Source organism: Peromyscus eremicus, unplaced genomic scaffold (genome assembly GCF_949786415.1).
Source record: "Peromyscus eremicus unplaced genomic scaffold, PerEre_H2_v1 PerEre#2#unplaced_112, whole genome shotgun sequence".
Lineage (NCBI taxonomy): Eukaryota > Metazoa > Chordata > Mammalia > Rodentia > Cricetidae > Peromyscus > Peromyscus eremicus.
Genome location: NW_026734351.1, coordinates 120,732 through 192,820, shown reverse-complemented (window position 1 = coordinate 192,820; position 72,089 = coordinate 120,732). Strand labels below are relative to the sequence as shown.

The following is a 72,089-nucleotide window of genomic DNA, read 5'->3' as shown; positions in this document are numbered from 1 at the left end:
TTTCTGAGAAACTGGCATACTGATTTCCAAAGTGGCTGTACAAATTTGTACCACCAACAACAATGAAGGTGTGTTCTCCTTGCTCTACATCATCTCCAACATAAGCTGTCTTCAGTGTTTTTTTATCTTAGCCATTCTGATGGGTGTAAGATGTTGTCTCAGAATCATTTTGATTTCCATTTCCCTGATGACTAAGGATGTTGAACAATTCTTTAAATGTCTTTAGGCCATTTGTGATTCTTCTGTTGAAAATTCTCGGTTTAACTCTGGATCCCATTTTTTTACTGGATTGCTTGGTATTTTGAAGTCTATTTTCTTGAATTCTTTGTATGTTCTGGAGATCAGCCCCTCTCAGACATGGGGTTGTTGAATATCTTTTTTTCCATTCTGTAGGCTGTCATGTATGTCTTATTGACAATGTCTTTTGCCCTACAAAAGCTTCTCAGGTTTAGGAAGTCCCATTTATTAATTGTTGCTCTCAGTTTCTGTGCTACTAGTGTTATATTTAGGAAGGGTCTTCTGTGCTAATGCATTCAAGACTACTTCCTACTTTCTCTTCTACCAAGTTCAGTATAACTGAATGTATGTTGAGGTCTTTGATCTGCTTGGACTTGAGTTTTGTGCATGGCGACATATATAGATCTAGTTGGAATGTTCTACATGTTAACATCCAGTTATGCCAGCACCAATTGTTGAAGATGCTTTCAATTTTCCATTGTACAATTTTGGCTTTCATGTCATAAGTGTGCAGATTAATGTCAGGGTCTTCAATTAGATTACATTGGTCTACATGTTGTTTTTTATTACCTATACCCAGCTGTTTTTATTACTATAGCTCTATAGTAGAACTTGAGGTCAGCAACCGTGATGCCTCCAGTGGTTGCTTTATTATACAGGTTTCTTTTAGCTAGCCTGTGTTTTTTTTTTCTTTTTCCATAAGAAGTTGAGTGTTATTCTTTCAAGGTCTGTGAAGAATTGGTTTGGATTTTGATGAGGATAGCATTGAATCTGTATATTACTTTTGGTAAGATTGGCATTCACTATGTCAATCCTACCTATCCATGAGCATTGAAGATATTTTGATTTTCTGATATTTTCTTCTTCAGAGACTTAAAGTTCTTGTCATACAGATCTTTCAGTTGCTTTATTAGGATTACTCCAAGGTATTTGACAGTATTTGTGGCTATTGTAAATGGTGATGTTTCTCTGATTTCTTTCTAAGCCCATTTATCATTTGTTCATAGGAAGGCTACTGATTTTTTTTTTTAGTTAATCTTGTATCCGCCACATTACTGAAGGTGTTTATTATCTGTAGGAGTTCCCTGGTAGAATTTTTGGTGTCATTTATTTATACTATCATAGCATAGGCAAATAATGAAATTTGAATTCTTTCTTCCCAATATGTTTTCCCTTGATCTCCTTTTATTGTCTTTTTGCTCTAGCTAGAACTTCAAGTACTATGTTGAATAAATATGGGAAGAATGGACAGCTTTGTCCTGTTCCTTATTTTAGTAGAATTGCTTTGAGTTTCTCTCCATTTAATTTGATGTTTTCTATGACCCACTGTAAATTACCTTTATTATATTTAGGTATGTTTTTTGTATTCCTGATCTCTCCAAGATGTTTATCACCAAGGGGTGCTAGACATTGTCAAAGGATTTTTCAGTATCTAATGAGATGGTCATGTTAATTTTTCTTTCAGTTTGTTTATATGGTGTATTACATTGACAGATTTTTGTATGTTGAACCATCCTTTCATCCCAGAGATGAAGTTCACTGGGTCATGGTTGATAATTTTTTGATACGTTCTTGAAATATGTTAGCCAATATTTTGAGTATTTTTGCATCAATGTTCATGAGGGAGACTGGTTTGTAATTCTCTTTCTTTGTTTCATCTTTGTGTGGTTTAGGTATCAAGGTAAATGTAGCCACATAATAGTTTGTTAATGTTCAATTCTGTGCTGAAACCATCTGGACCTGGGCATTTTTTTTGTTTGGAGACTTTTAATGACTCTTTCTATTTCCTTAGGGGTCATTAGTCTATTTAAGTAGTTTATCTGGTCTTGATTTAACTTTGGTATGTGGTACCTGTCCAGAAAACTGTCCATTTCTTTCAGATTTTCCAATTTTGTGGAGTATAGGTTTTTGAAGTATGACCTAATTATTCTCAGAATTTCCTCATTGTCTGTTATGTCTCACTTTTCATTTCTGATTTTGTTAATTTGGGTGCTCTCTCTCTGTCTTTTGGTTAATTTGGATAAGGGCTTGTCTATCTGTTGTCGTTTTTTTTTTTCAAAAAACACAAATCTTTGTTTCATTGATTCTTTCTTTTGTTCTCTTTGATTCTTTGTTATTGATTTCCACCTTCAATTTGATTATTGGCATCTATTCCTCTTGGATGAGTTTGCTTCTTCTTGTTCAGGTGTGCTTTTCAGTCACTATGTGGGATTTCTCCATCTTGTTTATGTTGACACTTAGAGGTATGAATCTTCCTCTTAGAACTGTTTTCACAGTGTCCCATAAGTTTGGGTATGTTGTACTTTCATTTTCATTGAATTTTAGGAAATCTTTAATTTATTTCTTTATTTCTTCCTTGACTCATTGGTGATTCAGTTGGGCATTATTCCATTTCCATGAGATGTAGATATTTATTAAGTCCATTTGAGTTATAATATTTGTTAGTTCCCTTATTTCTCTGTTAAATTTCTGTCTGGCAGATCTGTCATTTGGTGAGAGTGGGGTGATGAAATCTCCCACTACTAGTTTGATGTGTGATTTATGCTTTAGTAATGTTTCTTTTAAAAATGTGGGTGCCCTTTTATTTGGAGAATAAGTGTTCAGAATTGATACATCATATTGGATTTTTTCTGTGATGAATATGAAATATTCTTCCTGATCTCTTTCAAATGTTTTGACTTTGAAGTCTATTTTATTAGATATTAGTATAGCTACACCAGCTTGCTTCATCAGTCCATTTAATGGAAATACTTTTCCCAGCCTTTTCCTCTGAGGTAGTGTCTTTCTTTGAAGTTTAGGTATGTTTCCTGTATGCAGCGGAAGGATATGTATTTTCATACCCATTAAGTTACCTGTGTCTTTTTATAGATCAGTTGAGTCCACTGATATTAAGGGGTATTAATGACCAGTGATTGTAAATTCCAGTCATTTTTTGATGGTAGTGTTGTGTGTTTCCCTTCTTTCGTATTTGTTGGTGTGTGATTATCTTTTGCCTGCATTTTCATGGGTGTATCTAACTGCCTTAAATTGTATTTTTTTCCTTCTAAGTCTTTCTGTTGGGCTGGGTTTGTGGATAGGTATTATTTAAATGCAGTTTTATCAAGAGATAATTTGTTTACACTGTCTATGGCTATTGAGAGTTTTGCTGGGTATAATAGTCTGGTTTGGCATACATGGTTTCTTAGTGTCTGCACAATATCTGTCCAGAACCTTCTAGCTTTCAGAGTTTCCATTGAGAAGTCACCTGTTTTTCTGATGGGTCTGCCTCTATATGATTCTTGGCCATTTTCCTTTGCAGCTCTAATATTTTTTCTTTATTCTGTATGTTTAGTGGTTTGATTATTCTGTGGTAAGGGGACTTTGTTTTGGATCCAGTCTATTTGGTATTCTGTAAGCTTCTTGTATCTTCATAGGCATTTCCTTCTTTAGGTCGGGGAAGTTTTCTTCTATGATTTTATTGAATATATTTTCGTGCCTTTGAGCTGGTATTCTTCTCCTTCTTCTATTCTTATTATTCTTAGGTTTGGCCTTTTCATGGTGTCCCAGATTCCCGGCAAGATTTGTGTTATGACTTTGTAAGCTTTAATGTTTCTTTGACTGATGAATCTATTTCCTCTATCATATCTTCAATGCCAGAGAATCTCTCTTCCATCTCTTGTATTTTATTGTTTATCCTTGCATCTTTAGTTTCTGTTTGTTTACTCAGATTTTCCTTTTCAATCATTCTCTCAATTTGTGCCTTCTTTATTGTCTATATTATTTTGGTTTTCAAATCTTGTGCTTTTTCCTTGACCTGTTTAGTTGCTTTTGTTTTGTTTTGTACTGTTTTCTTGGCTTTCTTTAAGGGATTTATAATTTATTCCAATTTTTTGTTTGTCTTTTCCTCAGTTCCTTAAAGGAATTTTTTTCATTTCCCGTTTAAAGAACTCTATTATATCCTTAAAGTCATTTTTAAGTTTGTTTTCTTCTACTTTTTCTGCATTGGGATGTTCAGGACTTGCTGATGTAGAACAACTAAGTTCTCATGGTAACATGTTGGTCTTTATGTTGTTGACTGTATTTGTGTACTGGTGTCTACCTGTCTCTTCATCCACTCAGTGCAAGCAGTGTCTGTGTTTGAGGGAGCCTCTCTTGGTCTGATCAATACTCTTGGTCCAATGGGAGCTCTTGGTCTAATCAGAGCTCTTTGTCCTATCAGTGCTGATGGACTCTGTCTCATGGAACAGCTGAAGTCTCAGGGGGTGACTGGGTTTTAGTAGGTGGGGTGGGTTTTGTAGGTTTCAGAGTCTGTTGGGGGATAGTGGTAATCTGGCCTGGCTGGAAGAGACATGCCTGCTGGCTTTAAACTGGGACTGCAATGTGTGGTGGTGTATAGTACAGGGTTGTGACTCAGGGCCCAAAGCCTAGAGGTTGTGGTGATCTGCTATGAGAACAAAGACTCATCTCTTCTTTTTTAATTTTTATTTTTATTTTGCAATACAATTCAGTTCTACATGTCAGCCATGGATTCCCTTGTTCTCCCCCCTCACCTTCCCCCCAGACAACCCTCCATTCCCATCCCCTCCAGGGCAAAGCCTCCCCCGAGGACCGAGATCAACCTGGTAGACTCAGTCCAGGTAGGTCCATTCCCCTCCACCCAGGCCGAGCAAAGTGATCCTGCATAGGCCCGAGGTTTCAAACAGCCAAATCATGCAATGAGCACAGGACCCAGTCCCACTGCTTGGATGTCTCCCAAACAGATCAAGCCAATCAACTGTCTCACCCATTCAGAGGGCCTGATCCAGGTGGTGACCCCTCAGCCATTGGTTCATAGTTCACGTGTTTCCATTCATTTGGCTATTTGTCCCTGTGCTTTATCCAACCTTGGTGTCAACAATTCTCGCTCATATAAACCCTCCTCATTCTCACTAATTGGACTCCCAGAGATCCACCCGGGGCCTAGCTGTGGATCTCTGCATCCAGATCCCTCAGTAGTTGGATGGGGTTTCTAGCACGGCAATTAGGGTGTTTGGCCATCCCATCACCAGAGTAGGTCAGTTCGGGCTGTCTCTCGACCATTGCCAGCAGTCTGTTGTGGGGGTATCTTTGTGGATTTCTGTGGGCCTCTCCAGCACTTTGCTTCTTCCTATTCTCATGTGGTCTTCATTTACCATGGTCTCCTATTCCTTGTTCTCCCTCTCTGTTTTTGATCCAGCTGGGATCTCCCGCTTTCCCAAGCTCTCTTTCCCTCAACACTCCCCCTTCATTACCCGCACTCATGTCCAGGCTGTTCATGTAGATCTCTTCCATTTCTCCATCAATGGGCAATCCCTATATCTTTCTTGGGGTCCTGTTTTCCAGGTAGCCTCCCTGGTGATGTGAGTAGCAGTCCAGCCATCCTTGTTCCACATCTAGTATCCTCCTATGAGTGAGTACATACCATGTTTGTCTTTCTGAGTCTGGGTTACCTCACTCAGGATGATTTTTTCTAGATCCATCCATTTGCCTGCAAACCTCATGATGTCATTGTTTTTCTCTGCTGAGTAGTATTTCATTGTGTATATGTACCACATTTTGTTTATCCATTCTTCAGTTGAAGGGCATCTAGGTTGTTTCCATGTTCTGGCTATTACAAACAATGCTGATATAATCATAGCTGAACAAGTACGCTTGTGGTGTGGTTGAGCATTCCTTGGGTATATGCCCAAGAGTGGTATAGCTGGATCTTGGGGGAGATGGATTCCCAATTTTCTAAGAAAGCGCCATATTGCTTTCCAAAGTGGTTGTACAAGCTTGCATTCCCACCAGCAGTGGAAGAGAGTTCCCCTAGCTCCACATCCTCTCCAGCATAAGGTGTCTTCAGTGTTTTTGATCTTAGCCATTCTGACAGGCGTAAGGTGGTATCTCAGAGTTGTTTTGATTTGCATTTCCCTGATGATTAGGAATGTTGAGCAATTCCTTGGAGTCTGGCAAACAGACTCCAAGAACACATCAAAACAATTATCCACCATGATCAAGTAGGATTCATTCCAGGGATGCAAGGATGGTTCAACATACGAAAGTCTGTCAATGTGATACACCATATAAACAAACTCAAAGAAAAAAACCACATGATCATCTCACTAGATGCTAAAAAGGCATTTGACAAAATCCAACACCCCTTAATGATAAAGGTCTTGGAGCGATCAGGAATACAGGGAACATACCTAAACACAATAAAGGCAATTTACAGCAAGCCAACAGCCAACATCAAATTAAATGGAGAGAAACTCAAAGCAATTCCACTAAAATCAGGAACGAGGCAAGACTGTCCGCTCTCCCCATACTTATTCAATATAGTACTTGAAGTTCTAGCCAGAGCAATAAGACAACATAAGGAGATTAAGGGGATACAAAATGGAAAGGAAGAAGTCAAGCTTTCCCTATTTGCAGATGACATGATAGTATACTTGAACAACCCCAAAGATTCCACCAAGGAACTGATACAGCTTATAAACACCTTCAGAAACATAGCAGGATACAAGATCAACTCAAAAAATCAGTAGCCCTCCTATATACAATGGACAAAGAAGTGGAGAAGGAAATCAGAGATACATCACCCTTTACTATAGCCACAAATGACATAAAATATCTTGGGGTAACACTAACCAAGCAAGTGAAGGACCTATATGACAAGAACTTTAATTTCCTGAAAAAAGAAATTGAAGAAGATGTCAGAAAATGGAGACATCTCCCATGCTCATGGATAGGTAGGACTAACATAGTAAAAATGGCAATCTTACCAAAAGCAATCTACAGATTCAATGCAATCCCCATCAAAATACCAACACAATTCTTCACAGACCTGGAAAGAATAATACGCAACTTCATATGGAAAAACAAAAACCCAGGATAGCCAAAAGAATCCTGTACAATAACACAACCTCTGGAGGCATCATGATCCCTGACTTCAAGCTGTACTATAGAGCTACAGTAATAAAAACAGCTTGGTACTGGCATAAAAACCGACATGTGGACCAATGGAATCGAATTGAAGACCCTGACATTAATCCGCACACCTATGAACATATAATTTTTGACAAAGAAGCCAAAAGTGCACAATGGAAAAAGAAAGCATCTTCAACAAATGGTGCTGGCAAAACTGGATATCAACATGTAGAAGGCTGCAAATAGATCCATATCTATCACCGTGCACAAAACTTAAGTCCAAGTGGATCAAGGACCTCAACATAAATCCAGCTACTCTGAACCTGCTAGAAGAGAAAGTAGGAAGTAGTCTTGAACGCATTGGCATAGGAGACCACTTCCTAAATAGAACACCAGTAGCACAGACACTGAGAGAAACAATCAATCAATGGGACCTCTTGAAACTGAGAAGCTTTTGTAGAGCAAAGGATACGGTCAACAAGGCAAAGCAACAGCCTACAGAATGGGAAAAGATCTTCACCAACCCCACATGTGACAGAGGACTGATATTCAGAATATATAAGGAACTCAAGAAGTTAGACATCAAAATGCCCAACAGTCCAATTAAGAAATGGGCTATAGAACTAAACAGAGAATTCTCAACAGAGGAAACTCAAATGGCTGAAAGACATTTAAGGAATTACTCAACATCCCTAATCATCAGAGAAATGCAAATCAAAACAACTCTGAGATACCACCTTATGCCTGTCAGAAGACACCTTTCATATGTTGAACCACCCTTGCATCCCTGGAATGAAGCCTACTTGATCATGGTGGATAATTGTTTGATGTGTTCTTGGATTCTGTTTGCCAGTATTTTATTGAGTATTTTTGCATCAATGTTCATGAGGGAGATCGGTCTGTAGTTTTCTTTTTTGTTGTATCCTTGCTTGATTTAGGAATCAGTGCAATTGTAGCCTCATAGAAGGAGTTTGGTAATGTTCCTTCTGTTTCTATTGTGTGGAGCAATTTGGAGAGTATTGGTATTAACTCTTCTTTGAAGATCTGGTAGAATTCTGCACTGAAGCCATCTGGTCCTGGACTTTCTTTGGTTGGGAGACTTTTAATGAGCATTTCTATTTCCTTAAGGGTTATTGGACTATTTAAATAGTTTATCTGGTCTTGATTTAACTTAGGTATGTGGTACCTATCCAGAAAGTTATCCATTTCTTTTAGGTTTTCCAGTTTTGTGGAGTAGAGGTTTTTGAAGTATGACTTGATGATTCTCTGGATTTCCTCAATGTCTGTTGTTATGTCCCCCTTTTCATTTCTGATTTTGTTGATTTGGATGCTCTCTCTCTCTCTGTCTTTTGGTTAGTTTGGATAATGGCTTGTCTATCTTGTTGATTTTCTCAAAGAACCAACTCTTTGTTTCATTAATTTTTTGTATTGTTCTCTTTGTTTCTATTTTATTGATTTCGGCTCTCACTTTGATAATTTCCTGGCTTCTATTTTTCCTGGGAGACTTTGCTTCTTCTTGTTCTAGAGCTTTCAGGTATGCTGTTAAGTCACTAGTGTGAGATTTCTCCAGCTTATTTATGTGGGTATTTAGTGCTATGAATTTCCCTCTTAGCACTGCTTTCATATTGTCCCATAGGTTTGGATATGTGGTGTCTTCATTTTCATTGATCTCTAGGAAGTCTTTAATTTCTTTCTTTATTTCTTCCTTAACCCATTGGTGATTCAGTTGAGTATTATTCAGTTTCCATGAGATTGTAGGTTTTCTGTAGTTTTTGATGTTGTTGGTGGTCTGATAGAACACAGGAGGTTATTCCAATTGTTTTGTATCTGTTGAGATTTGTTTTGTGGCCAAGTATGTGATCGATTTCAGAGAAGGTTCCATGAGGTGCTGAGAAGAAGGTATATTCTTTTTTGTTAGGATGGAATGTTCTGTAGATATCGATTAAGTCCATTTGAGTCATGACATCAATTAAGTCCTTTATTTCTCTGTTAAGTTTTGGTTTGAGAGATCTGTCCAGTGGTGAAAGTGGGGTGTTGGGGTCTCCTACTATTAATGTGTGGGGTTTTATATGTGATTTGAGCTTTAGTAGTGTTTCTTTTACATATGTGGGTGCCCTTGTGTTTGGGGCATAAATGTTCAGAACTGAAACTTCATCTTGGTGGGTCTTTCCTGTGATGAGTATGTAATGCCCTTCTTGATCTCTTTTGATTGATTTTAGTTTGAAGTCTATTTTGCTGGATATCAGGATGGCTACACCCACTTGTTTCTTAAGACTGTTTGATTGGAAAGTCTTTTCCCAGCCTTTTATTTTTAGGTAGTGTCTATCTTTGAATTTGAGATGTGTTTCTTGTATGAAGCAGAAAGATGGGTCCTGCTTTTGTATCCATTCTGTAAGCCTATGTCTTTTAATAGGTGAATTAAGTCCATTGATATTGAGGGATATTAATGACCAGTGATTGTTCATTCCTGTTATTTTTTGGTGGTGATGTGTGTGTACTTCTCTTTGTTGGGGTTTACTGCTGTGGCTTTATCTATTGCCTGTGTTTTCGAGTGTGTATCTTACTTCCTTAGGTTGGAATTTTCCTTCTAGTGCTTTCTGCAGGGCTGGGTTTGTGGATAAGTATTGTTTAAATCTGGCTTTGTCTTGGAATGTCTTGTTCACTCCATCTATGATGATTGAAAGTTTTGCTGGGTATATTAGTCTAGGCTGGCATCCATGTTCTCTTAAAGACTCATCTCTTATTCCAATTGGTGCTGGTAGACTCTCTCTATTAAAATTTCTTATCTAAGTTGAAAATGTTCCTCAAAACTATTTTCTGATTAAAACATAAACACCAGGCATGAAAGCCCTCTTTTGATTTGTGGATAGGGTTCTCTGAGAAATTTTCAAAACTTATAAAGTATTCCTGTTGACCTTATGTGCAAACCTCCCCACCCAGGTGGAAAGTAAGTCCTGATTGCTGAAGACATCATACCCTCCAGACACATTGCACAGAGGACACAAGCTGATATGAAAGCATCTTCTTTAGTACTAGCTTTCATTGTACCAGAAGGAGCCATGCAAGCTTCAAATGAAGGAAAGTAACTAATAGTCCCACCTACCTTAAAATCTACATACCACAACAATGGCATGACCTGACTTTAAGAGAGCAGATGCATACATACACTGATGTTAATTAATAGCTCTCTAATTTGAATTATGCCCAACACCAGTGGTAATTCATGCTAGGTAATAGAATCTTAGACAATTACCCAGGCCTATGATGTCATGGATCATGGAGAAGAACCTACAACCACCAGTTTACTAAACCTGCATAACCCCCAACTACACTATAACTGTTTGTCCTTATGCATACAGGTAAATGTAACACTCACCCTCATCAATGAAACTTCTCTTTACAACAGACTTAGACTGTTACACAAAATGAAGCAGTCATTGTACACCATAACCAAACAAAATGCAGAGTTGTGGATCCCAGTCCCAACTGATAAACCCACAAAATAACTCTTGCATCTAAGGTCAGGTATTATTGTCCAAGAGTGAGGGGAAAGAAAAACTAGAGGACTAGCAAGTTTGCCATCAGATTGTATCTCCTAGAAATGTCAGAGTTGCTTCACCTATGATGTCAAATCTTACTAACATGGCTGTCTAAGGATAACCTGAACAACAACAACACAAGTGGGCATGATAGCATGTGGAGGAAAAATCTCAAGAGGCCTCAACCCTAGACAAAAAGTATAGGAAACTAAGGAATTCTGAGAATGAAAGTAACAGTTTTCCCAAGGTTAAAAGAACAACAGTTGGTTATCTAATAGAACATTGTAAGTTTTGAAAAAATGTAAATACAAGTAATATTATACAGAGTAAGTAGGTAATACTTACATACTTAGGAATAATATATTCATATAAACAAGGAAAGCAAAGGAGGTCATGAATTTGAAAGAGAGTGAGGTAGAGCACATGAGAGGGTTTGGATGGAGGAAAGAAAAAAGAAAGTGATGTAATGTTCTTTCAAATGCTAAAATAATTTTAATTAAAAATTATCCAAAACTAATAAATAAATATCTGTGTTATTATTTAGTGTATGTAAAGGTCTAGAGACTAAAACACTTGCCTTGAATCTACAAATCCGGCCTGAGGGGTTGTAGCTCAACAGTAGAACACAGATGTAGAATTGCTCAAGTGAGGCACTGGGGGTGTGGTTTAGTGGCAGCATACCTGCCTGGAATCCACAGGTAAGGGTTGGGTGGCATGTCTCAGCTATTTTCCACTAGCATAGCATTAATGAGACATTGATTTGATGTCTAGCAGCTAGAAAGAAAAAAAAAACAAAAACAAAAGGTAAGATGTGCTATAAGTTTAGTTTAGGCAGCCAAACTCACACCAAAGTATTAGTTCCTATGTCAATCTTTATAAACCATCACCAAATTCCTGTTTTCTAATATAGATCAAATAGCAAACTCTCTGCACCTTTTCCCCATTTTCCTCTCACTTAAAAGTGGGGTTTCCCTTACTTACCCACATCTGAGGCCATGTGGAAAATCTAGGTGGTAATTAGAAATCACAATACCAAGCACCCATGTTTGGGGTGCACACTGGGGCTGGGATGTGTGTGTGTGTGTGTGTGTGTGTGTGTGTGTGTGTGTGTGTGTTTCTGCCTCCTAGTGGCTATTAGCATCACAACAGCTATGAATGCCTAAGCTTCCCTTCTTTTCTGGCAGATGAGTAGGTTTGCTCCTCCATCTAATACTCCTGGACCACAAAGTGACAAGGAAAACCAGTCATCAGGGACTGCAAAGAACCCAAGTTCTTTTTCTAGTTCCCTTGTCAGGTAGTTAACAATTGCCTGTAACTCTCCATCCATACAATCCAACACCCTCATCACCTTGGAGGACCCCTGCACTTCTGTGGACTTATCCAATGCCACACACACATAACAAATAACCACACAAATAAATCCAGCTGAGGTTTAATGAAGAGTTTAGTGATAAATAATTATTAAAAATGAATAATAAGCCGGGCGGTGGTGGCGCACGCCTTTAATCCCAGCACTCGGGAGGCAGAGCCAGGCGGATCTCTGTGAGTTCGAGGCCAGCCTGGACTACCAAGTGAGTCCCAGGAAAGGCGCAAAGCTACACAGAGAAACCCTGTCTCGAAAAACCAAAAAAAAAAAAAAAATGAATAATAATGTGGACATACATGTGTGTGGCTAGTGCCCTCAGAAACTAGAAGAGAGCATCACGCCCCTGAATCATGTGTAACTAGAGATACACATAGTTTTGAGCCACCATATTTTTTCTAGGAATCCAACCTGTGTCTTCTGTAAGAGTAGTATTTTTTTAAGATTTATTTAATTCATGTGTATAAATGTTTTGCCTGCATGTCTGTTTGAGTGCCATTTCTGTGCCAGGAGGCCAAAAATGACAGAAGAGAACATTCAATCCCTGGAAGTGAATGATTGTTAGACACTATGCACATGCTAAGAGCTGAACCTGGAAGAGCAGGCAGTTCTCTCAACCACTGAACATTCTCTCCAGCCTCTCTTTTTTTAAAATCTGATGTTAGTGTACTTTAGGGGATTTTGAAGTCTCACCAACACAGCTGCCTAAATATGAGTTGAACACCGAGCTAATATGTACAAGGGAAAGCTCAGGAGACCTCAACCCTACACCAAGAAATACAGGCAAATAAGGATTACTGATAACAAGAGGAATAGACTTCCCCAGGAAAGAGCTCACCAAATAGTTAAACTATATCCTTGAAAATATACAAGTGATGGCTGCCCCAGTTGCAGGCCAGCAGGGAAGACTCCAGTAGTTGGACATCCCCAGCAACAACCCTCCATTCAACCCTTCAATCTATAAGATCTACTACATCCCCAAACATAACCATCTCCCTGTGACCTCAGTGGCTTCCTGAGACACAGAATCTGTCAGCCCTGATTGAACAAAGAGGTGAGTGATTCTTCTCCCACCCAGAAAGTCCTATCTCTAGAACATAGGCCCTGTGGCATATCTCATGCCCCTCCCCATCACTGCTCCAGTTGCAGGCCAGCACGGAAGACTCCTGCAGGCAGGCCTCACCATCAACACCCCCATCAGACCCTACAAACTATAAGACCTACTCCCTCCCCCAAACCCACACATGCATCCACTACCTCAGCATCTCCCTGAGACACAGAATCTGCAATCTCCAATTGGAACAAGAGCTCCAGTTGGACTAAGTGTGGCACCCTGAGACACAGATACAGCAAGCAGAGATTAGACCAAGATACCCCTTATACCTATTGGAGGAAAATAAAAGGAAGATACCAGTGCAAAAATACAATAACATAAAGAGCAATATGGTACCAGAAGAACCTCATGGTTCTACAACAAGACCTGAATGTCACAATAAAATCTCCAAGAAATCTGAAACACCATTAATAGGTCAAACCTGAGAATAATAGGGATAGAAGAAGGAGAGGAATACTAACTCAAAGGTGTAGAAATGACGTTCAACAAAATCGTAGAAGAAAATTTTCCCAACTCAAAGATGTAGATGTTATGAAGATACAAGAAGCTTACACAACACCAAATAGACTAGAGCTCACAAAAGTCCTCTCTTTATATAATAATAAAACCACTAAACACACAGAAAAAAATGAAAGAATATTAAGAGCAGCAAAGTTAAAATACCAAGTGACTTAAAAAGACAGACCCATCAGAAAAACAGTTGACTTCTCACTGGAGACTCTGAAAGCCAGAAGGACCTGGACAGACATTGTTAGAAACTAAGAGACCACAGAGACTACTCTACCCAGCAAAACTTTCAATCACCATAGACAGAGTATACAAGATATTCCAAGGCAAAACCAGATTTAAACAATACCTATCAAAAATCCAGCCCCACAGAAAGACATAAAAGGAAAACTCCAACCTAAGGCAGTGAAAGCATAGCCAATATATAACCCCAAAAGTGCAAATCACAAGGAAAAGAAATACACACATACTACCACCAAAAAATAACAGGAATTAACAAAACTGGCCATTAATATTCCTTAATATCAGTGGACTCATTCACCTATAAAAAGACACAGGCTAATAAAATGGATATGAAAACAAGATACATCCTTCTGCTGTACATAGGAAATACAGCTCAACTTCAAAGACAGACACTGCCTTAGAGTAAAAGATTGGGAAAATACCTAATCAAATGGACTCAAGAAGCAAGCTGGTGTAGCTATCCTAGTATCTAACAAAATAGACATCAAACTAAAATCAATCAAAAGAGATGGAGAAGGACATTGCATATTCAGCACAGGAAAAATCCACAAGATGAAGTCTCAGTTTTGAACATTTATGCCCCAAATACAATGGCACCCACATTTGTAAAAGAAACATTACTAAAGCTTAATTCATACATAAAACACCACTCACTAATAGTGGGAGACTTCAACACCCCAATCTCACCTGTTGACAGGTCGGACAGACTGACACTTTACACAGAAATAAGGGAACTCACATACGTTATGACTCAAATAGGCTTAACAGACATCTGTAGGACATTCCATCCAAACATGAAAGATTATAATTTCATCTGGGTGGTGGTGGCACCCACCTTTAGTCTTAGCCCTCCAGAGGCATAGAGTACACAGAAGCCCAAGAATCTGTCTAGGTAAGGCTGTAAACTCTCCTCTATAATTTTGATTAATCCTTCTCAGGTCTCTGACATTGATGGCTAAGCTATCTGTAGCTTTGTCAGATAGACAAAGCATCATATATTATAAATTTTTCTGTTTCTATTTCTCTATGTGTTCCCTTAATACTCAAAAAAAAATGAAAGCCTGACAGGACAATTGGTCTTGGACATTAATCTTATACACTCAGTATGATTTGCAAACTCGACTAAAAGTATATTGTTACACTGAGATTTCAGAGGTTTAGAGTTTTAACATATAAAAGGAATTCAGATAAACTGATAGAGCAATGAGTACTCACTATTCAGTTATAAGCTCAAGATTTTTAATTTTATTATAAACTTAAAGATAAATACAAATCCAAATATACAGTTTTCTTTAAAGGTCCAACATTTTAACATTTGTTTTTAGTCTGTATATGTCTCAGGCAATTTAACAGACTCCATCCAGGGAATACCTATGGACTGTAAATTGCTGAGCTCTGGATTTGCTGAAACCTGATTTAAACTAGTCCAGACAATGTGATTTCTCCCTGTCCCTTCACCAGAAACCACTAATCAGATGTTCCTGGTAAATGTCCCATTGCCCAGCCCTTGACTAGCATTTCAGCCTTCCTGGGCCTTGACAACTGACACCCCAGTTTCAGCTGGAAGCTGCTACAGATGAGAATACATCATGCCTGTCCCCTTACCAGACTGAAAATGCTAAGTTAAAGGCAAATTCCCTTTAGGGAAACCCCTTGACTTACATGTCAATAATTCTGTGCTAGTTCAACAAAAAGAAATCTTGATCATTGAAGAAGGAAACTCATTACTCTGCTCCATCTGGATGATGGGCCTGCAACACAGGGTTGACACCATACATTCGTGGTGTAAAAGGATAATATATGATGGTCCTTCAGGTTCAATATCATCCCCTAGAACCTTTGGACACATAGGACCCATGATTGGTCCTCTACAGTTACTTGTAGAATGGGAAATGAAGAGGCCTAACTTAACATTAATGTAGCTATGACAGGCTGCAGACTAACAATACTGGGACTAGGCCTCAACATTTCAAAAACCAGGAAAAGTCACAAAATATACCCTGTAGGAGACCAATCAGAATTGAGACAAACAAGTACTAAATGTTATAAAACATAAGGCTTGCTTACATCACTTGTATATAAATTTCCAATTTCCTTGCAGCAATACCAGTATCAATCACTGTTTGACAAAACTCTTGTTGCTTCAATAAGGAGTTTAACCCCCTCCTGAATCTGGAATTCTCCTAAACCCCATTCATTATTCCTTAAAAACCCTGCCTCGACTGAGCTCAATGCTCTCTCTGATTCCACTATTATACACAAATAGATGGGAAGCCCAAGCTCAAGCATACAATACAGGCTCTTTGCTGTTGCATCTGATCTAGGACTCCTGATAGTCTATGGCAGAACACTCTATCACAGAAGTATTCCAGCTTTCTTTAAAATAGGTTTGTGTGTGTACCATTTTTGAAAAAAATCATGCATTAAGTAATTCTGGCATAGACAAATGTTAAAAAAAGTTTGCAAAAATATATTCTAATTTTATTTGTCATGTAAGAAAACAATACTTAATCAATATTATAAATTTTTTTATTTTGCAATAAAATTCTGTTCTACATATCAGCCATGGATTCCCTTGTTCTACCCCCTCCCGCCCCCCTCACCTTCCCCCCAGCCCACCCCTCATTCCCACCTCCTCCAGGGCAAAGCCTCCCCCGAGGACTGAGATCAACCTGGTAGACTCAGTCCAGGCAGGTCCAGTCCCCTCCTCCCAATTTTTTTTAATCTCAGTGTATTGCCCACACTGGCCTGAAACTACTACAGATGAGCCTGCATCAGTCTCCTAAATCCTGAGATTGAAGACATGAACCTCCACACCTCTTCCTTTCTGGAAATATTTTTTTCCATGGACTGCTCCATGTAAGAGGTATTGTATGGAGTCAGGATGTAAGTCCAAGTCTACAGGTCCTACCATGTGTCCAGAGCCTCAAGAATGCATTGCCAGAGGGGCTCAGTAGTTGGATATAACTCATGAGCACCATTTGGTCCTCTGGCTGCAGCTGTGCTGGGAACTGGAGCTTCCACTGTGGCCACATCTTCAGTCATTGCTGGGTCAGTGTGGGTATCAGCTACTGTAGGTTGACCAGGGTTGGAAGCTGGAGCCAGGGCTTACCATCAAGCAACTCCTCTTGGAGACTACATCGAGTGTCTTGCATGTCCTGATTATCATAGACAGAAGCTTCCAGGCTGGGGTTGAGTTTGGGGATGGAGTCCACAGTAGATATTCCCGAAGACATGGACTCTACATTGGCAGAGACAAGGACAGATAAGTGAGCATGAGAATAGGTTGACCCAGAAACAGCTTTAGAGATTCCACTTGGCTCTGACAGTCCTTTTTGAGCATTCTGGGGATTCTTCTCTTTGTGCTTAGCACACTGGTTCTTGATCCAGAACTTAAAAGAGAAGAAAAAAAATCAGGGGATGACCTGTATGTCCAGTTGAACATGCTGTATGGAAATCTTGTTTCTAACAACTACTGTCATAAACACAGAGGTATGGGGCTCTAAAAGAAGGTAAGAAGGTAAGATGGTTTATGATATGACAAAAAAGAACTAGGGAATGTGCAGCAAGAATGTCTGGGGTTTTATAAGGGTCCCTTATGTCTGCATCCCTGAGACCCTGCCAGGGTGATAATAAGTCTCCAAAGTGGTACCTCTTATTAAAGCAGTATAAAACAGGTGCAGCCATGGATGCACATAGGTTCACCTCCCACAACTGTCCCAAGGTGCTAGAAGCAGTATGGAATAATGAATTGTGAGTGTGAGATTCTCCTAAGTGTGCAGCTGCCATGGCTATTCTGGCTTCAAGAGGGAGGGACAAGAGAGAGACAGATCTTGATCTCACAGTGGGACACACCAATTAATACTGCCAGCTTCAGGCATTGCTCAACACTTGGGTAAATGCACTGATCAAAATGTTTTTGGAGGAGGAGCTTTTGTTCTTTGGAGTACACAGTGAGTTCCTTCTGTTGCTTCCTTGAAGCTTCAGGGTGAACTTACTGGTCATCATATTTAACTGTAGGCACCATAAGGCCTAGAGAATATTCCCAAGCAGAACTCACTGAGGAGCATGAAGGCATCTGGTGACTAAAGTATACTGACTCGGTTCCCAGTGTTGGGCTACATGGATACATTGGGATATGCGGTTTCATTGAAGGTTTTGGGGACACATGGGGACCTAGGATCCTTTCAGGATCTGAGTACCATTGAAAAATTAATTGCATTAGCATTCCTAGAGTAATTAGGGGACTTTCAGACATTTAGAGACTCAGTTTGTTATAGAAGATGGGTGTTTTGGGAGCTCAGGTCTCTGGCACAAGGAATCTGCACTGGCAGAGGTGTCAACAGGGACAAAACCTTCCTGGCAGGTGGTCCTATCGTGAGAGCAACAGCCAGGCTTCTGAGGAACTTCTTTAGCCTTCTTCTCTTTCTCCCAAGCTTGTCTGTTCTTGAATCTGCACTAAGGGGCTAAGGGATATTCCCATCCAACCTGAGATACAGGATCATTACATGGCTACAAAATGTTACTGTAAAAAAGTAGCCCAAATAATGCTGGGTAACTAGAATTAGAGGATTCAGGGAAGTGTGTGGGTGGCTTCTGGGAGACAGGCTATCAGAATAGAAGAAAAGGAGACATGAGGGGGACATTCCTTGATAGTGTGCTCCTTTAAGGCAAACCTTTGAGCCAGTGCCATACATTGCTCTTGGCTCACATTTATGCACTTTTTAAAGATGTTCCTGAAAAACAAGCTTCTGGTCCTGGGTGAACACAGTGAGTTGCTTCTGTTGCTTCCTTGTTTCACTAGGTAAATCTTGTGATCTAGGTGGAACTTGAGATGCCAGGAAACTCTCTTGAAATGGTGGAACTGAGGCACTTGTGGAATCTTGGTTATCTGTGTTCACTGAAGAACTATAGGATTTGTTACTTGGAAGTACAACGTGGGGTCCACTCACTCCAGGGAGCTGGGGGATCCTTGATGGCCTTGGCAGCCAGTGATTACAGGAGAACTTGATTGCATTGTGAGATCTTCTAATACTGGAGAACCTGGGATTAATAACAGAGATCCAAGAAGCCTTACAGTCAATAACTCCTACACTATTTCTTTGCCATCTACTGCTGCAGGCTTTTTGTGAACTTCAAACTCCAAACACCCATATTAGGTCCACAGTGCTACCAGACAGCTTGAATAGCTCCCCCTCTCCCCCATCAAGGTACCCTTCAACCTACCTTGAGGCCTCACCTCACCAGGAAATCAGTAGGTTGCTGCAACTTGCTCTGATTCCTCTCAATGTTTGAACATTAGTCCAATAAACAGGGCTTGAATACCTTCTCCAAGGTGAAAATTAAAAAACCTCCACCTATCCTTTGGTTCCTGCCAACCTGCATGCTATCTAATCCATTACTCAAGACCACCAGTTTATGCCCCTCAATATCATCCCCACTCCAGAGAGTCCTAATCTTACTGATTCAATCATAATTTTTTCTTTCTATATGTGCTTTATTAGAGGAGGCAGTGAGTAGTGACCACAACCAGGCAGGCAGGGATGGTGTAGGCAGTAACTGAGCTGATAAGTCTAATAGTCAACTGTTTTGTATTCAATGTAGTATGAAGTCTGAAAGAAGCAGATGGCGGCCTTGTGGTCACAGTTGCAGATGAAGGTCTCACAGGGGTTCTTTTCCTCACTGCAGGTGACCTCATTTCCAGAATATGCGTATGAGTAGGACCTGGTGTAGGGGTTGTCTATGAGGGACTTGCAGTTTTCTATCTTCATAACCTGACCATAGCAATTGTGAAGAGTCTGTCAGCACCTGGAGAAAGGAAGGAACAGCTCAGGAAGGACTATGGACCTTGAGGAGGTCAGTTCTCACTTGCAGTCTTTCTCAAGCATGTAAGTATGACTTAGACATGATGTTCCAGAAGAAATGGTCCTGAGGCTCAGAATGGCTAAGATCAAAAACACTGAAGACAGCTTATGCTGGAGAGGATGTGGAGCAAGGGGAACTCTCCTCCTCTGTTGGTGGGAATGCAAGCTTGTACAGCCACTATGGAAATCAATATGTGCTTTCTTAGAAAATTGGGAATCAATCTCCCCCAAGACCCAGCTATACTACCCTTGGGTATATACCCAAGGAATGCTCAATCATATCACAAGGGCACATGCTCAGCTATGTTCACAGCAGCATTGTTTGTAATAGCCAGAACCTGGAAACAACCTAGATGCCCTTCAACTGAAGAATGGATAAATAAAATGTGGTACATATATAAAAATGGAGTACTACTCAGCAGAAAAAAACAATGACATCTTGAGGTTTGCAGGCAAATGGATGGATCTAGAAAAAAATCATAATATTTTTTATGTCAAGGTCTTTCTAATACACCAACTGACCTAACATTCACAATGTTGACCAGCCTGGCCTCAAACTTATATATATATATATATATATATATATATATATATATATATATATATATATATATATATATATAAAACCTTTGCTCATGCTCCCAACTGCTGGCATTAAAGAAGTGAGTAACCAGGACACTGAGAGGCTTGATCATTGTTTTCCAAATGATTATGGAGTGAGTGACAGCATTATGTGCAAAATGGAAGCTAAGGGAATATTTCTCCTGCCATCTTGCTTCTGATGTCCAGAATGAATCCATAGTCCAATGCTGGCCTGTTTGGTAGCCTTTAACATAACTGCCAAATAGTGGTAAAGTTATCAAAGTTAGGACAATTTATTACTTCTTCAGGACATGTTGGGACACCAGGCCTTTTTGTATTGGAGATAAAGAAAGAAAGATCTGAAGTTGAAGGCCAGCCTAGACAAACTACATAGTTGTTCCAAATCTGGGCTACAGGAGATCCTGTCTCAGTAGGAAAATGCCATAAAGCAACAACAGACCAAATCTCTCTATGAGTCTCTAGGTTTTCAAATGAGAAGAAAAATTACACACCCTTAATGTTATCAAGAGCTACATAAGAGCAAAACCTGGAGCCATAGATCTGTAATCCCAGCTACCTGTGAAGTGGCACCAGGAGAACTAACAGTTCAAGGACAGCCTGGGCTACAGAGTGACTTTGAGTTCAACCAGGGATATGTGGCTTGAACTTTTCATTTGAAAAAGTATGATGAACATTAGAAATTTATCTGAATGAGACAGATGACTTTTTCCATTTTTACTATGTATAGGACCCTGATTCAATCACAAGTCTTTAGAAGTTCAAGAAAGAAAGGAGAAGAGAATACAAGGTATGATTAAATTTTGTGAGGAAGGCCTGACAAGAGGCAGATGAGATGGAATGTCTGAGGTGGCTTGAGATGAACCTTCCAACCTCATCTTTGCTCCTATGCCAGCACCCTAAGACTCAGTGACACACTCAGTCCAAGAAGATTGCTTTTGAAGTCTTTATATGACTTTAAAAATTACCTTTCCTGTAGTATGACGGTTGTGGAGTCACATGGAGAGGTCAGTGGACAAGTTACAGGAATCTCTTTTCAGCAAATACCTTTTCTTAGTGAGCCATCTTAGTGGTCTCAGAAAAATAATTACTGGCTTTTTAGGAGAAAAGTGTATTAACTATATTTTAATTACCTTGTCATAGATTCTACCTTTAATCCTAGGACTCAGGAGGCAGAGGCAGGTGGATCCCTGTTAGTTGCCTGCCTGATGTACGTAACACTTTCTAGGATATCTGGAGCTCCACAAAAAGAACTTCTCAAACAACAAATGTATAGATGTGAAGACATGTGAAATCCTATTCCTTCCCATACTCCAGCTCTTATCCACATCAAATTCACCAAACATCAGGGTTATTATCTCTAATGAAAATAAGTAACACAACCACAGACACCTAGTGGAGTCCATTTAAACCGTTATCTCCAGCCCTGACCATGTGGCCTGAAGTAGACTATGTTTGTTATACCCAGTCTCTAACAATGTATAAGGAACCTAAGAAAGCTTATGGTTCACCAAACTGAACTACTATTTCTTCTTGTAGTTTTTCTTCTTTTTCTTTTTCTTTCTTTTTTTTGGAAACAGAATTTCTCTGTGTAATGCTGGGTATATTGGAACTTGATTGTTGGCAGCAGATGCCGAACAGGCCTTGTGCATAGCCTGTTTGCTTGCCCTAAGTTGCCCTAAGGTGCCCTTTTCTTCTTCCTCTTTTCCTGTGGTCAGTAAGTCACATGTTTACGATATAGCTATTGCTGGAACATTATTTCGAGAATCAGCTCTCTGCTGATTCGCTTGCAGTTTTCCTGTTTGGCTGAGCTGCTGGGATGTGGATGGGAACCTGAGGACTGTACCCTGACCACATGGAGAGCAGGAAGTAGCAGGGTATATAAGGCTGATGGATAGTCAATAAAGGGCTCTCTTTGAATGATGAATCAAGGTGTGTCCTGAGTGCTGCTTAATCTTGATGTCCCTCGCCAGTTCTCGGTCTCTGGCCGTGTGGGTTGTGGCACTTGATCAGTAGCCCAGGTTGCCTTCAAACTCACAGAAATCTTCCTGACTCTTTATTTCAAGAGTTAGGATTGAAGGTGTGTACCACCATGCTGAGCTCCAATTGGACTTTGGTGATATCCCTACTTTGTTCTGTCATGGGTTCCCTATAGAAAGTAAGTAGACAGGGGTCTGTCATGTCTCTACATCAAAAGTTTTCTCATACAACATGTTCTGACAGATGTGTAATATTTAGAATACACAAACATTTTTTAATGTAGTATAAGAACAAGCTGGCCTAGCAAATCGTGGAAGCACACATCTTTAATCTCAGTACTAGGGAAGAAAAGGCAGGTGGATCTCTGTAAGATCCAGGACAGCCCAGTCTTTCTAAATGGTTCTAGGACAGCTAAGGCTACAAAGACAGACATGCTCTCAAAATACTTAATAAAAAAAGACAGCAAGTTATCAAATTTAAAGTTGGGGTATAAAACTAAATTGAGATTTCTCAAAAGATGAAACACAAATACCTCTGAAAAACTTCTAAATAATGTAAAATAGGCTACCTGTGGTGGTAGATACCTTTTTTTAATTAGGAAAAATTTTATTCTCTTTACATAACAATAACAGATCCCCCCCTCCCCCGCTCTTCCCTGCTCTCATCCCTCTAGCCTTGTCAAAAATCGTCAAAAATTATTGCCCACTGTCCCTGAGGTAAGCGGAATATACATTCCAGTGGCTATTTTACAACAAGTATTTTGTGGAGATAATGTAAGATGTTTATCCTCAGCCAAATGTAAACCATCACTACCCAAAGTAGCATGCATTAAATATCCAATACTGAGTATTTTTCCCCTGATTGCTTTCCTGATGAGTTACTCCATTGCTGACAGGATATAAGTGGCTCATATTGTTTGGTCCATGGCCGGTAACTAGGCTCTTTATCAGGTTTCCCTGTGGTAAGAGATTAATGTGCACCTCTCTCACTGGGTTACATTCATTAATCCAATGCAGTTAATCCAAGTTTCATCTAAAGGAGGAAGAGGAGTTTCATCTCCAGCATCTTGAGCCTCCACAGCTTCATCTTACTCCAAAACAATGTTTTTATTTTCCTCTGAGACAATATTCTTCTCTGACAGTTCCTAGCCAGAATATTCTCCTTCTTATTTCCCTTTTCTACATTTGATGAAGCCTTTTCTGACTCTTCATTCTGCAGCAGCTCCAAAGCATTGGAAATATTTACATAAAGGCCAAATCTGAAAGAGCATAGCTTCTCTTCTTTGATGAGCTTTCCTGGAAGCTCTCAATACTCTGACACTGTCATTTTAATTCAACGTGAGGAGTTTCCTGAAATCAATACAAAGCCACTTAATCAGTTCTATAAGCTTGTTAAGCTGTTTTTCTTTCACTTTCCATTTCCTTTTGACAAACTTTTTAGCAACTGCACATATTGCTGCTTCTGAACTGGGAAATTACTTATGTCCCTTACCAATCCTGGAGTCTCATTTGCATGTGAATGGACTTAATCTGCAGTCCTGGAGCATCTGTACCCCTCATTTTTTGAGCAACACAGGTTGGTTAACAAGTGTCAATAACTGTTTCATGTGAGATGACCAGAAAAAAAGAGAGACACTCAAGGATACAATGAAGCCTTGAAAGAGCAAGGAGGGAATCACAGTGGACTGAACCCTTATTTGCCTTGATAAATCATTTCATTAATTATTACACACAAGGTATTTTTAACAAGTCAAATTCCACATGCCATATTCTTTGATCTGATCTAGGGGTAATCAGAAAGAACATATTATCCAAGCAATTCTTTTTTTTTCTTTTTTTTTTTTTTTTGGTTTTTCGAGACAGGGTTTCTCTGTGTAGCTTTGAGCCTCTCCTGGAACTCACTTGGTAGCCCAGGCTGGCCTCGAACTCACAGAGATCCACCTGGCTCTGCCTCCCCAGTGCTGGGATTAAAGGCGTGTGCCACCACCGCCCGGCTTATCCAAGCAATTCTTATCCATTGCAAGACTTTCTGCAAATTTCATGATGTCATTGTTTTTCTCTGCTGAGTAGTATTCCATTGTGTATATGTACCACATTTATGCAGGCAAATGGATGGATCTAGAAAAAATCATCCTGAGTGTGGTAACCCAGAATCTGAAAGACAAAAATGGTATGTACTCACTCATAGAAGGATACTAGATGTAAAACAAAGGATGACTAGATTGCTAATCACAACTCCAGAGAGGCTACCTAGAAAACAGGACCCTAAGAAAGACACAAGGATTCCTCAATGACACAGAAATGGATGAGATCTACACGAGCAAACTGCATGTGAGAGGGGGTAATGAAGGACAAGGGTCGAGGGAAAGAGAGCTGAGGGGAGTGGGAGACACCAGCTGGATCAAGAACAGAGAGGGAGAACAAGGAAAAAGAGACCATGATAAATGAAAACCCCATGGGAATAGGAAGAAGCAAAGTCCTAGAGAGGTCCCCAGAAATCCACAAAGATACCTCCACATTAGACTACTGATGATGGTCGAGAGAAAACCTGAACTGACCTACTCTGGTGATCTGGATGGCCAAACACCCTAATTGTCGTGCTAGAAATCTCATCCAATGACTGATGGAAACAGATGCAGAGATCCACGGCCAGGCCCCAGGTGGAGCTCCAGGAGTCCAATTGGCGAGAAAGAGGAGGAGAGGAGGGATTGTATGAATGGGAATTGTTGAGACCATGCTTGGAAAAAGCACAGGGACAAATAGCCAAACTAGTGGAAACACATGAACTATGAACCAATAGCTGAGGAGCCCCCAACTTGATCAGGCCTTCTGGATAAGTGAGACAGTTGATTAGCTTGATCTGTTTGGGAGGCCTCCAGTCAGTGGGACCAGGACCTATCCTTAGTGCATGAGCTGGCTGTTTGGAACTTGGGGCCTATGCAGAGACACTTTGCTCAGCCTGGGAGGAGGGGACTGGACCTTCCTTGACTGAATCTACTAGGTTGAGCTGAATCCCCAGAGGAATCCATGCCCTGGAGGAGATGGGAATAAGGGGTGGGTTGGGGGAGGGAGGAGAAGGGAGGACAGGGCAATCCGTGGCTGATATGTAAAATAAAATTAAATTATAAAATAAAAAATACAATTAAAAAAAGACTTTCTAGTTTATCATGAATATTTTGTTACTGAATTCATGCAAAGAATCTAAGATCCTACAGAAAAAGCAACTTCATAAATCTCAGATAACAATCACTGCTTATTGCTAAATATTATTTCACAGTCTAGTTGTGCCATCACTCTTGATTTTATGTCAGGTACAATGGCTCTACTATATTTCCCACAGTATGCTGTGTGTCTGTTGTAATGTGACTACCTACCTCAAAGACCTATGCCTTGACTTCCTCACAATGATGGGCTGTGTCCTGGAGCTATGAGCCAAAGAAACCTTCCTCCTTTAGGTTTCTTTTCTCAGGGTGAATCGTCACAACACTGGAAGTGAAACTAAGGCAGGTTTGCTGTGGAATGTTGTTCTGCATGTTGTGAATATGTGTTGTTCTGATTGGTTGATAAACAAAGTGCTGATTGGCCAGTAGCCAGGTAGGATATATAGGTGGGATAAGCCATCAAGGAAAATTCTGGGAAGAGGAAGGCTGAGTCAGGAATTGCCCGCCAGATGCAGAGGAAGCAAGATGTGAATGTCAGACTAAGAAAAGGTACCAAGCCACATGGCTAAACATAAATAAGAATTATGTGTTAATTTAAATGTAAGAGTGAGCCTGTAAAAAGCTAGAGCTAATGATCATGCAGTCTGTAAATAATGTAATTCTCTGTGTTTACATGGGTCCCAAGTGGCTGCAGGACTGGTGGGTGAGAGAGATTTGTTTTGACCATGGGCCAAGTGGGACACAGGGAAACTCTGCTAACAATGATGCCCAACATTGGGCAAGAGTTTCCACCTAAAACCTGATAAAGCTTTTTTTAAAAAAGTTTCTGAAATGGAACTAAAAACACCTTCCTAGTTGTGTCTCTCAGGCAAGCCATGAGATATGGTATGGGCAGTTAGCAGGAGCATGTGGGCTTGAGTGCAGCATGGTTGATTTCTGTTGCAGTACACAGTAGAGTCTCTAAGCCACATAATACATTGCATGAAAGAAACAGCTTTTGCTAAGGCAAAGGAATAAAAGTTTTTTGGACTATACACTGCGGGATGGAAGGATAGAGCCACTGCTTCCCAGAGTCGGTGGTGAACTTGGTTCCCAGGGCTGACTGTAAACGTAGTTCTGCTATGTTGAGAAGCTTAGGTGGGCAGAGCCAGCATCCAAAGTTTCCATTTCAGTCCTAGTCATTTTACAATTCTACAATTTAAAGCAACAGATTTACAATAAATCAGATGCAGATTAAATAAACCTCTAAATTTTTTACACTATGTGTAAAAACGTGTATAGGCTTCAAAGAGAGAGGAAAGGGAATATAGACAGTTATATAAAGAAATAGTTTTTAGAAATGAAGTCTTTAAAGAGACAGTAAAAGTAATATAAAAAATAAACCACATAAAAATGGATATTACACAGAGACTCTGGATTGTGTTGTCTTTCAGATTTTTAACAGCAGAAAGACATTTGATTGTAAAAGCTGCTGAGTCAAATCAATATGTGTATTTTAAACTTCCATAGAAGTGGCTTTCATAAATTGAAAAGCTGTCAAGGGAGAAGAACAATCACTCCGCTTATCCAGGTGTGCTATCTGTGAACTACAAAAATAACTTGACTGGCAAGATATCCTAAGAGGGAAATCCCATAAGGCTTTCCAATTACAAGTGCCCAGCATGGAATACATTCACATACAAACAGAACTAATTGGACTCAGTAGGTTATATGTACATGTGATAATATACATGTACATATGCATAAACTGAAAACTAAAGAAGAGATTATAAATATGGGAAGAGAGTGAGGCATTGGATGGGAAGAGTGAGGGTGGGAGTCACAAAGCACAGCTAAGGAATTGAGTTTCTCATAAACAACCACTACTTTAAAAAAAAAAAGAATTGCATGTGGTAACATTTTGTATGATCTCTGTAACTTTTATGCACATTTAAAACCATTCTGAAAGCTGAATTATATTAGAAAACACTTTAAATTAGCCCCATTTCTATGTCCTAGTACTTGTTATTGAGTTTCTTGTTTGGGGTCGTGAACTCAGGCTCACAAATACTGCAGAATGATCTCTGAATGAGTTCACAATTGCTTAACACAACAACCTTTAACTAGTTGTTACATTATTTCTTCCCCTCAGTAGCTAGTTTTATAATGAACTGTGGGGTGTTAATGATTTCTTTGCCTGCACATAAATATTATGTCTCAGCATTTGCTAGAAGCTGAAAAGGTGGTTAAAGGTGTAATCTAACAGCACCCACAAAGAGCTCTTTGCCATGTCATACTACCTTTGGTTTGAAGGGATACCTTTCCCTGCTGTAGGGTTTGAAAAAGAGATAATTAAAGAAACTTGTGACAACTTTGTGATGAGAGATGAAGACACAGTCATACTGACTTACCCTAAATCAGGTAAGGACTGTTAGTGAGGATGATCCTGAAGTGTATGAGTGAGAATAGAGCTTTGATCCTCATGAATTTGGGCAATAAGTAGAGTGCTCTATATATCTGATGTTTAAAATGTTTTGTGGGCATGGATTGCTGTGTGTGAGTGCATTTTCACTCAGAGAAAGACCCGGTCTGTGTGGGCAGAGGGTCATTTAAGCCATGTGAACAATGCCAGTGGATTCTAAGGCAGACTCTGGCATTGTTCTGTCTCTGAGTGGAGGAGAGTGGAAGGGAGAAATGACAAAAATATACAGAAAAAATAGCACCAAGGTATAAAGGAATGGATGTAAGAATATGTGGAGGAGAGGACAATGTCAGGGAGAAGAAGAATTACCATGAACCTTGTCCAGGGAGTGAAAACAGTCTCAAAACTCAAGGAACCAAAAAAGAAGCATCATGGGCTTTGGGGAGGGTTGTATGCTGGGTGGCAGAAGCACTAAACATAGGTAAGTTTTGGGTTGCTGACACTGACAGTGAAAGAACATGGAAAAGCCAAGGGTGGTGGGTGGAATGCATGAAGAAGATTCATACAATGGCCCAGAGAAGAAAGCTAAAGAAATATCCAAGGACAAGTGAACATGTAAACATAAATACAAATGTGTGTGGTAAATGGACAGAAGGGGATTTATTCACCTAAAGAGAAGCAGTACTCACACACATACTGCAGCATGGATGCATCTCAATTGCTTTGCATTAAAAGAAAGGATCGAGACTCAAGGACAGAGTCCACAATTACATCCCTGTGAAGTATCTGGGAAAGTCGAACTCAAAGCACCAGAATGTAGAATAATGATGGCCCAGGACTTCAGGGAATGTTCAAGTGGAGTTAATTGAGTATAGTCTCAGTTTCTCCATGTGAAGCATTGGCAATGTGCTGGATGAATATACTTTGTACTTAGAGCATGTGGACATTGTGAACACTACAGGTCTGTGCGCTTGGAAACAGCTGCACTGTAAATTGTACAGGTGTACAATTTTCTTCTTGAGGCTTTTTCATAAGCACTATTGAAATGAGTGACCATTACTTTTCCTTCTGCAGGAACTAACTGGCTGATTGAGATTGTCTGCTTGATTCAGACCAAGGGGGATCCCAATTGGATCCAATCTGTGCCTGTCTGGGACTGCTCACCCTGGATGGAGACTCAAAATGGATATCAAAAATTAATCAATAAGGAAGGACCACGCCTCATCAGCTCCCACCTTCCCTTCCATCTTTTCCCCAAGTCTTTCTTCAGTTCAAAGGCCAAGGTCAGTGTCCAGTGGTTGAGAAATCTTTGACCAAATGCTCTTTGAACTTCATCTACCTTGATGGGCCCTGGGGCTCTGGCAGAAATGGACTCCAATTGTGTAGGTTGTGGGTACAAACATGAGATTCTCATGCACTAAGTGGTGCAGATGTGTCTCCACCTCAGACTACATCAGAGCACCAGAATGTCAAGTACTACTCAGTGATCCTGGGCAGATAAATGAGAGAAAGTGAAATATCAACTAGAGCATTCAGGAACTACAGATACAGGTCAAGCAGAGGGCACACTCTAGTGTACAGTGGACATTACTGTTTTGCTGTCATCAAAGTCAATTAGCCAATCTTGATTCTACATATATCCCATGAGCAGTGTGTGAATCACCCCAGACACTGTTGCTCATAGGGGTAGCAGCCTGACCAGGCATCAGTGCTCTAATCATGGAGATTGTTCAGCAGTCATGGCTCATCTGTACCCACTGTGTTGCTGTATCTAGCTGTCCATTGAGATCAGTAGCCACAGGAATCCCCCACATCACTGATAGAGGATCTCTAGAAGGGATCAGAAATATCCAGGTTCTGAACTATCATAGTTTCTTGTTAGTAAGAAAGTTATTTTGAAGTCCCTGCACCATGGAGCCTGAAAATATTTTATGCTTAAACTACAAAGACAAACTTAGAAAAATTTCCTCTCTTGAAAATATCATGAGGAACTTGTAACCATTCAGTTATATGCATGTACATTATCAAGATTTAACATATACTTAGCTGGGAAAGTTGAGGCCTAAAGAGTTGAATTCTAGAATAATGTCACAAAGTCAATTGACACAAAATATAAATTTCCTTTTATTAAAAATATTATTTATTTTTTATGAGTTTCTTTTATTGTTTGTGATTATAATATAATTACATACATCATTCCTCCTTCCTCCCTGCAAGTTTTCCTCCTTTCTCTCTTTCAAATTTGTAGTCTCTTTTTTCATTAATTGTTTTTACATCTGTATACGTATCTACATATTTCTCAATATTTAAATACTACCTGCTCAGTCTGTAAAATGTTATTTGTATGTATATTTTCAGGGCTGAGCATTTCGAATTGCATAACCAATTGTTATGCTTTTTTCCAGGGAAAGTCTATTTCTCCAATTCTTTGCATTTCTGAGTTGCCTGTAGGTCTTTGTGTTCACTATTGTGCAATGACACACTGGCTTTGAGCTCTGCACCATGATTGTTTCGAAAGTTATGTTTGGTAGTTAAAGTTATGGAAAACAATTAGGTTCTCATATTGCACATAGATTTAGCACAGCATTCATCTCTGAGTATATAAGAGGTTCCTTCAAGGTGGATGGATTCTTTTTCACACTGTAAGACACTGATCTTTACAACTACAAAATCAGTCTTGTATTTTTGTTATTGTTGTTTTGTTTTTTACAGAATTAGTGACCTGAGTAAGTTTGCTGTTACATGTTTGTAAACTAAATAAAATTATAAAAGAGAATTCTGACTATAGATAGTTTGCACTTATGTGGATATTTTGTCCAAACCAAAATAATTAATGTTTTTAGAAACCTCATGGAGATTTGATTGACATTTTATATAAATTGTGCCAGTTAAAAGGTTTGGAATTACTATGTTGACCTTCATGTACATGTTTTTCTATTTAAGATGATCTATATGATCAGAAATCCCAGAGATGTTCTTGTGTCTGGTTATTTTTTCTGGAGTAAGACAAAATTTGTTAGGAGTCCAGAGTCAATGACAACTTATTTTGAATGGTTCCTCAAAGGAAATGGTGAGTGTCATATTAAATATGGGACTTGGGGGAGGCTCAGAGATATTTTTAATGACAAGGTGAGATATAGCTCCAGTTGGTCTTGAATTCTTTATAGCTAGGGACAATGTTGAAGCTCTGCTCCTCCTGCATCTAGTTCTAGAGTTCTAGTACTAAAAGCATCTACTACCATGTTCCCTCAATTTAATGCTGGGGCTCACACCCACAAGATTATGTATTTTATCTAACTCGGTTATGTCCCTAGTCTTTAGTATATTCTGTAGACTTCACTTGGCTCCATCTTATCTCTCTATATTCAATCAATTGTTGCTTCCACCTCTCATCACCATTTTGAACCTAATTGTGAAGTCTTCCTGTTTTCACACACCACTGAATAACAGGGCACAGCTACAGCTTGACACATAACACATTATCCTGGCAGCATTTGGATTAACTGGTCTTTCTAGTACTAAGGTAGGTATTATAATTGGTGGTATAGAGTAAGAAATGCCTCAAATAGACCTTGACATTTGAACACTTGTTTCCCACTTGATGGCACTGTTTCAGAAGATTTATGAGGCACAACCTTGCAGGAGGTCCATCACTGAGTGTGGACTTTGAGAAGTTTTAAAGTCTTTTTTAATTAAATTTATTCATTTGTTCTTTATCCTGACCAGTTTCCCCTCCCTCCTTTCCTCCAATTTGCTCTCTTCACCATCTTTTCCACCTCACCCCTCAATCCACTCCTCCTCTGTTTCTGTTCATAAAGGTGCAGGCCTCAGCATGAGTGTCAACAAAGCATGGTGTATCAAGTTCAGGTAGGGCTAAACTCTGCTACTTGTATTAAGGCTGGACAAGGCAACCCACTATGAGGAATAGGTTCCTAAAAGTCAGTCAAAGAAATAGGGATGGGCCCTGCTTCCATCACTAGGAGTCTCACAAGCAGATCAAGCTACATAACTGTCATACATATGTAGAGGCCCTAGGTCAGTTCCAGGCAGGATCTTTAGATATCAGTCCAAAGTCTGTGAGTTCCTATGAGTACATGTCATTTGTTTCTGTGGGTACCCTTGTGGTGACCGTGACCCACCTGGCTCATCCAATCCTTCCTCTGCCTCTTCAAAGGATTCCCTGAGCTAGGCCCAGTGCTTGACTGTGGGGCTCTCTATGTGGTTCTTTTAGTCACTGGATGAAGGCTCTCAAATGACAATGTGGTAGTTACCAACCTGATTACAGGAGATGGCCAATTCAGGCTACCTATCCACTGTTGCTAATAGTCTTAGCTTGAGTCATCCTTGTAGATTCATGGGAGTTTCTTTTTCTAGGTATCTACTGCACCCCAAATGCCCACCATCAAGATGTTTCTTTCATTTCTCTTCCATTCCAACCATGTCCCCAAACTAATTTATCATGTTCCCATCCCAAGTCAACAAAGAGATCTCTTCTATTTTCCCTTCCCAGGGACATTGTGCATCGCCATCCTCTTTAGGCCATCCTTGTTACCTAGTCTCTATGGGGCAGTGGATTGTAGCATGGTTTTCTGAGAAATGTCCATATTGATTTCCAAAGTGGCTGTACAAGTTTGCACTACCACTAGCAGTGGAGGAGCATTCCCCTAAATCCACATCAAAGTTTAAGTTCTTAAGTCACTTCCAGTTCCTTGTCTCTGCTTCCAGCTTGTAGTTGAGATGACCTCTCAGCTTTCTGCTGCTGTAGTCCTGCTTGAAACTTATTGCCATTGCCTCTTTTCTCCCATCATTTATTCTTATCCCTCTTGAGTAATAAGCCAAACTTAATCTCTTTCTGCTTTCTTTAGTTTCCATTGTTCATGATATTTTGTCAAAGCAACAGAAAAATAAAAAATGTCCTTGTCTTCCTACCACATAACTCATTTGTGGATTCTCTTAGTCTTTTTTTATTGGCTTCCCATACACTGTCCTGACTGTCCACCATTTTGTTAAGACGCATCTTACCAAATATTGTAAATCCTATTTTCTTTATTATCTCAAAAGTATTTTCATAGGCATGAATTCTTAACACTTTGTATATAGTTTAACTTTTATTGAGTTACAATAATTATATATAGTAACCAGTTTCATGATAATATTTTAATACATGTGTGCAGGTATTTTTGATCAAAATAATGGCCCACTAACCTCTCTTCTCCTGTCCCCACTTTTGCTGATCCTTTCCCTCTTCCCAAGTAACTCTGCTTTCTACATCCATGTCCCTTTTCTACATGTGGGTGTTTGTGACCCAGTGAGGTCCATTGGGGTTTCTTACTGAAACACAGGGAAGGAGTCATTTATAGGAACATGGGTACCTCACAAGTAGCACCTATACTGAAAAAAAGAAAACACCTTTACCTCTACCAGCAACCACTAACTGCCTATAGACCGTGAAAGGAGGGCGTCTCATGGGCCCTGCCCCCTAATTACACTTGGCTGCTCATAAAGCCATGGAAAAGGGGTGGTTACTTGTGAGCACCTTTTCTCTCCTTGATAGAGTATTTTAGGGCCCAGTCTTGTGCAGTAATCCTGGATACTAAGAGTTAAAATGTACTATTGCCATGTCATGTCTGGACGACAATATTCCACATCATTCTACCACATAATTAAGCTTTTATATCATTTCCATACCTTCTTCCTCCATGTTTCTTAATGTTACATGGGGGCTCTAGATTATCTCATTTGGTGAGCACTGAAAGAGATACCTGTTCTCAGCATTTTGGTCGATTTTGAGTCTTCAAATCTACCACTGCACTGCAAGAAGAATCTTTTTTTTAACCAAGCTGACAGTAGTGATATATAAGGAGAAACATAGCTATTTAGAAGAGAATTTGATGTGCACATCAAGTCCATTCAGCAGGAAAACAGTAAGCTTCAACACTAGGATATATTCCCTCCCCATCATGGATATTCAACCACATTGACTATACCACATTTGAACTCTTCTCAATCAGAAATTGATTGGTTACCCTGATACCACAATTATCATTATTGCACTAGTGGGCATATCTTGTAAGGCTGGTTGAAGTATAGATCACAGTGTCCACAGCTGAATATGACTGTTGGTGAGAGTCTCCTATTATCAGACTGCATGACACTTTCTGGTACTATGAGAACTATTGAGCAGGAAGCCCATTCCTAGTGTGCTTTTTTATGTACTATGATAAGAATATGAGGGTGTGTTTTAAAATAGGGTCTTACCAACTAGTTTTAGGGGGTACTGACAAAAGCGCCAATTGCCTATATTATTTGGTTCCTCAGGCCTTTCTAGGCAACAAACTACTCCTAGGGAGGTATCCCAACACTAGCAGTGGAATTTTCATTTAGTAACCTATGACTTCTGGGAGCAGTTTTGTACCTTGACTTATCCTTGTTAATGTTTTTAATGAGCTTATAAACTGATGAGTTTCCATAAGGCATTGTCATATATTCTTGGTTTTGGTTAATTTTTATTTATTTATTTAATTATTTAATTATTTGTTTGTTTATTTTTTGAGATAGGGTTTCTCTGTGTAGCTTTGTGCCTTTCCTGGAACTCACTCTATAGCCAAGGCTGGCCTCGAACTCACACAGATCCTACTGTCTCTACCTTCCAAGTGCTGGGATTAAAGGCATGCACCACCACTTCCCAGCAGTTTTGGTTAATTTTATCCCTTATCCACTCACCCCATCTTTACTTTAACCCACTCAGTCTCATATTCCCTCCCTTCACATTCATATCAGAGATATTCTGGAATTTCTCTTTCTTTAAGGTCTCTTTTTTCATGTTTCCCTTCTAATGGCCCCTTTCCAGTTTCCTGTACTTAACATGCACTTCAAGTTAAATACACTAAGAATTTGTCAAGGATCCTCATATGAGAGACAACATGAAATGGTTGTCTATCTGTGCTGGGGTTACCTCATTAAGTATATTTTTCAGTTCCATCTATTTTACTGAGAATTTCATCTTTGTAGCTGAATGAAATTTAATTGTGTATACATATTACAATTTCATTTTCTACTTTTCAGTTGATGGCATGTAAGGTGAACTTGCTTCCTAGCTATTGTGAGTAGAGCTGTAATGAACACAGATGTTCAAACACCTGTACAGTTGTACATACCTAAGTATATAGTAGACTATACCTAAACAGTTTGAGTATGTAACTCAGAATCTATAGCTGGGTCATATGGAAGTTCTCTTTTCAGCTTTTTTTTAAGGAAACTCCACAGTGATTTCAGTAAGGATTGTGTCAGTTTGCACTCCCACCAACATTTTCTTTCCCCATATTTTCCTCTTAAAATTTTAAAAACTAAGCTTTATTATAAAGAACTTATAAATAAGTAAAAATAAGATAAATCCAAATTAATGAGACTCTAAGCTTATAAACTTAATAAATATAAATTGTATATAATACAGTTAGATTTGATACTCAAAGAGAAGCTGTTGAGAGTCACGTTGAATGTTCCACTTTAAATATCACTTATACTACACTCAATTTTCCATCATCAATACCAAATTCCATGACAAATTTTTAACTAGGAAAACAGTAGTCTTATATTCTCTTTGAACACTCTCATCCTCCTTTCTCACCCCCTTGTATTTGGATTTTTTTTCTCTTTGCCCCACACTTCAAACATTTGTTGTCATTTGATGTCTTTTTTCCTTTGTTTGTTTGTTTTTTTTTTGAGATAGTGTTTCTCTGTGCAACTGTTTTAGCATCATTTGTTTTCTTGACAATAGCCATTCTGACTTGGGGTAAGATGAACTCTCTAATTAGTTTTATTTGTATTTTCCTGACAGCTAATGATGTTGAATATTTAAAACATTAAAAATGCACACAAGGCATTGTTTTCCTCATAGATACTAGGTACATATTGTCTGAGAGCATGTAGTTGACAAAGATTTTCTTCCATTTTGTATGTTGTATATTCACATGATTAATGGTTTCCTTTGTTTGGTAAAAGCCTTTTAATTTCATGAAGTCCCATTTGTTTATCTGACTTATTTTTCTGAGTGAGATGAGTATTATTTAGAAAGTCCTTAGCTATGATTCCATTTCAAAGAGGACTTCCTATCTTTTTCTCTACCACTTTCAGAGTTTTGGATCTTCTATTGAGGTTCTTGATCCATTTGGAAATGGGGTGAATGCACGTGTGTGTGTGTGCGCGTGTGTGCGTGCGTGTGTGTGTGTGTGTGTGTGTGTGTGTGTGTGTGTGTGTTAGGAGAGATTAAGATATAAATAAATTCTTCTACACATAGTAATCCAATTTTCAAAGCACCATTTACTAAAGATTTTGTCTTTAGTCCAATGAATATGTTTGACGTTTTGTCAAAAAATCAGTTGCCTACAGTTATCAGAACTTACATCTTGGTTTTCTGTTCGATTAATCTACATGTCTGTTTTGTATCAGTGCAGTGCTGTTTTTATTACTATATTGCTGTAGTATAGCTTGAAACAGGGTATCTTTTGGAAAATTGGTTGGATTATCTGTGCTTTCATAGGAATTTGTAACTGAACTTGTTCTTTGGGAATTTTATACCTTGTATAAATTACATGCTGATTATTGAAACCCTTCACCCTTTCTAATCACCCTGTCTGTACTAATTCGTTCCCTAAATTTCTCTTTGAAAACTTTATGTCTCTTTATTTATGATCCATTTAGTTTAATCATGATGAGGATCATCTGTGGGGCTGTGGGTTTTGTACTACCATTTGAAACCTAGTAGGTACAACAGTGGGACACAACTGAAGACAATGACTTCTTATCACCCAGAATTCTTCAGTATCCAGGACTTCAGCAGGGAGCAGTAAGTAGTGTCTCATGAGTGCCTTCCCCACCCATCATACATCATTGATGGGCCTGTCTTGTGCAAGCCCATTGCAAGCAGCCTCACTTGCTTTGAGATCATGCTGCAATTGCTCTGTCATGCCCACAGGTCAGCATTTTCCAGCTCTTCTATTTCTCTTTCCACATTCTATGTTCTTCTCACTCCCACTTCTGCAAAGGTCTCTAAGCCTTAAAGGGAAATGCATACCTTTCCATTTAGGAGTGAGCATCCTCCTAAAATTCTGTACAAATTTTAAATTTGTTCTTATTTTTGTGTATAATGACACTAAATTCATGGTTGGGATTATGTTAAATCTGGACATTGCAATTGGTAGGAGGGCCATTTACATATCACCAATCTTCTAGTCTGTGACCCTGGGAACATTTTCCATGGCCTACTGTCTACATCAGTTTCTGTCTTCATTGTGATGAAGTTCCCCTTAAAGAGGACTTTGAATATTTGGTACATTAATTACTTTTCTATTGATGTGATAAAACATCATTAACTAGACCACTTATTGAAGAAAAGGTTTGTTTGGAACTTATTGTTCTACAGAGGTGAGAGTTCATCATCACTATGGCAGGAAGCATGGCACCAGAAGGAAAAGCATGGCAGTCCAGTAACACCTGAGATCCCACATTTCAATCCACAAAAAGGAAGCATAAAACATTTGTAATGGTGCTACTCTGTTGAAAACTTAAATCCTACCTAGTGACATATTTCCTACTGCAAATTCACAACTCCTAATCCTCCCAAAATATCAAGCAACAGGGAAACAAATACTCAAACACCTGAAAATTATAGGGGACATACTTTTCAAGGCATCACCCTTGATTATATATATCCTAATGTATTTTCTTGAGGCAATAGTGAACAGACTTATTCCTATGGTTTAGTTCTCAGTTTATTTGTCTTTGGTACATAGTAAAGCTGTTGATGTTTGTATGATAATTTTATACCCAGTCACTTGTATAAAAGCCTTTATGTGATCTAAGTGTTTCCTGGTAAACTCTCTCAGCTCTCTTATTGATAGAATTGTGTGATCTGAATATAAAGGTACTTTGACTTCTTTTCTTATTTGTATCCCTTTTGTTTGTTCTTTTTGTCTTTTTCTTCTAACATAGCCTTTGGTACTACATTGAAAAAGAGTGGAAGAAGTATATATCCTTGTGCTCTTCCAGCTTTTACTGGAAATGCATTGGATTCCCCCCTACTTAGTGGAATATTAACTATATTTCCTAACATAAGGCAAATATTATATTGAAATATATTTCTTCTATTCAAAATTCTTCAGGACTTTAGTCCTGAAGATTATGAACTTTATAAAAAAAACCTTTTCTGTGTCTACACAGATTCCAATGTGTTTCCTGTTATTGAGTCCATTTATGCTGTTTAATTTATATTTATTGATATTTGTACTTGATTATGATGAATGGTTACTTAAATATACATACATACATATACACACACATGCACATATATATGCACACACACACAATTGTGTGGTACAATTGAAATCAAGTGTGCAGGTGGAGAGTAGAGGCCAACTTACAGGAATGTGTTTTTTTCTTTTCATCATGTGGATTTAGGTCATCAGGTTTGGCAGCAAATAACCTTACCTGTTGAGCCATTTAACTGCTCTTTGATATATTCTCAGTTTTGGTTAGAAAGTATCTTGCTGAGAAGTTTTACATCTATGTTCATGATGGATTTTTTGTTCAATATTTGTCTGCTTTTTGTATCAAGATGATACTTTATAAAAGTACTTTGATGTTGTTCCATCTTTTCCTGCATTTATGGAACAGTTCAACAAGCTTTTGTCAAGTTTTCTGAGGGTCTGAGAAAATTCATCTGGACCTGATGGTTTGTTTTTTTTTTTAATTTAGAGATTGTTTTAAGTACTTCTGCAAACTCATCGCTTGTTTCAGGCCCGAGTAGTTGTATAACATAATTTTTCATTGATTCTTTGGGAGTTTACCATCATTTACCCCAATCCCACTCATTTCCCTGGTCTTCCAAACCTGCCCTCCACCATTGTAACTTCCCCCTAAGAGAAAATAAAAAAAAAATAAGAATTTTTTTTTTAAAAGTTGAGTATTGTTCTTTACTGAATACGATATCAAAAAAGGAAAAGATCTCCCATATTCATGGATCTGTAGGATAAACATAGTAAAAATGATCATCTTACCATAAGCAAGCTACAAATTCAACATAATTCTCATAGAAATTCTAACACAAATATTTATAAAACTTGAAAGAACAATACTCAGTTTCATATGGAAAAACAAAAAGTCCAGGATAGCTAAAACAATCCTGTACAATAAAAAGAATGCCCAGAGAAATAACCATCCCTGAGTTCAAGCTCTACTACAGAGCTATAGTTCTGAAAAGTATTGGCTTAAAAATAGAAAGGTGGAACAGAGTAATTGAACCAAAGACCAAGTCATAAATCTACATACTGATGGACACTCACTCTTCAACAAAGAAGCCAAAATTATACAAAGGAAAACAGAAAGCATCTTCAAAAATTGGTGCTGGTCTAACTGGATGTCGGCACATAGAAGAATGCAAACTGATCCATAGCTATCATCCCACACAAAACTTAAGACCAGGTGGATCATAGACCTTGAAATAAATTAAGATATACTGTATTTGATAAAAGGAAAAATGGGGAACAGCCTTTAATGCATTAGCACAGGAGAAAACTCTTCCTAAACAGAACACTGATAGCACAGACATTAAGATTAACAACTAATAAACTGCATCTTTGCTTTATAAAAAATCTTCTGTAAAGCAAAGGACAGCATCAATATGGACAAATTTGCAGCCCCATCGATTGGAAAAAAGTTCAACAACTCCACATTTGACTTAAAGTTAATATTCAAATTATATAAAGAACTCAAAAAACTAGACACCAACAAACTAAATAATCCAAATTAAAAATGGATTTAAATAGAGAAATTTCCACAGAGAAAACAAAAATGCCTAAGAAATACTTAACAAAATGGGGGTTGGAGATTTAGCTCAGTGGTAGAGCACTTGCCTAGCAAGCACAAGGCCCTGGGTTTGGTCCTCAGCTCTGAAAAAAAAAAGACAAAATAACAAAATGTTCATCATCCTCAGTCATTAGGGAAATGCAAATTAAAATGACTCTCAGATTCTACCTTAATCAGTCAGAATGGCTAAGAAAAAAAAAACACAAGTAACAGCTCATGCTGGAGAGGAGGCAGTGTGAGAGGAACACTTCTCCACTGCTGGTGGGAGAGCAAACTTGTACAGCCACTTTGGAAACCAATGTGGAGGTTTCTCAGAAAACTGGGAATCAACCTACCCCAAGACCAAACTATACCACTCTTGGGCAAATAACAAGAATGTTCAATCAGACAATATGGATATTTGCTCAACTATGTTCATAGCAACTTTATTTGTAGTAGACAGAACCTGGAAACCTAGACGTCTCTCAACCAAGGAATGGATAAAGAAAATGTGGAACAATACTCAGCTGCTTAAAACAAGGACACTAGATAATTTGAAAACAAATGGATGGAACTAGAAAAAAAATCAGCCTGAGTGAGGCAACCCAAACAGAGAAAGACAATCATGGTATGTACTCACTCATATGTGGATATTAGCTGTAAAATAAAGAATAATAGTGTTATGATCCACAGACCCAGAGAGACTAGGGAACAAGGAGGATTCATGGGGGGAGTGACACCCAGACATCCCTGTGAAAGGGAAATAGAAGAGATTTTGTGAGTGAACTGAGGGCAGTTGGGCATGGGAACGTGAGCAATCAGGTTGAGAGAGGGGATGAAGGGGGAGAGTTCTGAAAGAGACTCCTGGAAAGGGGTACATTTCAGGGTCAGATAAAAACTTGGCAAAAGGCATTGCCAAGAATCTCCAAAGAAGACTCCACCTTAGACTCCTAGCAATAGCAGATATGTAGTCTGAACTGTCCGTCTCTTGTGATCAGATTGGTGCTAGCTCAATTGTCATCAGAGAGACTTCATCCAGCAACTGATAGAAATAAATGCAGATCCACAAGCAAATATTAGGTAGAGTTCAGAGAATCCTGCAGAAGAGGGGGAGAAAGAATTGTGGGAGCCACAAGGGTCAAGGACACAACATGAATACTCACAGAGTCAACCTGGGATCATAGGGACTCACAGAGTCTGAAATGCCAACCAGGGTGCCTACGTGGTACTGGTCTAGGCCCTCTGTACATGTGCTATAACTTTGTAGATTGGTGCTCTTGTAGGACTCCAAACAGCGGGAACACTGGCTATATCCAATTCTCTTACTGGCTTTTCAGACCCTACTCCACATACTGGGTCACCTTGCCCAGTTTTAATACATGGGGAAGTATTTAGTCTTACTGCAACTTGATATGCGATGGTTTGTTGATACTCATGGGAGACCTGCCCTTTCCTAAACAGAAATGGATGAAGAGTGGTTTGGAGGGTGGGAATAGAGGGGAGTTCGACTAGGGGAGATAATGGGAGAAGAGGTTAGAGCAGAAAATCGTGGCTGGAAAGTAAAATAAATACACAAATACATTTATTTTAAAAAGAAAAAGAAAAACAAACCGAAAATCAAACCATCTTGCCGATCCCTCTGGGCAATGACATGCTCCTCTGTCGGTGGCAGTCTTCTCTCATAACAGTCAAAACTGTTGTGTCCCCTATTCCAACATACTTGTACCACTTTGTTACTCCATCTTTTCCACCTCTCCATCACCTACTTGTTCATCATAATGGCATCAGGAACTGAGATTTGTCATGTAGAGACATGTTTTACTTGCCCAGACAGCTTTACTTGCAAATGTTTATTGCAATGAGCTTTTGGTCTCTGGCTTCTGCTACACCATCAATACTGACTCCCCTAGTCTCTCAGATATCCTACTGTTGCTCAGAGTCATGGAGATCCTGTGGCTATGCTTCTGCAGGACTGGCCCTTTCCACTTTCTCCACCTGATCATAGATAGGGTAAATATGGGGGTGAACCAACTCAAAGCCCTAAATCTGGGCCTGGGTGGTTGCTGAGTTATTCAGCACTGGTCTTTTCTATGCTGTCCTCCACCCCAGAGGTGGGGGCAGGGCCAGTCCTGACTATTTTTAACGTTCATATTATCTTACGTGTAGAAGTATTTTTCTTGTATGTCTGTGTTTGTTACATATGTGTCTGGTGACCATAGAGGCTGGGAGAAGGCATTGTGAGTTATCATGTGGGTAGTAGAAACTGAGTCCTTATTCTATAAAAGAACAGTGAATGCTTTTAACTGCTCAGCCTTCTCCCCATTCCTACTTGTTTACTTGTTCAAAATATCATCTTAGCTTAATTTTGGTAGTTTTTAATCTATGCAGAAATTCATCCATATGTTTTAGATTTTCCAGGTTGGTGGAATGTTCTTAAGGTAAACTCTAATAATTTTCTGAATTTCACTGGAGCTTGTCATAATGACTCCATTTTCAAGTCTTACTGTATGAACTTTGGCATTCATTCTTCCTTTGGTTAGTTTATCTAAAGTTTGTCAATATTGTTTATATTGTGAAAGAACCAAATCTACTTCATGACTCTGTGGTTTGTTTTGTTGTTGAGCTGTTTTCCTTTCACTAATTTCATTAACGTCAGTGCTTTCTTTCCAGCTAATGATTTTGGTGTTTGATTTGTTACTTTTCTACAGCCCTAAGGTGAATAATTAACTAAATAATTGGACATCTCTTTAATTTCTTAGTTTAGGAACATTGACCTTTAAACATCTCTCTTAGGACTGTCTACATTGTGTCTCACAGATTAAAGTACAAAGGTTTTAATTTCCATTTTATTACAGGAGACTTTCTACTCTAGATTTCTTCAAGAAATCATTCATAATTGTGTTGTGAGTTGTTTGATGTCCATGAGTTTGTTTACCTTCTGGAATTTCTCCTGTTTGTATGTAGTTATCTCATTGTTGTCAGGTAGAATATAAGGAAATATTTCAGTTTCCTCATATTTGCTCAGATATTCTTTTTGTCCTGATATACGATCTATTTTAGAGAAAGTTCCATGGACTGCTGAGAACAAGAAGTACTCTGCAGTGTTTGGATAAAATATTCTATAGATATCTTTTAAGGCAATTTTATCTGTGATTTATTTCTGTCTACTCTCTAATGGGATGAAGGGTTAATTATTGCGAGTGAAACTACTATGACACCTAGTGATAGTCTGTGACTGTACATCTAATAGTATTTTCTGTATAGAACTGGATGCACGTGTGTGTGGAATTGTACAGTTCTCTCCATGAACTGTTTCCTTAATTAGTAGGAAGTAATATCATTTTTTCACTAGATTTACTTTCAAGTCTATTTTGTCATATTAGATCAGCAACACTTGTTTGTTTTCTAGCTCCATTTGCCCTGAACACCTTTCTTCATCACCTCTTTGTAAGGTTATATCTCTCTTTTATGACAGAGTACAACAAATATATACTTCCTACTTTTTTATTCCAATCTCCTAGCCTGTGTTTTTTAATTGGGAATTGACATTAATATTCAGTTACTAGTGAAAGGTCCCTATTGATTACTGTCATTTTGATGATTTTGTCAAGGGACTCAAGCTGTTTCCTTGTTTAACTGTTGTTCTAGTTTGCTTTATAATTACTATGACAAAGTGCTCTTGTCAGAAACAATATAGGGAAAGAAAGTGTTTATCTGGCTTCCACTTTCAGGTCACAGTCTATCTATGGAAAGTGTCAGGGCAGTATCTCCAGAAAGAACTGAAGCAGAAACTATTTTACTAGTTTGTTTGCTAACTCATTCAGTGTTTCAGGCTAGGTTAGATTCTTTATACATCCCAGGACCAGCTGTGTATGCTGTGGGCCCTAACACATCAATCATCAATGAAGACAACAACTCAAACCCCTGGCCACAGGACAATCTGATAGGGACAATAGCTTAACTGAGACTTTCTCAGATAATTCTAGGTTGTGTCAATTTGACTGGTATTACTGGAGTTATCTCTAGTCCCGCCCAGGCCCTCAGCCACTTAGACCCACATAAATATGCAGATGCTTATATTATTTAAATTGTTTGGTCTAATGGCTTAGGCTTCTTGCTATCCAGTTCTTATATCTTGAATTAACCCATTTCTGTTAATCTATAAGTTGCCATGTGGCTTGTGGCTTACCGATACTTTACATCTTGCTTCTCATGGTGGAAGTGGCTGGAGACTCCTTTTTTAGCCTTCCTGTTCCCAGAATTCTCTTCTCTGCTTATCCTGCCTATACTGTACTTCTTGCCTGGCTACTGGCCAATCAGCATTTTATTTATCAGTCAATCAGAGCAACACATGTACAACATCCCAGCACTTCCCCTTTTCTTTTTTTCAAAAGGGAATGATTTAACTTTAACATAGTAAAATTACATATAACGGAACAATTATCAAGCAAGAATTACAGTTACAATATCTAGTCTATTTATAATATACAGTCTATTTGTATTTGGCAAAATTAAAGAAGATATTCTATGATATATTTGTGAATCTAAGGTTTCATATCTCACTTATCTTTTATCCTGACTAAGGATTTTATATCTAGTCTTCAACTATACCAAAGACCTCAGAAAGATATAATATTAACTGAGAAACAGGAGAAGGACACAAGCAACTTTCAGGAGTCTTGTGAGAGTATACAGAGACAGCTGGAAGCCTGGACAGTCATGTAAATTTAGAGCATCTGTCTTCAGCCCACAGGCCTAGAGACTCTCCGTCACTTCTCTCTGTGTCCTGTAGAATGTCTGGCAGTTTCCTCTGTGAAGTAGGTACCTTAAGGACCATTTTGCCAAGCAAAGTTCAGTGGTCACATTCCTAATGGTCCTGCATGTCCAGTTGATACATTTTTTCAAGTAGTCCAGGGAAGAACAGTTTCTTGCCCAAATGGCTATTTTTGCCAAGAAGAAGATAAACTCCATATGGAGTGTCTTCAATGCCCATCCTCCTCTCTGAAGTAAATCCAGTGTTGCCAGGAGCAGACATATCTGACTGTCCAGAAAGGTTAAATTTGTAAAACATTTTAAATGTCATATTCTGTAGGTCTTTGAAGTGTTTGAAAATTACCTATCTATCTGAAATATATCTATGTATACCTAGAAAACTTAACTAACATGGCTATACTTTTGAATATCACAGAAAACTAATTATTAATCTGTATTTCTTGATTATCCACTACAATTTAAATGAGTTACATAAACATAATACCTCCCACAAGAGTAGAAATACATAAACAGTGTAGCAAAAATAAGTTTAAACATGTATCAATAAACCAAAATCCATAGCAATGTAAAACATTTCTAAACAAGTTGTTGTTCTTTAAAAGTAGGTTCATTAATCTACCCTTTCATCTTATCATTATCTATATTATCCTCTTTTTCTTTAGAAAGAGATTGCATTTATAATCAACCTGCTTTATATAAAATATTGTTTTTTGTCTGTCCCACACCAGAGGGTTCTAATATGGGACAGAATAATCTCTCAGCATTTTTTTAGAAATATGCTTGGGTTTAGAGAAGGAGTGAGCCAATTCCATCTCCAAAGCCAGCCTGGTATATTTGGGAATTTGTGCATAGCTTCTCATACTACTTCCTGCTGAGTGAGAGTGCTATATTTCTTATCAGAACATAAAGAAAATTTTAAGATTATGGAGTAGTCCATGAGGCTGTATTGTGTGAGCCAGTTGCCTTGACACCATTCTGAATGTTGGATCATCTGGGCCATGGTGTCATCAGAGACGTTTCAGGGGGTCTTGGCTTGTTAAACCTGATGTATCTTAATCTGGAACAAATCCATAACCCCTTGATTTCTGTGGAAACAAAAGCAGAACTTCCTTTCCAAAGCAACATATCCTTAGATCAAAATTTTGAAGTCAAGATACCTTTAATATATATAAATGCTTAATTTAGCAGTCTTTACAATCAAATGTCTTTCTGCAGTTAAAAATCCCAAAGAAGACACAATCTAGATTCTCTGTGTGATATCCATCTTAATGTGGCTTATTTTTTATATTACTTTTATTTTCTCTTAAAGACTTTATTTTCAAAACTATTTCTTTTTATAGCTGTATATATTCCTTTTTGTCTCTCTTCCAAGTCTACATATACTTTCATACCTACTGTAAACTGTCCAATCTGAATCTCTCTTATTGTGAATCTCTTGCTTTAAACTAAATCATTACTAAGACTGAAAGGGCAGCTGTGGCTGCTGGCTCCACTTTCCTCAGATTTCCAATTTGGTGGAACTATGTTTACCTCCAGCTTCTGAGGAACTATGTTAACTGCCTGACTCTGGGAGGCAGTGGGTCTATGCCTCTATCAAAGCAGCATATAACCCAGAAACCTCTCTCTCTCTCTCTCTCTCTCTCTCTCTCTCTCTCTCTCTCTCTCTCTCTCTCTCTCTCTCTCTCTCTCTCTGTGTGTGTGTGTGTGTGTGTGTGTGTGTGTGTGTGTGTGTTTGTGTGTGTGTGTACTAGCAAAGACCAAATCCCCCATGGAGCATAGTACACAGCTTGGAGACACCTCTGTGTAATGTGGCATAGGTCAAGCTTGCTCGCCACAAACCCGCCATAGAGTAGCGCAAGCAAGCAGGCTGTGGCTAATTTGAGAGAGACAATCAGGAAGCTGTTTTTAGCTTTGTTTAGAATTGCTTATTAAATATTCTCAGGTTTCAGGTGGAAACTCAAGCTGTTGTGTGCCATTTGTTGCTGGAATTGTCTCTAGTCCTGCCTGGACCTGCAGCCTATTAGACACAAATAAACACACAGACACTATATTATTTAAACTTTTTGGCCAATGGCTCAGGCTTCTTGTTATCCAGTTGTTATATCTTAAATTAACCCATTTTTATTAATCTATAAGTTGCCATGTGGCTCATGGCTTACTGGTACTTTACTGGTACTGTCCCATATTAGAGACTGGTAAAGCAATCTTGTGTGTATTGCAGTCTTATGGACATATCTGTTTTTCACTTCAGTCTGAAGGGCTCCCATAAATATATTTTGTAAAGCTGTGTGGATGGGCATAAATACATTTTGCATAATTTTTGCATGTAAAATTTTATTTCTCCTTGAGTTATGACAAGCAGCTTGGATGAGTACGGTAGTTGTCATTGGTTGTCTTTTATAACTTGAAGTATAGCTTTCCAGTCCCTCCTGCATTTTAAAGTCTGAGTTAAAAAATCTGTTATTCTGACAGACTTTCCCTTACATTTGACTTGGTGTTTCTCTCTTGTGAATTTCAATGTACTTCCTTTATCTAATTATAATATTATGAGGGGAGGTTCTTTTCTGGTCTTGTCTATGTGGTGTTTGAAATTTTGCCTGCATCTCAATTGGCATCTGTTCTAACAAAAAGCATTTTAGAGAGAAAAGAATTTGTGTTGCTTACAACTCAGGTTAGTTTATGATTGATGAGAAGGTCAGCAGGAAGTTACAGTCCTCTGTCCACAGTCAAGAGCAGAGAGACAGTCAAGAGGTGGTTGTAGGTTGTGTAAAGTTAACACTAAAAGCTACTAAACACCACCACTCTATTCCTAACTATAGGAAATGATATTAAATATATTTTCTATACCTATAAACTTTAGATTTCCTCTTTTCATAGAGTGAGGGGTAGCTTGGAATTCCTACTCCTATCTTCTTATTATATTCTTTATTCTATATATTCTATATTCTTATTATTAACTTTGTTCTTATTGGCTTTTCCCAAGTCCTGCAACTTGCCTTCACACTGTGATTTTTTTCCTTTAAAAATATCTCATTTATTGTAATCTGGTGTGTGAGTGTGTGTGTGTGTGTGTGTGTGTGTGTGTGTGTGTGATTGTCTGTGTGGGTACACACATCTCACAGAACATTGGTAAGAACCTGAGAACAACTTTGTGGAGTCAGTTGTCTACTTCTGATTTATGTGGGTTACAGAGATAGTTTGGTCTTCAGGTTTATATGATAAGCACTTTTTTACCCATTATTATTTCAAAATGACACCATTCTCTTTTGTATCTCTATTTACTTCATTTACTATTTAGTAATTGTGTAGATCAATTGTGCTAATTTCTACTCTTCCTTGTGCAATAAAGTTGTTTTCATAACTTACTTTTGAAAATTATGTCATTAGGCACTGGAGAGATGCTTTGGTGCTCAAAAGAACTTGGTGCTTTTTAGGGGAGGGGAGTTTGTTCCCCAGTACACACATCAAATGGCTCACAATCTTCCATAACTCCAACTTCAGGGAAACTGACACTCCTCCATCTCTGCACACACAAACACACAGACTCACACTCATATGAAAACACACAAACATATACAAAAAGAAAAAATAAAATAAATCTTTGAAAAATTATTTCATTAACTACAAGTTTCTAGGGCCTTGTATATTCTCTGAATGTTCATTTATAACATTCTCTCTCTCTCTCTCTCTCTCTCTCTCTCTCTCTCTCTCTCTCTCTCTCCTTTTCTACTCCCTTTCCTCTTTCTCCACCTCTTTCTCTCTACTTGATGACTTATTTCCTTCGATTCAATTAATTGTGATTATTAATGTTGTCATACAACCTTGATTCATTCGTTTGGTTTCACTCAACTGGTTGTTGTATTGATGAGAATCATTCTTCCCAATGTCATACAAAATGACATTCTTCCCAACTCTGTCTTTGAATCTTTCTGTTTTTCTAGGACCAAGAGACAGGTACTTACTTATCTGCTAATTGAAAATTACTCCCCACTAACACTCAGATCTTGTGGTTGTTTGTTGTTGGATAGGTCCATTAGGTCTCATCACTTGATACACATCAGTTAAAAGGTAACAAAATAATAAATATCCAGGCTGATTACTATTGTGCAAACCTGCAATCACAATATTCATGGGACAGATTCAAATGAATCAATAGTTCAAGAGCACGCTTGTCTACATATCAAGATGGAGGCAGCCTTGTTGAGATATTGTAACTCCAAATAAACACATATCTTTTAAAATGACTTTCTAGGCAGAACCACTGTTAATTATCAGCTACATATATGTCATTAGCTTATGCTTAGTGCCATCCCTAAAATGCTTTTGCCTTTTTGTTTGTTTTCAGACAGGATCTGTTGTATCCCAGGTTGACCACAAATTTTCTATGTAATAGAAAAAGACATTGAACCTCTGGTCTTCTCTTGTCTTGACCTCCAGAGTTTTAGTCTTGCAGATGTATGCCACATTTGGCTTGGCTTTTAGGTTTTCTTTGGATGTGCATAGGTATGTGTGTTTACGCTGGTGTGGTTACAAATGTATAAATGTGGCTATTCTTGTGCCAAAGCTTGAGTGTGGAAGACAAACAACAACATCAGGTGTTGAGCCGTAATTTCTACCTTGTTTGAGACAGAGTCTCTTTCTTCTTGTTCATCACTGTGTGTGCCAGATTAGCTGGTCCCGGCTGTCATAGAAGGAGCACTAGGGTAACAAATTTACTGCATCACCATTGTTGAATGGTTCCTGAGGATTCAAACTCAGGTCCTCACACATGCAAAGCAAATGTTTTTCATTGAGACATCACCTGAGCCCAGCTTTCAATCTCTTTAAGTGGCTTAATTCTGTCATGTATTGTACAATTTATTTTCCCTCTACTACTTCTCTGCAGATCATTTTCACCCAGCTTTCAATAAAAAATTCTGTCATGTATTGTGCATTTCACTTCCCTCTACTACTTCTCTGTAGATCATTTGACCCCAGCTTTCAATCAAATCTTAGATTCCTTGAATTCATGCATCCTACTGCTCTGACCCTTGCTTAACTCTTAACTTCACTTCTGACTTGATTTAGTTAGGTCTTCAGATAATCATGAAAAATGCAAGTGTGCAATGGCATCTGAGAAATGTAGAGAGAGCTCTAGACCAAGAACAGTTAGGACACTGTGACTGTTGAGAATACATCACAGTAGCCCTGGTAATGTAATTGAAGCTTTGGAGTGAAGGTGGCATGCTATTCCTGGAAGGTCTCTAGTAGTCTGTGTTTAGGAGGCTAGGGTATTGAGGAGTCACTATTGAGAAGTGGTGGAACCTTAGAGGTAGATGCCAGGATGAGGGGATCTTCCTCCAAAAGTGGTAAGATAGACCTTTAGACATGATGGTAATATAAAGTCTAAGCATGGCCATGCAAAGACCCCTCTGGCTTACTGTATTGATATGATTGCTTTTCTCAAAATATGTCTCCATTATTGTAGCCCACCAGGAGGATGTTTCTATGAGGCATCAGGGGTAAAGCTGTGAGATGATAAGTTTACTAATGAACTTGATTTAATCAGGTCACTATCTGTGTTATGTGTTAAATGTCACGTTGTATACTGGAAACACAGTTTGATTTTTCTTAGTAAAGCTGTGTGCCATTTGCAGAAAAGAGAAGAATATCAGGCAGACCTCATTTCATTCTTTATAATCAACACTTTTCTCTTCCCTTCACATAGTGTTATGTGGATCATGGTTTGAGCACACCCGTGCCTGGCTGTCCATGAGAGAAAGTGACAACTTCCTGCTACTGAGCTACAAAGACATGAAACAGGTAGATTAAATTCTTACCTCAATCACAAGGTTTCTCACAAACTAACCCCATGCAGCACCTCACATTCTTCAGTATACCCATGTCAGTGGTAGGTCAATGAAGAGTCAATAAAAGTGAGATTATGCCCTATGTCTTTTATTGAGCTGCATCTGGAATTTTCTCTCCAGCCTCCTTGTCCATCACCCACAACTTCTTTGTCCTACTCCACCATGGGATAGGGTGGGGTTGCTCACATTTGTACTATAGGGTTTTTGATTTTGTCTATGGAACACATTTGATACACCTGATAACTCAGTGGTCAGTGGGGAATTTGTAAAGCAGCTTCATTCCACTGTTGTGCCCAAATGTATGTCATCTCCCCTTGATGGCAACAAGAGGAATGAAGACAGGAAATCTGTGAATCATGGGAGAGCACAAGTGCTGAAGTCACATGAACAGCACTGAGTGCCTGGGTATCTAGGTTATCCTTGTTTGTATGGTAGGATTGAGGTCAACCTTGACTAAAAGAGACATTGATTTACAAGATCATTAATTGAAATAATTTTAAGTTCATTTGTGTATTTTATTTTCATATAGTTAAAAATTTCTCCCTCTACTGATGGACACATAATAATGACACCAAGCATATAAGCACAAATATATTCAAATTTGATTAGCAACTCAAAAGTTTAGGTAGTTTGGAAATTATCAGTGAAAGATAACCATCATTTATATATCACAGATAAAAATATCAATTGTAATTTTTACTGAACAAGAAAAAACATATGCAGTCTGTCAGAGAAAACACTTCTCATCCTTAGATTAGTTCAAAAATTTAGTTAAGAAGGAAAAGAAGAATTAAATTAAATTAAAAGGAAAAGAATCTTATAGCCACTGTGTACCTTTTAGAAGTAGACTCTGGTGATGATGAAGGTTACTGACAGCTGTAAATTTTTTGTTTTCATTTTTATTTCTCTTATAAAAATTTTTATTGTTTAAAAGAATTTTTAAATTTAAATGTATTTTGAATGTATTCTTTCTCTCCCACAATTTCTTCCAAATTTTCTCCTCCTCCTTATCCACACAAGCTTAAATTGTTTCTGAAAAACCAAACAAAATCCAAAGAAAACAAAATTCCTCCTGAAAGAAAACAAAATAAAACAATAACCAAAAAACCCACTGAACTGCAACCAAATAAAAGCATACACACACACACACACACACACACACACACACACACACACACACACACAACTGTGGAGTCTAGTACATGTTGGTCAACTACTCCTTCACATGAAGACTTTGTCTGCAGTGGTTGATATATCCAGTGTCACTTCATTGGAGACAATGGATTTTCCCTCTACCAGCAGGTATAAATGACAGTTCAGTTGTTAACCTTTACTCTAGTGGGTAGGTTTTCATTCATTTATTTTTAATAAATATAACAAAATAAAGTACAATATGATGAAATAATATTATCTCCTCTAAGTTGGACAAGACAAACCAATAGAAGGAAAACAGCACAAGAGAAGGCACAAGCAGAGACCCACATTATCATACATCCAGGAAGACCACAAAATTACTAATCTGTGGCCCTAACATATAAGCAGAGGATTGATGCAGACTGGTGTGGCACTATGCATGCTGCTCCAGTCTGTGGGTTCATATGAGCTTTTCTTATGTTGATGTGGATGGTCATGTTTTCTTAGTGTCCTCCCTCTTCTCTGGCTCTAACACTCTTCCTTCTCCTGAGAGTTGTCTGAGATTTAAAGTGAGAGATTTGGTAGAGACATACCATTTAGGGCTGATTGTTCAAAAGTATCTCAAACTCTGTGTATTCTCTGTCTGTGGATCTCTATTTTTCTCCTCAACTGCTTTGGGAGAAAACTTCTCCGATGGCGGCTGTACAAAGCACTATTCAGAGCGTAGCAGATCACCATCTGGAGTCATTTTGTCACGAATTTTTCAGACCAGTATTATTTGATTTTACCCTAGGTTCCCAGTCTGTCTAGTCTCTGGTCCACAAAGCAGTGTCAGCTGTGTGTCCCATTTCATAGAGTAGGCCTTAAGTAAAATCAGTTATTTTCATATCAATCCCGTCAATGGTTACTCTCATGAGCTTTGTGGCATCATTGCCCTAGCTTATCTTGTAGGTAGGACTATGTAATAGGAAGTTTCCTGTCCCAACCACCTTGTCCCAAATAACTAACTCAGAGGCTGAATGTGAACTATAAATGCTCGGCTGATAGCTCAGGTTTGTAAGTAGCTAAGTCTTACCTTTAAATCAACCCATTTTTATTAATGTATGTATTGTCAGGTGTCTCATGGCTTTACCTGTCCTCTACCATGTCTTGTTTCCTGATCAGCTGGCTGGCATATCTCCTGAATCTGCTCTCCTTCCAATCATTCTCAATTTGGTTTTACTGCCTAACTTCCTGCCCAGCTACTGGTCTGTCAGCTCTTTATTAATCAATATGAGTAATACATATTCATAGTCTAGAAAGGATTGTTACAGATAATTTTCCCCTATTTGTCTAATTAAAAAGGAAGGTTTTCCCCTTAATAGAGTAAAACTATATACAGCTAAAACAGTTATTAAGTAGGAATTAGAGTAATCGTATCTGATCCATTTACATTTGGCAAAATTAGAGAAAATACTTAATTATCTATCTTATCTTGGTCTGTCTAAAATTTTGTATCTAATTTACTATCTATTATAACTAAGGAAAACTATAATTATAACTAGTCTTCAACTCCATCAAAGAACCCAGAAGAGTAAAAAGTTACCTAATGGCAGGGCATCAGGTTGCCTGGATAGTCATCCAATGCTGGCCTTCAGGCCAAGTATATCTGACAGACTTTTCTGTTAAGCAGGGAATATTGAAGGACTGTCCTACACTATCTTGGCAAAGTTCAGCAGTCCCATTTCTAGCACCCTGCTGGTCAAGTTCAGACAGTAACTGTTAGCAATTGAGGCAATGTCAGTTTCTTTACCTCTGTGGATAGCTTTTGCCATAAAGAAAACAAACTCCATATAGAATTTCTTTGATTCCCATCATCCTCTTTGAAGTAATTGTTGATTACTGTCTCACTGTCAGAAAAGTCTATGTTCTTAAAACATTTTAAATATTCTGTAGGTCTTTGAAGTGTTTGAAGATTGCCTATCTATATGAAATATACCTATGTATACCTATAAGACCTAACACAACTATACATTTGCTATTATAGATGACTATTAATCTATATTTCTTAACTATATATTACATTTTAAAATTAGCAGCATAAACATAATACCTGAAACAAGAGTTGAAATACACATACATTATAACAAAATTAACTTTAAATTTGTATCAATAAACCAAAATCCATATCAATATCAAACACATAAGATTAATGTTTGTTTTTTTTTGGATTAAAGTAGATTCAATAGTCTACCCTTTTATCCTATCATTTCTATACCCCCCTTTATCTTTTTCAGAACAAGATTCTTGAATCTAACCTCTTTCATTTGTCTTTTTTCTGACCATTATGTATAACAACTTGTAGCCAACCCTCCAAATAATGACAATCATAGTGTGTTATTGGGAACATGGGTGTAACTCTCCAGACTATTTGCAGTTGATTTTGACTTCTGGTAATCTTTTGGGGATCCTGAGAAAACTCAGGATTATGGTCAAGTTCTGACTGAAGTATTCTGTGAGGCTGGATCATCTCAGCCAGCAGCCTTGAAGTTGTTCTGATGCAGAACTCAGAGGGAACTGCAACAGACGGTCTCTCAAACATTACATCAGCTGGGTAACCCTTTCCACTGGAGATTTTTCAGGGGGTCTTTCTCATTCAAACCTGATTTTTCTTAACCCTGAATGACTCCAGAGCCTCTCATTTCCTGTGGAAATAAAATCAGAATTTCTTTCCCAAAGTAACATACCTTTTGACTTAAATTTTGAGGTCAAGATAGTTTTAAAATATATAGGTTGGTTTAATGTAGCAACTTTCATAATTAAATGTTTCTTTGCAGTTCTCATTTGTTGATGAGGAGTCAAAAATTTAAAGAGAATACAATAGCATACAGGATACAGACTCTTAGTGTGTTTTCCGTATTTATATGGCTTGTTGTTTAAGGAAATTTCTTTTTTTAAAAAACTATATTTTTTTAATCAATGACCATATATATTCTTTTTTTCTCTCTCCCAAGCCTATACATATTTTTAAACACACTGTGACCTGTTTAGAGGCTCTCTTTAAAATTCTGTCCTTATTAAACATGGATAACAAAAAAAGTGCTATGTAAATTAGATCACAGAATGCTCACACTAGCTCCTCCCCTTCAGTTCCCTGAGAGTCTAGTCTCATGGCAGAGGCGTGTTTACCATCAGCATTGGGAGCCATGTTTACTTCCTGACCTCTAGGAAGTTTCTAGTTCCATACTGCCACATAGTAGCATGCTGCCAGCTGCTCATAAGCCCCATGTAAGTATTTGGTAGTAGGGCCTCTTAAAAGAGCCACCGCCTATTATTGTTGCTAGCACTAAGCCTGAAAGCCATCTCTTAAAGGAGCCATGCCTGTGCTCACTGCCAGCAAACCAAGACCACTGGCAAATAAGTCGCTATCAGCAATGCTTGACTACATTCTTGTGTGTCTAGGTTCCTTTTTTCAATTATTACTAAGAAAGTTTTATTAAGAAATTTTATATTCATTTTACATACCAACCACAGATACCCCTCTCCTCCTTCCTCTTGCACCCCTGCATTCACCCCCAACCCAACCCACATTCCCCCCTCCTCCAAGGCAAGGTCTTTCCACAGGGAATCAGCTGAGCCTGGTACAGTAAGTTTAGACAGGTCCAAGCCCCTCCTCCCTGCAACAAGGCTGTGCAAGTTGTCCCACCATAGACACTGGGCTCCAAAATGCATGCTCAAGCACCAGGGACAGATCCTGAACCGACTTCCTGGAGGCCCCCTAAACAGTTCAAACTAAACAACAGTCTCACCTATCCAGAGGGCCTAGTTCAGTAACATGGGGGCTCCACAGCTGTTAGTCCACAGTTCATGCATTTCCACTAATTTGGCTGGCCATCTCTGTATGTTTCCCCATCATGATCTTGATGTACCTTGCTCATAGAATCCCTCCTCTCTCTCATCAAATGGACTCCTGGAGCTTGGCCTGGCTCCTGGCTGTGGATCTCTGCATCTGCTTCCATCAGTCACGGGATGAAAGCTCTATGATGACAGTTAGGATAATCACCCATCTGATCACTGAAGTAGGCGAGTTCAGGCACCCTCTCAACTATTGCTAACAGTCTAAAGAGGGGTCATCCTTATGGATTCCTAGGGACTTCCTTAGCACTCTGTTTCTCCCTATTCCCATGATGTTTTCATTTATCATGTTATTTCTTTCATTGCTCTCCCAGTCTGTTCCTGTTCCAGCTCAAACCTGCCATTCCACTATGTTCTCATCCTCCCTTCCTTGCCCTCCATTAGCCCCTCACCCCTAGTTTGCTCATGTAGATATCATCCATTTCTTCTTCTCTGAGTGATCCATGCATCCCTCCTAGAATCCTCCCTGCTGGCTAGCCTCCCTGGAGTTGCCTGTTGCAGTCTAGATATCCTTTGCTTGAAATCTGGTATCCACATATGAGTGAGTACATACCATGTTTGTCCTTCTGAGTCTAGGTTACCTCACTCAGGAGTATATTTTCTAGTTCCATACATTTGCCTGCAAATTTCATGATGTCATTGTTTTTTACTGCTGAGTAGTACTCCAATGTGTGTATGTGCCACATTTTCTTCATCCATTCTTTGTTTGAGGGACACCAGGTTGTTTCTAGGTCTGGCTATTATGAACAATGCTGCTGTGAACATAGTTGTGTCCTTGTAGTATGATTGAGCATTCCTTGAGTATATGCGAAAGAAGGCTATAGCTGGGTCTTAAAGAAGATTGATTCCCAATTTTCTTTGAAACCACCATACTGATTTCCAGAGTGGCTGTACAAGTTTGCACTCCCACCAACAGTGGAGGAGTGTTTGCTTTCCTCCACATCCTCTCCAACATAAGCTGTCATCAGCGTTTTTGATCATGGTATCTCATAGTCATTTTTATTTGCATTTTCCTGATGACTAAAGATGTTGAGCAATTCCTTAAATGTCTTTAGGCCACTTGAGATAAATCTGTTGATAATTCTCTGTTTAGCTCTGTAGCCCATTTTCTAATTGAATTGTTAGGTATTTTGATGTCTAGTTTCTTGAGTTCTTTACATATTTTGGAGATCAGCCCTCTGTCAGATATGGGGTTGGTGAAGAGCTTTTCTCAATCAATAGGCTGTCATTTTGTCTTATTGACTGTGTCCTTTGCCCTACAAAAGCTTCTAAGTTTCAGGAGGTCCAATATATTAATTGTTGTTCTCAGTGTCAGTGCTGCTGGTGTTATATTTAGGAAGTGCTCTCCTGTGCTAATACATGCAAGACTTCTTCCTACTTTCCCTTTTATCAAGTTCAGTGTAACTGGATTTATGTTAAGGTCTTTGATCCACTTGGACTTGAGTTTTGTGCGTGGTGACAGATATGGATCTATTTGCAATCTTCTCCATGTTGACATTCAGTTATGCCAGCACCATTTGTTGAAGATGTCTTTTTTTCCCCATTGTATGGTTTGGGCTTATTTGTCAACATTCAGGTGTTCATAGTTGTGCCGATTAATGTCAGGGTCTTCAATTAGATTCCATTTGTCCACATGTTGGTTTTTATGCTGGTACCAAGCTGTTTTTATTGTTATAGCTCTATAGTAGAGCTTGAGGTCAGGGACTATGTTGCCTCCAGTAGTTGTTTTATTGTACAGGATTCTTTTAGCTATTCTGAGTTTTTTGTTTTTCCATATGAAGTTGAGTATTGTTCTTTCCAAATCTATGAAGAATTGTGTAGGGATTTTGATGGGGATTGCATTGAATCTGTAGATTGCTTTTGGTAAGATTGCCATTTTTACTATGTTAATCCTGCCTATCCATGAGCATGAGAGGTGTTCCCATTTTCTGACATCTTCTTCACTTTCTTTCTTCAGAGACTTAAAGTTCTTGTCATACATGTACTTCACTTGCTTAGTTAGAGTTACCCTAAGATATTTTATATTATTTGTGGTTATTGCAAAGGGTGATGCTTCTCTGATTTCTTTATCAGCCCATTTATTATTTGTATATAATAGGAACATTACTGATTTTTTTTTGAGTTAACCTTGTATCCTGCCACATTACAGAAGGAGTTTATGGGCTGTAGGAGTTCTCTGGCAGAATTTTTGGGGTAAATTATGTACACATATCATCTTCAAATATTGAAAGTTTGACTTCTCTCTTTCCAATTTCTATCCCTTTTATCTTGTTTTGTTGTCTTAGTGCTCTAGCTAAAACTTCAAGTGCTATGTTGAATAAATATGGGGAGAGTGGACAGCCTTGTCTTGTTCCTGATTTCAGTGGAATCGGTTAGATTTTCTCTCCATTTAATTTGATGTTGGCTGTTGGCTTGCTGTAAATTGCCTTTATGTTGTTTAGGACCTTTATCATGAAGAGTGATGGATTTTGTTGAAGGCTTGTTCAGCATCTAATGAGAGGATCATGAGGTTTTCTTTTTTAAGTTTATTTATATGGTGTATTACATTGACAGATTTGCATATATTGAAATATCCTTGCATCTCTGAGATGAAGCCTACTTGGTTATGGTGGATAATTTTTTCATGTGTTCTTGGATTAGGTTTGCCAATATTTTATTGAGTATTTTTGCATCAATGTGTACAAGGGAGATTGGCCTGTAATTCTCTTTCTTTGTTGCATCTTTGTGTGGTTTGGGTATCAGAGCAACTGTAGCCTCATAAAAAAGAGTTTGTTAATGTTGCTCTGTTTCTGTTGTGTGGAACAATTTGAAGAATATTGGTATTAGCTCTTCTTTGAAAATCTTGTAGAATTCTGTTCTGAAGCTACATGGACCGGGTTTTTTTTTTTCCCCTTTGATTGAGAGACTTTTACTGATTGTTTCTATTTCCTTACAGATTATTGGTCTATTTAAATTGTTTATCTGGTCCTGATTTTATTTTGGTATGTGGTACCTATCCAGAAAATTGTCCATTTCTTTCAGGTGGAGTACAGGTTTTGAAGTATGACCTGACAATTGTCTGGATTTCCTCAATGTCTGTTGTTAATGTCTCCCTTTTCATTTCTGATGTTGTTAATTTGCATTCTCTCTCTCTCTCTCTCTCTCTCTCTCTCTTTTATTTAATTTGGATAAGGGCTTGTCTATCTTGTTGATTTTCTTAAAGAAACAACTTGTTATTTCATTGTTTCTTTGTATTGTTCTCTTTGTTGATTTCAGCCCTCAATTTGATTATTTCCTGGTATTTTTTCTCCTGTGTGAGTTTGTTTCTTTTTGTTCTAGAACTTTCAGGTGTACCATTTAGTCACTAGTGTGAGATTCCTCCATCTTCTTTATGTGGGCATTCAGTGCTATTAATTTTCCTCTTAGCACTGCTTTCATAGTGTCCCATAAGTTTGGGTATTTTTTACTTTTATTTTCATTGAATTCTAGGAAATCTTTGATTTCTTTGTTTATGTCTTCCTTGACACATTGTTTATTCAGTGAGAATTATTCAATTTCGATGAGATTGTAGGGTTCTGTAATTTTTCTTTTGTTGAATTCTAACTTTAAGCCATCATGGTTGACTTATAAAATACAGGAGATTATTCTAATTTTTTATGTATCTGTTGAGATTTGCTTTGTGACCAACTATCTGGTCAATTTTAGAGAAGGTTCCATGGGGTGCTGAGAAGAAGGTGTATTCTTTTTTGTTAGGGCAGAGTATTCTGTAGATATCTATTAAGTCCATTTGAGTCATAATTTGTTAGGTCCCTTCTTTCTCTGTTAAGTTCCAGTCTGGTATATCTATCCAGTGGTGAGAGTGGGGTGTTGAAATCTCTAACTACTAGTGTGTGGGGTTTGAAGTGCAATTTCAGCTTTAGTAATGTTTGGGGCATAAATTTTCAGAATTAAGACTTAATCTTGATGGATTTTCTCTGTGATAAATATGTAGTGTCTTTCCCGATCTCTTTCAAATGATTTTAATTTGAATTATATTTTGTTAGATATTAGAATAGCTACACGACCTTGCTTCTTAAGTCCATTTGATTGGCAAGTCTCTTCCCAGCCTTTTACTCTGAGGTAGTATCTGGCTTTGAAGTCAAGGTGTGTTTCTTTTATGCAGCAGAAGGAAATACCCTGTTTCCGTATCCATTCTGTTAGCCTGTGACTTTTTTATAGGCAAATTGAGACCACTAATATTCATAGATATTAATGACCAGTGATTGTTAATTCCTGTTATTTTTTGGTACTGTTGTGTTTCTCTTCTTTGGTATTTGTTGATATGGGATTATATGAGGTGGTTTTGTTTTCCCCAAAATATTGTGTACCTTAATAAACTTATCTGGGGTCAGAGAACAGAAAAGCTACAAGATACTTGTGCTAGAAAATGTTAGCATATGCCTTTAATCCTAGCATTCCAGGGACAGAAATCCCTCTGGATCTCTGTGAGTTCAAGGCCGCATTGGAAACAACCAGGCATGGTGACTCATGCCTTTAATCCCAGAAAGCAGTCTTTAATCCCAAGGAGTGGTGGTAGAAAGCAGAAAGGTTTATAAGGCGTGAGGACCAGAAATGAGAAGCATTTAGCTGGTTAGGCATTTGGCTGGTTAAGCATTTGGCTGGTTAAGCATTTGGCTGGTTAAGCGTTCAGGATTTCGAGCAACAGTTCAGCTGAAAGCCACTGGGATGAGGACACAGAAGCTTCCAGTCTGAGGAAACAAGACCAGCTGAGGATCCGGCAAGGTGAGATAGCTGTGGCTCGTTCTGTCTCTCTGATCTACCAGCATTAACCCCAATAACTGGCCTCGGGTTTGATTTTATTAGTAAGACTCTCTAAGATTCATGCTACAACCAGTGATTGTTAATTCCTGTTATTTTTTGGTACTGTTGTGTTTCTCTTCTTTGGCATTTGTTGATATGGGATTATCCTTTGCCTGTATTTTCATGGATGTATCTAACTTCCTTAGTTTTGAATTTTTCTTCTTGTGCTTTCTAAAGGGCCAGATTTGCAGATAGGTATTGTTTAAATATGTATTTATCATGGAATATTTTCTTTACTCTATGACGATTGAGAGTTTTGCTGAGTTCAATAGTCTGTGTTGGCATCCATGGTCTCTTAGTGTCTGCATAATGTCTGACCAGGACCTTCTGGCTTTTAGAGTCTCCATTAAGAAGTCAGGTGTTATTCTGAAGTGTGTGCCTTTATATGTTATTTGGCTTTTTTTCCTTTGCAGCTCTTAATATTTTTTCTTTTGTCTGTATGTTTAGTGGCTTGATTATTAAGTGGCAAGGGGACATTTTTTTTTTTTGGATCCAGTCTATTTGGCATTTTGTAAGCTTCTTGTATCTTTACAGGCATTTCCTTCTTTAGGTTGGGAATGTTTCTTCTATGATTTGTTGAATATTTTCAGTGCCTTTGAGTTGGTATCCTTTTTCTATCCCTATTATTCTTAGGTTTGGTCTTTTCATATTGTCCCAATTTTCTGGGAAATTTTGTGTTATATGTTTGTCGGCTTTAGTATTTTCCTTGACTGATGAATCTATTTCTTCTATCATATCTTCAGTGCCAGAGTTTCTCTCTTCCTTCTTTTGCATTATGTTGGTTATGCTTGCATCTGTGTTTCCTATTCATTTACTCAGTTTTTCTATTTCCTGCATTCCCTCAATTTGTCTTTTTTTGTTGCCTCTATTTCATTTTTCAAATTTTGAACTGTGTCCTAACCCTGTTTAATTGCTTTTTATTACCTCTTTTTAAGGGATTAATTGATTTCTTCCAATTTTTTGTCTTTTTCTCAATTTCTTTAGGGGAATTTGTCATTTCATCTTTAATGGCCTCTATCATCTTCTTAAAGTCATTTTCAAGATCAATTTCTTCTGCTTCTTCTGTGTTAGGATGTTCAGGTCTTGCTAATGTGGAACCACTATGTTCTGATGGTGCCATGTTGGTATTTATGTTGTTGACTGTATTTTTGCATTTGCATCTACACGTCTCTTCCTCAACTCGGTGTAAGCAGTATCTATGTCTGAGGGAGACTGTCTTGGTCCAACTGATACTTTTGATCTAACTGGAGCTCTTGGTTCAATTGGTGCTGTTGGACTCTGTGTCTCAGGGAGCAGCTCTTAATCCAGTTGGCACTAGTGGGCTCTGTCTTGGGGAGTAGCTATTCCCAGTTGGTACAGGGTGCACTTATAGTGGTTACTGGTGCCACAGGGTGTGGTTGGCTTGAAGAGGGGGGAGGGCAGATATGGCTCCCTTGTTCCTGGGGCTCTAGTGACTTGGGGAGAGGGGCACAGAATGTGCCCCTAGGGCCTAGAGTCTAGAGACCTGGTCTGCACTGTCCAGAGATGGGGCTCGACTTGTTCCCTATTGGTGGGGGGGGGGACTTATAGCTACTGTTGTCACTGGTGTTGCAGGGGATTATTGGATTGGCAAGTAGGGGTCTAGGGCTGTACTGTCTGAGCTGTAAGGGGAAAGGCATGGAACATATCCCCTGGTTCTATGGGTCAGAGAACTGGTCTGCACAGTCAGGAGATGGGGCCTTACCATTTCCTAAGTGGTGCAGGGTGGGCTTATGGCTCCAGCGGTCTCTAGTGCCACATGGAATGGTTATCTTGGGGAGGGGGTGGGGCTCTAGGAGCCTTTTATAAGCTTTGTCAGATTTTATGGGGAAATTTCAGCCACACATTGGAATACCGTATGTAAAGGGACATTTCCTATCGCAACTTCCAAGTCCCAAATAACCGAATCTGAGGCTGAGTATGAATTGTAAATGTTCAGCTGATAGCTTAGGCATGTTATCAGTTCAATTTTACATTTAAATTAACCCATTTCTATTAATCTATTAATGCCTGGTGGCTTGTCATTTTACCTGTCCTCTAGCATGTCTTGCTTCCTGGGTGGTTGGCTGGCAGCTCTCCTGGCACCACCTTCTTTTTCCCATCCTTCTCAATTTGGCTTTCCCATTTACCTTGCTGCCCAGCTACCTGCCTGTCAGTTTTTTATTAAACAATGTGAATAATACAGATTCATAATGTAGAAAAAGATTGCACTACAGCAGAAACCCTGGTAGATCAAAGGGTTTGTGGCTGGCTTCATGTTTACATTTCTTTTTTGATGGTATGCAAAGTACATTCCTGTTGCAAAGATGCTAGAAAGTAGGGATGAAAACTCTTTGTAGTCACCAGCCAAGCATCTCCATGTTCAATGAGTTATGAAGGTGTTGTCTTCAGCAACAGTACCTTGCTATCAGTGTGAAGAGCAATCTATAGCCTGTGTTGTTAGGAGTTCCCATGAGATCTCTTTGGTCAACAACTCAATTAGGTGTAAACAAATCTCAGAAATAGAAAAGTCTATGGTAACAAGAGATGACCATTTAGGACACCATCTTCCCCATTATTATATTATTTAGATGGTATATATACATATATATATATATATATATATGTGTGTGTGTGTGTACATATATACATACATATATGTCTGTGTGTATTCATTCATATACATATATATATATATATATATATATATATATGTTACTACTATTGGGTAGAATATGTTCCCTCAAATGTCCCTTAGTTTTTGATGTATCTCCTAATAGTCCCTCCTCCAAGTCTCTCTCCTTTCACCCTCCCCACATGATCTTACCATTCAAGCACATAGGTATCTATACATAATTTGCCCTCTATATCTAGATTTTTTTATAATTATTATGTGCTGTAGGGACTCACTTAATTTATTCAGCCTATTTGGTGTTCTGTATGCTTCTTTCACTTTGATAGGCATGTTCTTCTTTAGGTTAGAGAAATTTTCTTGTATGATTTTTTTGAAAATATTTTCTGTGCCTTTAACCTGGGTTTTCATCTTCTTCCTCTCTTCTTATTATTAGATTTGTTCTGTTCATACTGTCCCAGATAGCCTGCATGTTTTGTGATGGGTATTTTTTATATTTAACATTTTCTTTGACAAATGTATCCATTTCTTCTATTTTATCTTTAGTGTCTGAGATTCTCTCATCCATATCTTATATTCTATTCATGAAGCACACATCTGAGCTTCCTGTTTGAGTTCCTTGGTTTTTCTTTTGCAGATTTCTTTCAATTTGGTTTTCTTTATTGATTTTATTTCTACTTTAAGGTATTGAATGGTTTATTTATTTTCTTCCACTGTTTGTGTTTTCATAGATTTCTTTATGAGATTTACTCTTTTCCCTCTTTAAGGACCTCTATCATCTCCATGCATGCTATTTTATGGTCATTTTCTTGTTCTGCAGCTATGTTGAATTACTCAGTGCCTGTTGTAGTATGGTTGCTGGGCTCTACCAAAAACACACTGTCTTGGATGTTATTAACTGTGCTTTTAGGTTGGCATCTAAGCATCTGGGATTGGGAAAACTATAATTCTAGGTGGTGATATCTGGTCTTGTCTTTGTTGGGTTGGTTCCTCCTTCCTAATTTTTTGTTGCTCTGCCTGGTACTTAGGAGAGTGTGGTGGCTGTGTGTTGCCTTGTAGGAAATTCTTCTGGGATCCTGATAGATGTGGACACTGGGAGTTCCAGGTTAAATGTTTCCAGATATAGAAAGCTGACACTTAGGAATGGGGATCACCTAGGTGGAGGTCATTAGAAGCTTCATAAGAGGGAAGAGAGCAGAGTTTTCCACAGGAGCTGCTTAGTTAGTAACCTGAGAATGTGGCCACTGAGTGAGGTCAGGCCACAGCAGAAGTTCAATATAAAGCTTTTGAGAGATTAAGGGATGGACTTGGAAGAATGGAGGAAGAAATGAAGATCTGCAGTCAGCCTATTTACTTCCCTGGTTAGGGTGGCCTGTAGGTGCTTACAGGATTTGCTAGGACAAAACAATGTGAAGGGAGAAGGAATTTTGGAACTTAAGACTTGTGTTATCAATATGAGACAGGGACATTTGTAGGAGGGAGACTGTAGCACCTGTTCTACACAGAACTGGGAATGAGACTAGGAGACTGGACTTGAAGGAGCAAATAGAGATGTGAAGATTTGCATTTAGTGTAACTGCTTCCATGCCCAGCTTGTTCTGTGGGTTCCCAGGAAATGCATGATGGAGTTGAAGTGTGGAACAAATCAATGCATTGGTGTTGGAATGTTACGAGGTGTCTTGGAGATCCACTAGGGATGTGGGTGGCTAAACCAGTGTTCTGCTACAGAGCTGGTAGAAAGGCTGGACAATTGGTCTTAAAGGAATGAGGGGGAGGTGAAGATCTGTAGTTAGCTTACCTCTTTCCTGGCCGGAGTGGTCTTTGGTTCCCCAAAGAGGGCCTGTTGGAGTTGGATATTGGGATAGTACAATGAATTGGAGGAATGAGGTTAGAAGGTCTGTGGAATCCATTCTAGGTGAGTGGGGGGAGTTGCCACAGATTTTCTGTGGCATAACTGGGCATGAGACTGGGGAATTGGATCTGGAAGAACACAGTGAAAGGTAAAAATCTGCAGTCAGCCTACCTGCTTCCCTGGCAGTAGTCAAAAAATAATTCTTAATGAAAAATATTAAGGAGCAAGAAAAACAGGAAAATTGGAATATTCAAAAGGAATTTGATCTCTTAATATTGTCATCCAGGAACAGAAAGTTTCCACATAAGTAGCAATACTAAAGACTCTTTTGTCTTTTGGAAAATCTTTTACTTTCTCATCATAAAATTCAATATTCCTCAGGAAACTTCCTTGCTCAGATATCTCTGTTGCATTGTAGTGCAGTTTCCCATAAGTTTTCTGTCAAACCATTCAACATATTTGTTTTCTGTTCTTGACATAGCTGCTTACCTTCCCATGTATTATTAACTGATTCTAATATTAAATATATAATAAAAGTTTTGAGACAATGATACATTTAGATACCCAGGAAAAGAACTGGAATTCAAAGCACAATCGAAGATTGTGCCTTCTTGTGACTATTTTCTAATATTAACCCACTTGTGACAGTGCACAGTTGTAATTCCAGGATATGCATATCTGCTGTGGGATGTTCCGTATGGCAAATGTGTTGCTAATTAGTCAATAAATAAAACACTGATTGGCCATTGGCTAGGCAGGAAGTGTAGGCAGGACAAGGAGGAGAATAAAGCTGGAAAGTGGAAGGCTGAGTCAGAGAGACACTGCCAGCCGCCATGATGACAAACAGCATGTGAAGATGCTGGTAAGCCATGAGCCATGTGGCAAGGTATAGATTAATGGAAATGGATTAATTTAAGCTGTAAGAACAGTTAACAAGAAGCCTGCCACGGCCATACAGTTTGTAACCAATATAAGTCTCTGTTTACTTGGTCGGGTCTGAGGCTGTGGGACTGGCAGGTGATAGAGATTTGTCCTGACTGTGGGCCAGGCAGGAAAACTCAAGCTACACATATCTGAAGTAAGATATCTGTGAATGTAATGCCCATCTGAATTAGAACATGAGGTAAAACTCAAAACTATTGTCTCCCAGAAGTATGTGGTGATATTTTATTTGTGCTGAAATATGATGATATTTTATTTTTATGCTAATAAATAAAGTTTGCCTGGAGATCAGAGGTCATAGCCAGCCATAAACAGAAGTCAGGCAGTGGTAGCACACGCCCTTAATCCAATCACATGGCAGGCAGAGTCTCTGTGTGTTCAAGGACTCAGCAAAAGACAGTGACACACACCTTTAATTCCAGTGCCAACCATAGAGACCTGGAGGTCTGTGTAGACAGGCAGTGATGAGAAAGTGAGGTGGCTGGGCTAAGAGCCAATGAGAAGGCAGAAGAGCAAGGCAATAAAAGTGCAGGTTAGACAGGAAGAAGCTGGTTCTCTTGGGAAGCTACGGCATCATGATGAGCTAAAGTTAGTTGGTGGCTATCACTAGCTTTATGATAGCTTTCTAAAGCTTTCATCCCTGTATTTGGCTCTGTGTTTCTTATTTAATTAGACTGCTTAGAATTTCATCTAGAGAAGTACCCCCAAGTAATAATTATTATCAGTCTTATGAAAGTGTAAAACTATATTATTCTCATTTACCCATAGGATACAATATTACATGGTGTAAACATTAACCTCTCTCAAATTCTTTGTGCACATTGACTTTTTTCTCAAGGATAATTGTCTAGAATTATTTCTTTAAGTATCTTTGAACACCGCAGGGCAGATTGAGTATGGTGGGGCACACCTTTAATGCCAGCACTTAGGTGCCAAAGGCATGTTTGTGGATCTCTGATCTCTTTAAGTTTGAAGTCAGTCTGTTCTCCAGATCAACATCCATCCCATGAGACAGGGCCCTATATTGAGACACTTCTCAAGAATAAAGACCCCAGTGCATTTAGTAGGTGGGTTGTCACACACCTGTGAATACATCACTACAGAGATAAAAGCAGGAGGATCAGATGTTCAAGGACTTCATCCACTTTGAAGTAAGTTTGAGAACAGCATTAGTTATGAGACACTGTCTCTAATATCCTCCCCTCCCTAGAAGAAATTTCAGCCTCTGTCTTTTAGGGCTGCAAGATCAGCCACATTGCAAGCCCACACAATATACAAATGCTGTGGGTTTCCTACTCTGTCTACATTGCCTGTATCTTTCCTAAAACCTTTTTAGTGTTTTCTCATTTAACATTGCCATTTCTTCCTTCATGTCCCTTTTCACCCTCCATCCATAGTTCCCATCTCTGCATCTGTTCTCTCAGAGCTTTCTGTTGATTACCTTCATTTTTGTTTCTTCTTCTTTTAGGACACAAAGAGCACTATAAAGAAGATTTGTGACTTCCTAGGAAAAAGATTAGAGCCAGATGAGCTGGATATGGTACTCAAGTACAGCTCCTTCCAAGCCATGAAGGAAAATAAAATGTCCAATTTCAGTCTCCTGACAAAAAATGTGGCTGCTAATGATTTGGTTCTCTTGAGAAAAGGTGAAGAAATTTTTGAGCTTTAAATGATGTCAGAACATGTGAAGGGCTTGGTGTTTTAAAAAGACTCTAAGAAAAAGTTGGGAATGTTTCAGAAGTCATTGCTCATCATATCATAGTTTCTCACAGACCTTAAGATTAGTCATTCCATGGTGATGATGTAGGCTTCAGTAGCTCTGAAAAAATTGATTTATTCTGGCTGAGCATCTTGGGTTTGCAAATGGTTGTGTCCAATACCCTAAATGGAAAACAAAAGGGTAGACATGTTGCAATGAGGTCTGGTAAGGATTCTTATATCATAAAAATCTAAAGAAAACATGTAGTGCATAGGGCCAAACATATACCTGGGATGATAACCACAGAAAAACTTCCATTCATGGCTGGAAAAGATGTCGAACATGTCAAGATTGCTGTCCCACACTAGGGTGAGAATAGACCCCATAAAGACTGAGCAAATTATTTACTAATATTACAATCTGATGATGTTTATTAACTTAAAATGAGATTTCTTCAGGGTCAGGGCTACTCAGTTTGTTCTGAATGCCTCTCCAGGAATGGGAATATACATCTTCTCTATGTCTGTGCTACCTCTCTATGCTTGGTGCAGATTGAGGGTATGGTTTAATAGCTGTAAAGTTAAGGAACAACTTTGCCAGAAAGAATCACACCTCGAGTGTCACCTTTAACTTGTTAGCAAATAATTAGTGAGGTGGGACTTGGCATTGAAGAAGGAATCAATCAGGTGTCAGGTCTTTGGGGACAAGTAAAGAACATGGGTATACATGCAGCAAGTGGAGTGTTATGTTTTATGGGTTTAATTTTCTTCTTCTAATAATTTACAGGCTTCAGCCTTAACCTCCAATCCTCCTCTACCTAGATTATAAGGATCATGTCATAGAACATAAAGACATCAGAAGTATACATATTGAGAAGTAAGTTAAAGTGGTTACCAGATTGCATTTAATCCAATACTCCTAGTGTCCTCACAAGAGGAAGTTTGGGCTCAGATTTGAGCACACATACATGTCACCTCAAAAATATGGTCATCTATATACTATGGACTGAGACCTTTGGAGAATCCACTACTTTTTACAGATAACCTCAGACTGCTGTGCTCCAGACTCTATGGAGACAGAGTTGTCTGCACTAGAACTGAAGGTAACACATAAGAAGAGAAGTTACCCATTCTTGGATTTCTTGCAATGAATCCGAATTTGGCCAAAGCAAAACAGTATGTATACATAAAAGGCTTTAATGAAAGCCAAAAGGAATGAAGTGGCTTGTTTAATAGGGAAAGGCTATGGGAACTAACATGTAAAAGTTACATGCCGGGTGGTGGTGGTGGTGGCGGCGGCGGTGTACGCCTTTAATTCCAGCACTTGGGAGGCAGAGCCAGGCACATCTCTGTGAGTTTGAGGCCAGCCTGGTCTCCAAAGTGAGTTCCAGGAAAGGCACAAAGCTACACAGAGACACGCCGTCTCAAAAAATAAAAAACAACAAAAAAAGTTTTGTCAGAAACACACTTGAGCTGATGCAATAGAATTAAGGACACAATTCTGTGAAGATATCTGTCATTTCCTTTTTTCCATGTAGACTCTTCTAGGATGAGACCACAATGGAATTGTAGTTAAGTCTCTTCCAAAAGATTGTATTTTTTGTGTATTATATATGTTATTTCTGTCAAAAAAAATGATGTGACTCTGTAAGTCCTTTGTAATTTATTGTAGTGACTATATATGACATCCATTTCTTCTACATTAGAAGATAATTTTTACTGTGGGGATTTTTCTTGTACTCACACTCATTATAAGCCATGAGTCGGGCTGGAGGGATAGCTCATCCATTAAAGGCTAGGCTCACAACCAAAAATATAAGCCATGAGTCCCACTGGAAACCAGGTCATTGAAGGGGGAGACCAACTTTATTATTTACCTCACCCTGATTCATGACTTCATAATAGAGTTTGCTGAGATGGATATCTGGGAAATACTTTTAAAAGAATAAGATGCTTGAGCATAATGTTGGTCTTTTCAATTCCTACATCAGGTTGGTTCCTTTTTTTTTTTAAATTGAAGGTATGAGTGATCAAAGATTAATTCTAAAATTAATTGAATTACTTACCAGTAGATACTTAATTCCCTAAATCATAATGCATGAAAAGCTTTGCTAACTGCTATACTGACCTTAAGTGGGAGGAATTCTCTAGACCTATTTTCACTGTCCTTTAGTTGATCTTCTCAGGATCCAAGAAAAATTCCTTTTCTTGCCTCTGAAGAGCTACTCTTTACCTGGGAGACTCAGTTATTTGACTTGGTGGGATGAATTTGGTTTTAAGCTTCAAGTAATAATTATGTACAAACAACTTTGATCATTATGATTCCATATTTAGATACTGCAGACTAGAGAGATAGTCATTCGACATTGTCACAATGAAGACATGTGGAAGAAAACATCTTCTGACAAACTTAATAGGTTTTGGAACTCAATACTTCATATTGGATGTTTCCTAAATAGAATGCTTGAGCCATTAATCATTTTCACTCATGTCCTTAGAAGGCATTAATCTGAGACACAGAGGGAAGAAGACCTAGAATGAAGCCTACTATCTGCAGGCCAATAAAAAATCGGGAAAGACTGGACAACAAACGTTTGTGAGACTGGCAGCATCCATAACTATGAGGAAGTTCCTTTCCAACAAGACTTAAGCCACCAAAAATTAGGGTTATCCTGTCCCCCAACACACCAGAGTTTGAAGAGATTTTTAAGATGAACACATGAAGAGAAATATATGCTTATAATGTGCTCAGGATTTTGACATAATTTGGCTTACAACTTCATGTCTGTACCTGCAAAGACATGCTTCTCTCATCTGGGCTGATTCAATCAATGTGGGTAGACATTGAATTGACTGAGATTCTGGTAGCTCAGCATCCAGTCTGGCTTATGAAGAGCCAGGGGTGCTATGGGAAACAATAAAGAAATTTATTCCAATAATGAAGTAAATAATAAACGTGAGAGTAGCAATGGATACCGATAGATTCCCATCTTAACAGATGACACTCTTATACTCATATCAATTAATGGCATATTATTTGAATATGGTGTACCAATAATTACCATTTAATTTTGAACAGCATATATTTTCTTTAATAATACCACTGGGAATGTGAAGTTAACTTAAATGATACATAATAAATACAACGTAATTAGGAATAGCATGACTTCTGCTATCAGTCTTTTTGGCTTCAAGTTTATATCCATCACTATCAATCTGTGTATCATCTCAAGGACTAATTTTTGCTCTTCTGCAAAATGAAAACAAGGCCGGCACCTTCCTTCCTCATTCATAAAAGCTTTCAACAATTCCATACTGAGTATGTTCTATGTGTCTGTTATTATTTGATGAATGAAGCCTTTGCTGATGAAAAAAACATTTTACAGTTTAAATATATTAGATACATATTTGAGGCATCTTTACAAAAAGAAAATTCATCAAAATTTGAGAGTTATGAAATAAAGACAGCAAGGATGGGGCCTGCAGAATACTACATGAAGGGAAGATAGAAAGAGGTGTTCACAGTTGCATAAATTAGGAAACCAAAGAACAAGAAGTGAGTACATGGAAGACATCAGCATTCTACAAAAAAGGAACACACAATTCAATAATAGAGATGGACAATTTGTCATCTTTAATGTCAAAACTAAAGACATACTAGAAAGGAGTGGTGACAACCAAAGTCTGGTGAAAAGATCATGTATGTCTTCATGCATCACCAGACACCATGGTGATTGAAAACAGAAATCTTGGAATGTTCTCAGCTGGCAGTATCTGGGTCTCTTGCATCTGATGAAAGCATCAAGATAATTGGCATATAGCTCACAGCTTAAGGGATCCTATGCCTTAAAGCTCTGCAGGAACCTGCATTCATGTATATCTACACACATACAATTAAACTTAATTTTAAAGATCTTTTAAAAATTGCTTGCATGTTTTATAGAACTTTTAAAAGTGTACACTAAAATTAAGAAAGAACAACTGAAATCTGTTTGGATAATTGAAATAAGAAACTCTGTTGAGTAGTTGGACAGTGTGATGGATGCAGGTGTAGTGGGAAGCAAGAATAATCTCAACATCTAAAAGGTAGAGCTAGTGTGGAAGCTATTAGAGTATATAGCTGATATGATGAGAAAGAATAAGGGGTTACATTATCACCACAGACTTAGAAGATTGATGTGTATTATTTCAAGAGAATAAGATATATTCTCCAGGAAGTCACTGGTACTTCTACTTTACTAACTTTGTGGTTCTTGTCAAGCAGATGGTAAAAGCATGTGAAGGAAAGACTGAGAGCAGTGCTGAGATCATCATTAACCCAACTATGTATCTGCTTCACATTTTCTAGGCATGGCTGGGGACTGGAAGAATCACTTTACAGTAGCCCAAGCTGAAGCCTTTGATGAAGTATTCCAGGAGAAAATGGCCGGTTTCCCTTCAGGGTTGTTTCCATGGGAATAAATTGTTAAATTTATTTATATATAAAGAGTGGTATTTATTTTCCTGTTCTTGTATATGTTAATTACTGAGTGTTGTCACAGAATAAATCCTGTTATTGAATTTTAGAGTTTTTTTTTTTTTAGATATTAAGTGGTAGAAGTATTAGGAGTGGTAATAGTAGTGGAGGTAGCTGTTTTGTGTGTGTGTGTGTGTGTGTGTGTGTGTGTGTGTGTGTGTCCCCATATTTTTGTCTATAGTACCTTCAGAGGTCACAAGAGCTCATT

At 38.5% G+C, this 72,089-nt stretch overlaps 1 protein-coding gene across 1 annotated transcript; it reads left to right on the top strand.

Annotated features, from left to right (window-relative positions):
- The first annotated feature begins 27,780 nt into the window (after positions 1-27,780).
- Positions 27,781-71,826, top strand: LOC131901567 (sulfotransferase 2A1-like). The gene is made up of 6 exons (XM_059252681.1): positions 27,781-27,913; positions 28,989-29,197; positions 30,858-30,984; positions 50,236-50,330; positions 67,136-67,313; positions 71,714-71,826. The coding sequence occupies exons 1-6, from the start codon at positions 27,781-27,783 to the stop codon at positions 71,824-71,826; spliced, it is 855 nt and encodes a 284-aa protein (XP_059108664.1).
- The last annotated feature ends 263 nt before the right edge of the window (positions 71,827-72,089 follow it).

Coding starts and splice junctions, on each gene's coding strand:
- LOC131901567 (XM_059252681.1), top strand. CDS start 27,781: ATGTCATACTACCTTTGGTTTGAAGGGATACCTTTCCCTGCTGTAGGG. Junction 27,914..28,988: donor ACTGACTTACCCTAAATCAG/GTAAGGACTGTT, acceptor TTCCTTCTGCAG/GAACTAACTGGCTGATTGAG. Junction 29,198..30,857: donor TCTTCAGTTCAAAGGCCAAG/GTCAGTGTCCAG, acceptor TTTCTATTTAAG/ATGATCTATATGATCAGAAA.